We start from the raw sequence: 72,089 nt of genomic DNA, 5'->3' as shown, positions 1-72,089 counted from the left end.
GTCAGCTGTGTATGACAGCTGACAGCCGCTGAAGATGAAGCGCGCACAGCTCCTGTGCCGGCTTTATCTACAGGCCGTCACTGTACACCCTTGTGCGGGAACTCACTTTGAATCTGGACGTACAGTTACACCCAATCGCGGGAAGGGGTTAATAATCGTTATTTATATAGCGCCAACATATTCCGTAGCGCTTTACAATTCAGAGGTAAAATATACAGACAATATCAGACATTGCATAGTGACAAAACGAATTAACAATTCACACAAGAGTGAGGTCCCTGCTCACAAGAGCTTAAAATCTATATTTAACCAAACTTTATTCAACAAAGACATTCATTGGGTGTTATTTTGCGTGTGTGAGTACTTATGGTCATCTTACAGTTCCGTACAAGCTTTATGTTGTCATAGAAGTCAAAGAGGCCCGTCTATACCTCCATGTGCCTTTTGATTTCACATGGAGGCATATCAGATTCATAAGGAAAAAACTGGCATGCATTGCTTTGAGGGAAGAATATCTGTGTAACACAGTGGCATATGGAGGCACCATGCGGCCGGCAAGTATCGGTAGTAGATAGCCATAGACATTCTGTATGGCGCTGTACAGGTTCTGTACACACAGCTCTACTGTGTGCATGATACTTTAGTTGGCTTGTGACTGAAGCCTCCTATTTATTGATGAGATGGCTAGTCATTCATAGGGTTCATGTACACGGCAGACAGCTCCGTAATGGCATCTATGTACTGCTGTACAGGCTCCGTGGGGTGCTGTATGTATGGAGATATTCTCCCCTAAAAGCAATGCTGTGAGTGAATACCTCTGTACATACAGCATTAAAAGGAGCATGTCACGATTTTAAACTTGGAGTTTGTACGGAGCCGTGATACAGCCATATGCATGAGCCCTTAGGATTAGTGAGGAATTTGTAAATTGCTGTCATAAGATTAATATTGGTAAGAACAATATACTTCCATACGTAATCACAGCTGCAATTTCATTCTAAAGTCTCGGGAAGACACAACAATACCAAGGATTTCCAAACTGTTTGGGGAACTTTAGAGCATATGTACTTTTGAGGAGTAAAGATAGACAATGCGTAATAATAATATCTGGAATCCATGGTTACAATATCAGAAAATACAACAGCTCTCTGTAACACGTATGATACTCGAAATGTTGCTCATAGAAAATTTGTAATGGATTATCTAATATATGATGTACCCAGGGGCATAACTAGGAAACACTTGGCCCCATAGCAAACTTTTGACTGGGCCCCCCTCCTCTGGGTGCCACAAACAGCCCGCCCTTGTAGACAAAATCCCCCCATAAATAGTGCCATACAGCCCCCTCCTGTAGACTGTGCTATATAGCCCCCCTGTAGACAGTGCTATACCACACCCCCTGTTGGCAGTGCTATACTTTCAAATATCACAAAGAGGGACAATCGATGTGGCGCGGAGCAGCAATGTTTTTTTCTTTTAAGTCACACCTCTAATCCCACACAATCCCATACACCCGGTTCAGCCCACACAGTATCATGCTCCCATAGTGCCCCCCACACAGTATAATGCCCCAATAGCTGCCAGCATACAGTATAATGCCCACACATATGCCCCCGTAGAGTATAATGTCCACACAGATGCCCCCATGCAGTACAATGCCCAATCTAATGCCCCCATACAGCATAATACCCCCATAGCTGTCCCCACAGTATAATGCTCGCCATAGCTGCCCCACACAGTATAATGCCCCCATAGCTACCCCCACACAGTATAATGCTATCCATAGCTGCCCCCACACAGTATAATGCCTCCCATAGCTGCCCCCACACAGTATAATGCCTCCCATAGCAGCCCCCACAGTATAATGCCCCCATAGCTGCCCACACAGTATAAGGCCCCCCAAAGCTGCCCCCACAATATGTGCCCATAGCTGCACCCACAGTATAATGCCCCCCACAGTATAATGCCCCTCATATAGTAAAATGCTCCTATAACAGCCACCATATCAGCCCCCCTTCCCTACCCAGTATAATGCCCCATAGTGCCTAATAGAAAAATAATAACATAATTACTTACCTATCCCCATTCCCACTATCCTTCTCCTCCGGTCTGTGCTATGAGGGACTCGGCGCAGACAGGCACGATGATGTCATTACATCGCACCTGCCTGCTCCGAGCTGCTCATGGCAGAGTGAATGCTGGAGGAAGGAGCCGTCTGCTCCTTGCTCCAGCATTCAGGAAGTGGGACCAATGCTGTTAGCGCTGTGCGCCCCCCAGGCTTACAGGCCTGGTCACAATTGCGAACGTTGCGACCCCTAGAGCTATGCCATACAATAGCCTATGGCAGAGCAGGGAGATACCTCTCTGCTCTGCCATAGTGTCCAATAGCATCTGCGTCCGAAGGACGCAGACAATATTGAGTGTAGCATTGCTACCGATGTAGCAGTCATAGCGGCTGCTAGTGGAGCCTCTGGGTAAGGGGCCCTCATGCCACAGTCCCCGTAGCAGCCGCTATAGCTGCTATAGCGGTAGTTATGCAACTGGATGTACTATTTCCTGTCCTGATATAATATTTGTATGATTTGTTAGGTTGAGTTCCCACTGTGCGTTTTGTTGCATTTTTTTATTTTGGTATATAACCTCCCATGTCTCAAAATGGGAGTTCATCAACCAAAAGAAAAAAAACGACTATTAAAAACACAACAAATAACGCACAGTGTAAACTCAGTCTTACGTTGTGTCAAAACCATCCATTTATTGCATATTGGGACAGATTTACTAATCCAAATGTGCGAGAATTCTGTCGCAGACGGAGGCATTTTAGCACCGAAACGCGTGTAGGGGTGGACGCTCGCTGTGGTATTATATTTACCAACTACAATATGGGTATGTTATGTCCCTTTTTAATTTTGAGACTTTCTGATGTTCTTACCCTATGGTTACGCCGATTTCACAAGAGGTGTTTCACGTAAACAACCATATTATCTGGTTTGTTACACACATGTATACGTATTTTCATCCTTTTACCTTAATGTAGTCCATGGATTTATGGGTACTTGCATCTTTTGTGTCACTCAGCGATCAGTCCTGTTTCTATCTGTAGGTTTTGGATTCCTTGTCTTATTCTGTATTCAGATTTTTATCGTGTTTATTCATTAAAGATTTTTTCATTCTTTCTATTTTTGTTGTTGCTTAAATTTTCTTGTAGGTTTGATATGTGCTTGTTTGGTGCATATGAGATTTCATTATTGGACCATCCCATATGATTTACATATGATACTCTTTAGCACTCGCATTTGGGATAGGGATTTTAGGTTTAACATTCTGTCGCACATGTTGTGCACTACATTTATAAAGCGTTTAAGCCACTTTTTGAAAAATCATCTGACAAGGGCTCGTGGCTTAGCAGAAAAGAGGGCTATGCTTAAGATGATCCAAATTGTGCATAAAAGTAAGCCAACCAAGAGGTGGTATAGAGTAAGACCGAAGTGTCTAAAGTTTATAACCCAGCATGAGCCACTGTAAAAAGTATGGTGCAGCTAGTCTAACTCTAAACTGTCTAAATTTAAGATAGTATTAGTAAATCTGCCCCAATGTTTTCTGTACTTTTTTGTTTACTTAAAACCTCATATAAAGAAATTATGATCTATTTGCTGTGAGTGTTCTATATCTATCCAAAAGTAAAGCAGCCTGACAATTATGTTCGTTCAATAGATTCTATAAATATTCCAAATTTGGTGAACTACACCTCATTTTCAGCTGAATACTTTTTATTAGCTGGTTAATTACTCCCACAACTTTAAAGAAAAATAGATTATTTTTTTTTAATCTTACTATTTGGAAATCCTTGCTACAAAAGATTTTGGGTCCAAAAACGTGTCTAGCAATGGGTGTGTACTAAAGCTTGACTATTTTTATTTTAGACTTTGAACTTTATCAGACCCTCATTTAGTGTTAGGGTATGTTCACACGTAGTGTTTTCAGCCGTTTTTCGGTACGTTAAAAAAACGCCCCGTCGGAACAGAACGCCTGCAAACATCTGCCCATTGATTTCAATGGGAAATACGGCATTCTGTTCCAACGGGGCATTTTTTTTACGCCTCACTTTCCGAAAGGGCGCATAAAAAGACACCCGCAAAAAAGAAGTTTTTGGAGCCGTTTTTCAATGACTCTATTGAAAAAAAGCTCCAAAAACGGCTGTGAAAAACGCGAGTTGCTCAAAAAATGTCTGAAACCAGGAGCTGTTTTCCCTTGAAAACAGCTCTGTTTTTGCAGACGTTTTTGGTTAAGCGTGTGAACATACCCTTACATTTGTAAAAGTTAACCTGACAACAATAGTAAAGAAATAGAATAAATAATATGCAGCATGCATGCCAGTCCATGCCTTCTATTTTCTTCCAATTTGTATAGCTTGAAATCTGTTGGTAAAAATATATTGTGCAGATCTTTTCTCTTTTTCTGAAATCGTGAAACTGATCAAGTTGAAATGACAGCAGTCTGCATGTAGTAGAAAATCACTGAGGGCCAAGGGGGACTATCACCCTAAGATGTCAGTACCGAATAAGATGGTTCGAGACCTGCGTCACAGGAGCGGTCTTATAACTAAGGTTTTCCTTCACAATCTTTGCTCAAGCTCCTCATTGACAACCTGTACAAAAACACCATATTGTATGACTGCAACAATATCACATGGGGCACGGCCAGACACCTGAGACTAAAATAAAAGGGGAAAAAAATATTGCAATCCTTTTACCTTCAGCTAGCTTTTTGGACACATAAATTGTATTCGTTTTAACCTACAAATATTATTATTTTTTATTTATTTTAAAGTGCCATAAACTTTCAGGGCATAGTACATAGAGAGGGGTTTAAATACATAACATATGAATAAGCAAGTACAATAAACATGAGCTTAGTGAGTGACAGACTGGTACAGAAGGAGAGCGGACAATGCCCCTGAGGGCTTACAATCTACAAGGGAAAGTGGAGACAGTAGGTGAGGATGGAAGCTCCTCCTGCTTGTACAGTTGTATAGTGGGGACAGGGTTATTGCAGGTTGGTTTTGAAAGTTTGGGTGATGGGAGGGGATGTAATGTTTCAAGGTAATGTGTTCCAGAGTATGGGGGATGCAGAAGTCTTGAAGGCGATGATGGGAGAAGACAAGAGGAGAGCAGAGAAGATCTTGCAAGGACTGGAGATTTAGTTTGGCACAGAGGAAATGTGGTAGGGGAAAGAGGGGAAAGGTGAATTTACCAGTCAGCAGAGTTGAAGATGGATTGAAGGGGTGCAACAGTGATAAACAGGAGTGATAAGCTGCCATTTTCAATGGGGAGAGGGTAATATGCTGCTTCCAGACTACTGTCACGGCAGGTTATCTCCTGTGGTTACAAAGAATCAGATACTTTAAAATCCAACATGCACCATCCTTCTTGCCCCTGGCATCTGCAGTCAGAGAAGAGCAAGGACACCACATACATTAGATATCCAGCCGATCCCGATAACTTTCATAATGTATATGGGCAGGAAAGGCTGAGAGAATGTTGCAGTAGGGCAGGACAAAATTGAAGGTTATCCCAAGGCAGTGGTCTTGTGAAGATGGGGGCAAGATGATGAATACGGTTTTGTCCGTGTTGAGTTTTAGGAAGCGGGATCAGGAGATAGCTGAGAGATTCTCTGGATTTATTGAAGTTGCCTGGTACGGCAGAAGCCCATATCCTGAATGATGTAATGTAATAAGTGAAAGCCTAATTTTTGAGGCACTTCTCCAAATACTGAATATCCCAGACTTTGTTTACAAAAACAAACAGGCTACAATCACACCACTCCCAACATATACTCCAACATGCCCATCAAATTTTTCGGAGGACCATCATCTTGACCGTGGCATCACAGCCAAGCCAAGAAGTGAAGAGTTTAGCATATAAGAGAAAGGTTTGTTTGTATTATTTTGATTAGTTGTGTATAGATGACTGAGTGAAGTTTAGATAATGGATATGTTAGGAGAATACCTAGATAAAGCAATTTGATTTCTGCCCAAGTGAAAGGGTAATGGACCTCCAGTCTGGTTTTTATCTCTGAAGAAATTTTCATATTTGGGACCAGCAATTTAGATACATTAGTTTTATAACATATGTCGCTAAAACGTTAAATGCTATGTAAACCTATGAAAGGCAATATTTTTTTGTAAACGATCACATCAAATATCATAACTTAGATGTGATAGTTTACAGGTGGGCCAGCCGACACTGAACCAGTCAGGCCCGCGGGACTGATAGATTCAGTGAATAGTGCTAGATACAGCTGCTCTGTATAGAGAATACAGAGCAGATGTCCCTAAATAAGTAAAAAAAAAAATATTTTAAATAAAAAAAACCTGTTAAGACATGCAGGCAACGTTGATAGTAATATATCAAATGCAGTCTTACATTTAAGCCTTTAGGACTTCTAATACAATGTAAGGGCTAGTTCACACTGAGTTTTTTGGCACTGTTTTTATTCCGCGTCGGAAACTGCCAAAAACCGTCCGAAAACGCCTCCCATTGATTTCAATGGATCGTGGAGGCATTTTTTTCCTGCGAGCGGAAAAAAACGCTCGCGGATAAAAACAAAAAGCGTCGTGCTCTTTCTTCCCACGTTTCCGTCTCTGATCTCCTATTGAGATCAATGGGAGGCAGAGAAAGCAGTTTTCACTGCGTTTTTGCCTGCGGTGCACAATGGCTGCGGACGAAAAACGCGGCAAAAAACATGGCAAAGAAAGTGCAGGCAGGCCAAAATATGCCTCGAAAGGAAGATTTTTCTGTCTGTGTGAACAGGGCCTAAAACATCCAATATGTTTCCCGACTGACCAGTTTTTCTTGCAGTCCCCACCTCTAATAGGTCTGTATACCTTTTCAATCCATTGGAAACAAAAAGATGTTAAATTACCTTTGTGTATCTGTGCAAAATGTCTTAAAGCCATCAGTAGCTTTGGGAGTTCTGTATATGAAGATTAAGCTTCTGGTTTAGTCCATGTCTGGTTTTTCTGGGCAATGTGTTAGTAACAAACATGATGTCCGTAAAAGGGCAGCAACTCTGGCAAGTGTTAAAACGACTATATGAGTAAATAGCGTTTACAATATTTAACCATTTAAAAAAAACAAAAAACTCCAATTGAATTCTCCTAGGAAGATTAGTTTAGTTATTTTTATTATAATACACACGGGTAAGCACCTGTATGTGTAACATCTTGTGTATGTACACATGTATGTGTGTTCTCAAGGCGACCGTTTTTTATTATATTATACTGCTTTTTATTAGACTATACTGTATTTTATAATGTACCTTATTATACACTTTTTATTCATTGTATATATATATATATATATATATATATATATTATTCTTTCATTAGTTATTTACAAGCTTCTCTTTGTTTACAGCCATTGACATGTCGCAGAAGTTAACACGTGAGTAGCGGATAGAAATTGTGTTGATGTCTGGTGAACGCAGTACCCGGGTCATTGCAGTAGATTTCAATGCAAGACACCCTACGAGACCACCCATCTCCCATGCTACAGTTTGCAAACTGCTTGCCAAGTTTCGTGAAACTGGTTCAGTGTTGGATTTGCCCAAATGTGGACGCATGAAAACTGTCACTAATGAAGAAACATCAGTGGCTGTCCTAGCTTCATTCAGCAAGAGACCACAGCGTAGCACTTGCCGCATGTCACTGGAGAGTGGCATCAGTCGAACATCCCTTCGGCGGATATTAGCTACTCACAAATGGCACCTTTACAAACTCCAGCTGCTGCAGCATCTGAACGAGGATGACCCAGATCGGCGCACTGAATTTGCAGAGTGGGCAAAACAAAAATTGGAACAGAACCCTCAGTTTACACAGAACATTTTGTTCAGTGATGAGGCAAACTTTTATGTGAATGGTGAAGTTAACAAACAAAACCACCGCTATTGGTCTGACACTAACCCACATTATATAGATCCCTCCAGGACTGTTGGAACACAAAAATTGATGGTATGGTGTGGTATATGGGGTACAAAGATAGTGGGGCCATTCTTCATCAATGGAAACCTCAAGGCCACGGGATATCTGAAATTGCTACATGATGATGTGTTTCCCTCTTTATGCACTGAAGCTGGCACGTTCCCTGAGTTTTTCCAGCAAGATGGTGCACCACCACATTATGGGTGTCAGGTCCGAGCATTCCTAGATGAACAGTTTCCTGGAAATTGGATTGGTTGTCATGGGCCAGTTGAATGGTCCCCTAGGTCTCCCGATCTGACCCCCTTAGACTTTTATCTTTGGGGTCATCTGAAGGCAATTGTCTATGCTGTGAAGATACCAGATGTGCAGTAACTGAAACTACGGATACTGGAAGCCTGTGCTAGCATTTCTTCTGCGGTGTTGCTATCAGTGTGTGAAGAGTAGGAGAAGAGGGTTGCATTGACAATCCAACACAATGGGCAGCACTTTGAACACATTTTATAAGTGGTCAGAAACTTGTAAATAACTCATGAAAGAATAAAGTAACGTTAAAACCAAGCACACCATTGTTTTTCTTGTGAAATTCTCGATAAGTTTGATGTGTCACATGACCCTCTTCCCATTGAAAAAACTAAAGTTGGATACAAAATGGCCGACTTCAAAATGGCCGCCATGGTCAACACCCAGCTTGAAAAGTTTCCCCCCTCCCAAATACTAGTGTGCCACAAACAGGAAGTTAATATCACCAACCATTCCCATTTTATTTAGGTGTATCCATATAAATGGCCCACCCTGTATATATAAGAACATTGTAGGCACTCAAAAAATGGCAAAAAAGTGAAAGACATGATAAAAATATTCATATGTCCCACTATTAGGAGAGTATATTTTGTATATCAAAAAGTTGTAATAGGTTTTAGATTTGTTTTCTATTTATTGTACTTTTTACCTGTTTATATATTTAAGATAATGTACTTGCAATCTGCAATATTATTTGTTTAGTTAAAAGGGCTAATTAGGTTATGGCAAAACTATATGTCACTATAAACGTATGACACTTTATTTAAACTATTTTATTTACACTATTCAATACGATCTTAAAAAATTCAATTAGTATTAGGGTATGTTCACACGGCCTATTTACGGACGTAATTCGGGCGTTTTTGCCCCGAATTACGTCTGAAAATAGCGCCTTAATAGCGCTGACAAACATCTGCCCATTGAAAGCAATGGGCAGACGTTTGTCTGTTCACACGAGGCGTATATTTACGCGCCGCTGTCAAATGACGGCGCGTAAATAGACGCCCGCGTCAAAGAAGTGACCTGTCACTTCTTTGGCCGTAATTGGAGCCGTTATTCATTGACTTCAATGAATAGCAGCGCTAATTACGGCCGTAATGGACGCGGCGTTCAAGCGCCTGCACATGCCGGTACGGCTGAAATTACGGGGATGTTTTCAGGCTGAGACATCCCCGTAATTTCAGCCGTTACGGACGCCCTCGTGTGAACATACCCTTAAAGTCACCTTTTTTTTTTATATAGGCATACATAGTCGCAGATATATTTCCAAGCGTTTAAAAAAAACACACCCTATATTTAGACTTCCATCCAGTGTTACACATATAATTATGAACCCTGACCTCTGACCAATGAGCCTCCTTCCAGGAGCTCTGGCCAGCTATTAAAGGTACAATGAGGATTGCTTTTAGCCATTGTGTTTTTAGCCTGAGGAAGAGACCAGTTCGGTCTTGAAACGCTTTATTACTTTAAAACACGTTAAATAAATTTTAAAAAACTTTATACTACAGACTACCTTCCTTTCTTTACCATTCGATCTCACCATATGGAAGTTTGAGGAAACTTCCAAGGTTACTTACAGAGGAACGGAGCCACGAACGGGGATTTCAGTTTTCTTCTTGCTTTGGATCATATTGCTAACGGAACCTGTGTGGCTCTCCATACGAACCCCGGGCTACAGCATTCATACACCCTATAGACATGTCAGGGCGTTGTGCTCCGAGCACAACGTCTTCAGGTGAGCACAACTTTACAATTGTTATCACCATTCCAAAAATCCCCTGAGATGATGCACTATGTGCGCCGTGTATTTTTGCTTTTTCCTAAACAGTTATCAATATAATTGTGGCCTGTTTGTTTATGGCATCTAATATGTCTTTTTATCCCCAATTTTGAAGCGCCGGATGTACAGTCGACATATTACGATTTGCATTCTTTGCATGTTATTAGGCATATAGTATTTGTGGTATTGCACTTAATATAATTCCTCATTTTATATTGTTTTTTTGTGGACATTGACATGAATGTATTGCATTTATTGTGTTACAAATGTACATGCCTTGCATTTATTGTGTCCACTACCATAAAATCCTACATTACCATGCCAAGTTTTCTGGTCTGGTGTATTTTTTGGTGTAATAAACATACTAGGTTATAAAATAGAAGATTCTAGAGGAATAAATAGTCTGTAGGTATTCAACTTAATATAAAATAACTATATGTTTTATTATATCTACAATGTCATTAACTTAGAGGCTCTGAAATCACGGGGGCTGGCGATGGTACCCATGGCAACCGGACGCCAGACAATGGCTTCCGGGCTGCCATGTACAGAAGCCTATGAGGACCAGCCGGAGGGTGGTCGTCATAGACTTCCAGTCAGTGTGACTGTCATGTCACAATGACAGTTGGAATGCATTACACTACGTAGGTAGTGTAATGTATTCCAGCAGCGATCAGAGCTGCAAGTCTAAGTGTCCCCTAGTGTGACAAGTAAAGAAAGTTAAAAAAAAGAATGAAAAGGTTTTAAAAAAAAAGTTTAAAAATAAAATTTATAAGTGACATAAACAAGAACTGCTTTCTTTCCTATAGTAAGTCTTTTATTATAGGAAAAAAATGAACACGTAAAAAACAAACGAACACACATATCTGGTATCACCGCGTTCGTAACGACACCAACTATAAAACTATAATATTATTTTTCCCGCACTGTGAACACCGCAAAAAAAATAAACGAAAAACAATGGCAGAATCACTATTTTTTTCGTCACCACCCCTCCCAAAATATACAATAAAAGGTGATCAAAAAGTCGCATGTACACCAAAATACTACCGATACAAACTACAACCCGTCCCGCAAAAAACTAGCCCTTACACAGCTTTTTTTACTGAAAAAGAAAAAAAGTTATGGCTCTCAGAATATGATGACAAAAAATAATTTATTTTCTAAATAAGTTATTTTATTGTGCAAACGCTGCAAAACATAAAAAACACTATATACATATGGTATCGCCGTAATCGTACCGACTCGCAGAATAAAATATAATGGTCATTTATAGCCCAGGGTGAACGCCGTAAAAAATAAACAAAACTCGTTGTCAGAATTGATGGTTTTTGGTCACCTTGCTTGCCGAAAAATGGAATAAAAAGTGATAAAAAAAAAATAAAAATAAAAAATAAAAAATCGCATGTACCCCAAAATTGTACCAATGAAAACTACAGATTGTCCCGCAAAGAAAAAGCCCTCAGACGGCTCCGGTGGTGAAAAAGTAATAAAAGTTCCGGCTCCCAGATTATGGCGATGCAAAACGTGCAGAGTGTTCCAAAAAAGGATAGGATCGGGCGCCATTTATAAGTGTGACACTGGCCACATATCTGCGGATTATTTATTTACCCCATTATTATGCCCTCTTATTATGCCCCTGATGTACTCTGACCAGCCTACATATGCCCCAACATTATAAACTGAAATACCAGCAAAACACCAGAGCTACTACCAAGCAAAATCTGCGCGCCCTAAAGCCGAATGCCGCTCCCTCCCTTCTGAGCCCTACAGCGTGCCGAAACAGCCGTTTACGTACACAGATATGGCATCGCCATACCCAGGAGAACCCGGTTAATATTTTATGAGGTATTTGTGACACAAACTGGGCACAACATATAGTGCACTAAAATGGCAATATACTGCAATACATTAGTATTGCAGTGTATTCTACCAGTGATCTAATGTTCGCTGGTTCAAGTCTTCTAGGGGGACTAATAAAATATGTAAATAGTCATTATTAGTGGAAAAAATGTAATAAAATTATTTAAAGTCCAAAAAGAATGTAATGTAAAAAAATAAAATAAAAATACACAAAATTGGTATCGCTGCATCCGTAAAAGTCCAAGCTATTACAATATACCATTATTGAACTCGCACGGTGAACACCGTGAAAAAGAAAGAATTTTACCGGCTATATCACCGTTTTTTGGTCACCTTGGCTCTACCAAAAAATGTAATAAAAAGTGCTCAAAAAGTCTTATGTACCAAGAAATGGTACCAATAAAAACTACAGCTCGTCCCGCAGAAAAATAAGCCCTCACACCACCCTATTGACGGAAAAATAAAAAAAGTTGTGGCTCTCGCAAAGCAGGGAGGAAAAAAGAAAAAGCAAAACATGGATCAGTTCGGAAAGGGTTAATTACTTTCTAATAAAAAAACATTTATGACCACATGTGGGGTATAGGTGTACTCGGGAGAAATTGCTTTACAAATGTTGGGTGGCTATTTCCTCCTTTATCCTTTGTGAAATTGAAAAAAATGCAACATTTTAGTGGAAATAATGTTGATATTAATTTTCACGGCCTAATTCTAATAAATTCTGCAAAAGACGTGTGGGGTCTAAATGCTCACTATACCCCTAGATGGATTCCTTAAGTGGTGTAGTTTCCCAAATGGGGTTACTTTTGGGGGGTTTCCCCTGTTTTGGTCCCTCAGAGGCTTTGCAAATTCAACATGACACCCAACAAACTATTCCAGCTAAATTTGAGCTCTAAAAGCCAAATAGCGCTCCTTCCAAACTGCACTTTATTACCACATATGGGGTATTTATGTAATCGGGAGAAATTGTTTTACAAATGTTGGGGTGCTTTTTCTCCTTTATTCCTTGTAAAAATTAAAAATGTCTACGTTTTACAGAAAAAAAAGTAGATTTTTACCTTCCAATGAATTCCAATAAATTCAGCAAAACAACTGTGGGGTCAAAATGCTAACTTTACCCCTAGACAAATTCCTTGAGGGGTGTAGTTTTCAAAATGGGGTAACTTTTGGGGGGTTTCCACGGTTTTCATCCCTCCAGTGCATTGCAAACGCGACATGGCACTGAAAACTATTCCAGCAAAATAAGAAATCCAAAATCCAAATGGTGCTCCTTCTCTTCTGAGCCCTGCTGTGGGTCCAAACAGCAGTTTATTACCACATATGGGGTATTGCCATAATCGGAAGAAATTGCTTTAAAATTTCTACATTTTTTCACAAAAAAAAGTTATTTTTATCTCAACTGTTTAACTAATTCAAATAAATTTAGCAAAAAAACTGTGGGCTCAAAATGCTGACTATACCCATAGATAAATTCCTTGAGGGGTGTAGTTTCCAAAATGGGGTCACTTTTGGGGGGTCTTTACTGTTTTGGTACCACAAGACCTATTCAAACATGACATGGTGCCTAAAATATATCCTAAAAAAAAGGATGCCCCAAAATCCACTAGGTGATCCTTTGCGTCTGAGGCCTGTGTTTCAGTCCATTACCGCAGTAGTACCACATGTGGGATATTTCTAAAATCTGCAGAATCTGGGCAATAAATATCGAGTTGCATTTCTTGGGTAAAACCTTCTGTGGTACAGAAGAAAAATGTATTACAAATGAATTTTTGAATAAATTTCACCTCTACTTTGCTTTAATTCCTGTGAAACACCTAAAGGGTTAAAACACTTTCTGAATGCGGTTTTGAATACTTTGAGGGGTGCAGTTTTCAAAATGGGGTGATTTATGGGGACTTTCTAATATATAAGACCCTCAAAGCCACTTCAGAACTGAACTGGTCCCTGAAAAAATATTTCGATTTATTGCAGTAGGTACTTGTGTTATGATGTGACATTTTTCCAGTTACTTTTCTCTACCGTTCATGGGCTGTTGTCCCAATTGCATTACACAGTGATATTATACAGTGTATTCATTATTGCTGCATGTACTACCCAGTACTTTGTTTGACACACAATTGGCTGTTTTGCACATTACTGGTCAACTACTGATGCTATTTGCCACAGTTGTGCTCAGCCTATCTACATAGTGCCAGCATTTGTATTAGATATTCTGGTTGTCCATTTTCCTTGTGGTAATCATCTCTATGCTTTTACATATGTGTTTATTTTGATTCAATAAACTTTCACTGTTTTAATTCATCTTTCGTGTGTCAGACTCCAAGTTATAGGTTTTGTTTCATATTCAGCGGGCTCACCGTTACCCCCATGCTTATTATGGGCCTGTGGCCCGGTTCCCTATAGAGCCCACACATCATTTATGAAGGGGCATCCACCATGGATATTGTAGGGAGCTGTTTGGTGTCCTCCATTTAGCTATAGTGCTGAAAAAATAGGCTTTTGAAATTTTCTTGAAAATACGAGAAATTGCTGCTAAAGTTCTAAGCCTTGTAACGTCCTAGAAAAATAAAAGAATGTTCAAAAAACGATGCAAACAAAGTAGACATATGGGAAATATAAACTAGTAAATATTTTGTGTGGTATTACTATCTGTTTTACAAGTAGATACATTTAAATTTAGAAAAACGCAATTTTTTTCTATTTTTCTCTAAATCTTTATCGACCAAATTATTTCCCTAACATAAAGTACAATATGTCACAAGAAAACAATCTCAGAATCACTTGGATAGGTAAAAGCATTCCGGAGTTATTACCACATAAATTGAACTGACAGATTTGAAAAATCGGCTTCGTCCTGAAGGCCAAAACAGGCTCAGTCCTGAAGGGGTTAAGAGGAGATACAGTGTTGTTCCTGCATTTTAATGTGTACAGATTGCTAGTAAGAGATTTCTAAAAGCCTTTTGCAATAACACTTCTGCTAGCTGTGGGGGAATGCATACAGGGTATTTGCATGAGTCACATACATTACCAGCGCAGCATTTATACACAAGCCAGGTTTTCCCATAATCATTATTTATCACCTATCCACAGGATAGCTGATAAATACCTAATCAGTCGGGGTCCGACCACTGGGAACCCAACCCATCACGAGAATAACCTTACCTTCCCGTTCCTGGGAGCCCCATAGGAATGGAGCGGTAGTGTGCCTGCTCGAAAACAGCTCCATTCATTTCTATCTGGCTGCCGCTTTGCCATCTTCGGCTGTGGATAGGTGATAAATATTGATTATGGGAAAACCCCTTTAATTGCAGGACAGCGGAACTCTAAAAGCAGAGATGATCTGTGAGAGAAGAGTCACGGGCAGATATACAGTGAAGGAAATAAGTATTTGATCCCTTGCTGATTTTGTAAGTTTGCCCACTGTCAAAGTCATGAACAGTCTAGAATTTTTAGGCTAGGTTTATTTTACCAGTGAGAGATAGATTATATTAAAAAAAAGACAGCAAATCACATAGTCAAAATTATATATATTTATTTGCATTGTGCACAGAGAAATAAGTATTTGATCCCCTACCAACCATTAAGAGTTCAGCCTCCTCCAGACCAGTTACACGCTCCAAATCAACTTGGTGCCTGCATTAAAGACAGCTGTCTTAAATGGTCACCTGTATAAAAGACTCCTGTCCACAGACTCAATTAATCAGTCTGACTAACCTCTACAACATGGGCAAGACCAAAGAGCTTTCTAAGGATTTCAGGGACAAGATCATAGACCTGCACAAGGCTAGAATGGGCTACAAAACCATAAGAAAGACGCTGGGTGAGAAGGAGACAACCGTTGGTGCAATAGTAAGAAAATTGAAGACATACAAAATGACTGTCAATCGACATCGATCTGGGGCTCCATGCAAAATCTCACCTCGTGGGGTATCCTTGATCCTGAGGAAGGTGAGAGCTCAGCCGAAAACTACACGGGGGGAACTTGTTAATGATCTCAAGGCAGCTGGGACCACAGTCACCAAGAAAACCATTGGTAACACATTACGCCGTAATGGATTAAAATCCTGCAGTGCCCGCAAGGTCCCCCTGCTCAAGAAGGGACATGTACAGGCCCGTCTGAAGTTTGCAAATGAACATCTGGATGATTCTGAGAGTGATTGGGAGAAGGTGCTGTGGTCAGATGAGACTAAAATTGAGCTCTTTGGCATTAACTCAACTCGCCGTGTTTGGAGGAAGAGAAATGCTGCCTATGACAAAAAGAACACCGTCCCCACTGTCAAGCATGGAGGTGGAAACATTATGTTTTGGGGGTGTTTCTCTGCTAAGGGCACAGGACTACTTCACCGCATCAATGGGAGAATGGATGGAGCCATGTACCGTCAAATCCTGAGTGACAACCTCCTTCCCTCCACCAGGACATTAAAAATGGCTCGTGGCTGGGTCTTCCAGCACGACAGTGACCCGAAACATACAGCCAATGCAACAAAGGAGTGGCTCAAAAAGAAGCACATTAAGGTCATGGAGTGGCCTAGCCAGTCTCCAGACCTTAATCCCATCGAAAACTTACGGAGGGAGCTGAAGATCCGAGTTGCCAAGCAACAGCCTCAAAATCATAATGATTTACAGATGATCTGCAAAGAGGAGTGGGCCAAAATTCCATCTAATGTGTGCAAACCTCATCATCAACTACAAAAAAACGTCTGACTGCTGTGCTTGCCAACAAGGGTTTTGCCACCAAGTATTAAGTCTTGTTTGTCAAAGGGATCAAATACTTATTTCTGTGTGCACAATGCAAATAAATATATATAATTTTGACAATGTGATTTTCTTTTTTTTTTTTTTTTATATAATCTATCTCTCACTGGTAAAATTAACCTAGCCTAAAAATTCTAGACTGTTCATGTCTTTGACAGTGGGCAAACTTACAAAATCAGCAAGGGATCAAAAATACTTATTTCCTTCACTGTATATAGGTGGTGCAGGTGCCAGTGAGTGGGACTAGCCCAATGCGGAGAATCATAGGGCTGGTGCTGCTCACCAACTGTAAAGACTGAAGATGCTCCACAAACTATAATTAGAGTTGCGCTCCTTGCTATCTATACACAATCTCTAAACACCAACTTATCCCGCTGCTTGGGGAGATCCCGGCTACACCTGCTATCATAGAAATCTGCCCACAGGTGTAGAGACTGGCAGGGACATCTTACACCAACTTTAATTGTCTAATGATCCCATGTATAAACAATATCAAATATGTTCATAGACCTTGATGAACAAGTATATATGTAAGCAACTGTGCACAGGCAAAAATACAACTAAAACTTGGACTGTATAAACTCACATAGCAGCTTTCATTGGCAGTGTGAACATAACCACAATATTCTCCTTTGATCAATAATTAAGGAACTTTGTTGAGAAGATACTGACCTTGTGAATGTCATCAGCATATATGCTTAAAATTGAACATATAATATCTCCTAAGAATATTGTATATTACACTATTGTAGTCCCACTATGACTTGGATGAATTTCTTTTTCTAAGATACTTGTGTCAAAAAGACTATGTTAAAGTGTATTCTGGTTTAGATGTAAGGATACGGAACAGATCAAAGAGAATTACAGCATCTATTTTAAGGTGAACACAATAAAGACTATTCTGACAGTATATATCACGAACAGGACAAGCCCACCAAATATCTAATATTAAACCAATCTGTCTGCGACCCCTCAAAAAAGATATAATAGGAAAGGAATATTTGAGTTAGTCACTCAGGTATATTGTGCGGCTTTGAAGTTGCAAATGCTGCCAACTACGATTAGTTTAGTTTAGCTGCAACATTTTTATATCGTTACTAGTGAGGAAATTTGGCACTTATTCATAGCTACCAAACTGGGTAAGTACCACAAAATCTCAAGCAGTACGACTTTCCCTAGAGAGAATAAAACACTGCTGTCCCAATTCATACATCGAAAAGATATATAAGATTATACAACTACCATCAAATACATCCAGTCTATAATAAAAGTTTACATGAAATTAAATTAATTGTACTTAGAATTATCTTGTCAAAGTGTAGTAAACAATGTTGTTTGAGTTTCCTTTTCAAATCCTTATACCCTAATGTGGTAACTTGTGTTATCCAACTGTCCCGGAATCACTGCCTTCCACAAACTCACCTAGCACATAAGAATTCTTATTTACTAATAGTCGTCTATGAGCGGGAACTCGTAATAATGCCCAGGGCAAAGAGCTGCAGTACTTCAAAATTAACCAAACTCAGAGAATTATCTTACCGTAGCATAAAAATACACTGCGGAAAACGTTACAATGTAAGCCTAGGAGAAAAATATTCTGCAACTCAAATTTCTCAATTTCTTGCATTGCGGAATATTTTTGTCATGGGATTACATTGTAGGCAAATACTGCAATTACTATTACTGTGCCTTTGAATTAGTCACCTATTTGTGGTGCTAGTTTTTATTGTTTCTATGTGCAGATTATTACATAGTGATGTGTTGTGTGTTATAATGTTTGTTTCTCTATATACTGAATGTTTATAAAAGAATAAGATAAGTCACACCCATTGACGTGTCATGTGACTGGCTGCAGCCAATGGTTATGAGGCTCTAATGAGGTAGAGAGGGAATGTCCTGCTTGTGGTAAAGCATAAGGATCTAAGCAACTTGACAAAGGCCAAGACACGATGGCTAGATGACTGGGTCAGGGGATCTCCAAAACAGCAAGGCTTGTGGGGTGTTCCTAGTATGCGGCGGTTGGTATCTACCAAAAGTGATCCAAGAAAAAACAACCGGTAACAGGGTCATGGGTATCCAAGGCTCATTGATGCGAAGGCTAGCCTGTTTGTTCCAGTCACACAGTAGAGCTACTGTAGCACGAATTGCTAAACGTTAATGTTGGCTATGATAGAAAGCTGCCAGAACAGACGGTGCATTGCAGCTTGCTGCCTTTGAGGCTGTGCAGCTGCAGAGTGGTCTTGGTGCCCATGACGGCCCGTCCACCACCAAAAGCACCTACAATGGGCAAGTGAGCATCAGAACTGCAATGGAAGTTGTCGGATAAATCACGTTTTCTTTTACAGTGTGTAAGTGTGAGTATAGGTGTACTGATCCATGTCTTTTCTGAGAAAAAAATTCTGTGCTTTTAGTATATTATATAGCCATGTACTGTTTATACACGGAACACACACATACGGACAATACTACTGGCAGCCACTACACTCCACAGTGAACATTACAACTGAGCATGTGCAAGGTTCAAAACAAAATGGCCCCTACCTTCAGCAGAACAGATTCAAATATATCGCACAATTATATCAGTAATCTCTTAACTCTTAATCTTGAGTTGTACAAACACAGAAATACTATAGAATAATCAGTAAATAGAGCTCCTGCTGCTAGAGCTAGATTCTATTCGAAGGAAAATCTGAATTTTCCAGTGTTATCAGAAAATTACCTATGGTTTAACCCCTTCCCCCTGCTTGCATTCTGGGCCCTAATGACCATGCCATTTTTTACGTTTTTCCATCGTCACATTCGAAGAGCTATAACTTTTTTATTTTTGCGTCGACATAGCTGTATAAGGTCTTGTTTTTTGGGAGGGGGATAGAAGAAAACCTGAAGTTTCACCACTTTTTTTGTGTCCTAAATCTACGTCATTTACCGTGTGGTATAGATAACACAATAACTTTATTAAACAGGTTGTTACGATTGCAAAGATACCAAATTTGTATAGATTTTGTATGTTTTACTACTTACACAGTAAAAATACTTTTTTTTCAAAATTATTTGTTTTTGTGTCTCCATATTTGAAGAGACATAACTTTTTTATTGTTCCGCAGATGTAGTTGTATGAGGGCTTTTTTTTTGCGGGACGACTTGTAGTTTTTATTCGTACCATTTTGGAGTAGATGCGACTTTTTGATCACTTTTTATCACATTTTTTTAAGTCAGGATTAACAGAAAACAGCAATTTTTCCATGGTTTTTTATTTTATTTTTTACGGCGTTCACCGTGTGGGTTAAATAATGTAACAGCTTTATAGTCGGGGTCGTTACGGTCGCGGCGATAAAAGTAAAGCATTTTGTAATGGGAAAAAGTGGGTTTTTCATTAGTTTTTTTCACATTTCTTTAAAATGAACTAACTTTTTTTTACTAGTCCCACTAGGGTACTTTAATATGCGATCATCCGATCGCTTTTATAATACACTGCAATACTTTTGTATTGCAATGTATTACTGCCTGTCCGTTTAAAATGACCGAGCAGGCATTTACTACGGGCAGAGCTAGGGGCCTTTATTAGGCCCCCGGCTGCCATCGGAGACACAGACACTCGGCGATCTTATCGCCGGGTGTCAGTGGGATGAGAGGGAGCACCGTCCCTCTCTCCAAAACCACTCAGATGCGGCACTCGCTATTGAGCACTGCATCTGAGGGGTTAAACAGGTGAGATTGTTACTAATATCGATCTCACACTACCTCTGGCAGCTGGGAGCAGGGAGATTTATTGGCTCCCTGCTCTGTTTACTTTATTCTGATGCAGCGCCGTGAAACGTGTATTGCATCAGAATAAAGCCCACTAATGACCGCCGTGAAAAGGCTTATCGGCGATCATTAAGGGATTAAGTTACGTTTTTGTTAAACATTTTGGTGGTTTGTTTTTAAATTTTCCAAGTAATTTAACCCCTTCCCGACAGTTGACGTATCCACACGCCAAAGTCGGGTAGGGGAAGTATGGAACGATGCGGGTGTCTGCTGTTTGTTACAGCCGACACTTGAGTAACTAGAGGTATCGCGCTCGAGCGCGATCCCGCTTGTTTAACTCGTTAAATGCTGCGGTCAATAGCGACCGCAGCATTTCAATCTTTAGAAAGAGGGGGGCCGCCCCCTCTAACAGCTCATCGCGCCCCCGCAACGAAATCGCACGGGGGGGGGGGTGATGGTTGCTATGGCTGCCTGGGGGCCTAATGAAGGCCCGCCACCTTTATGCACCTATTAAACCCTGCGACTACGCTATTGATTCCGCCGGAAAACCGGAAACCAGCCGGAATGGTGACGAACGGAAAGCATTAGCGATGTTTCCGTCACCATTGAGATCAATGGTGACTGAAACGGAAGCTGTGTGGTCAGTTTCACTTTCCGTTGCGGGGTTCACCCGACGGAACCCTCCGACGGAACCCCGGAACGGAAATGAACGGTGATGTGAACATGCCCTTATTTGTCTAAATGCAAATGCACTGGAAATACTACACAGTCAATTCCAAATCAAAACAACAACATTTATCCAATTTGTGTTAATCCTTTACAGAAAGTATAGAAAAAGGAATATTAGGCTGTTCCAAAAAATAGAAGTGTCAGCATTTTTCTTTAATAACTCAAAAATCAAATGTATAAAACTGAAAAAATATGTTTTAGATTTCACTTTACTGAACTAATATTTGGTGGCATAACCATTGTTTCTGAGAATTGCTTGACATCTGTGCTGCATGGAGTGGACCAACTTCTGGCACATCTGAACAGGTATTCCAGTCCGGGAAGATTGGACGACATTCCACAGTTCTTCTGCATTTTGGGGTTGTGTCTCAAACCACATTTTATATTGTCACCCCACAAGTTCTCTATGGAATGGAGGTCAGGGCATTGGGCTGGCCACTTCATTACCTCAATCCTTCTTGTCTGTAACCAAGATGTTGTTCACTTACTGGTGTGTTATGGGTCAGTGTGTTGAAACACCCATTTCAAGAGCATTTCTTCTTCGGCATAGGGCAACATGATCTCAAGTATTTTGATATGTTCAAACTGATCCACGATTCCTCGTATGCGATAAATAGGCCCAACACCATAGTATGAGAAACATCCCCAGGTCATGATTTTTGCAGCACCATGCTTTACAGTCTTCACAGTGTACTGTGGCTTGAATTCAGTGCTCGTGGTTCGTCTGACATACTTTCTGCAGCCACTAGACTCAAAAAGATCAATTTGGCTTTCATCAGTCCCCAAAATGTTGCGCCATTTCTCTTTGGGCCAGTCAATGTGTTCCTTGGCAAATGTTAACCTATTGAGGTCATGTCTTTTTTTCAACGGGACTTTGCTAGTAACTTGGCTTCACTTAATCATCTTCTGATTGTAGCCGTTCTCACTGGTAACTTCAGATATTCTTTGATCTTTCTAGAGGTGATCATTGGCTGAGCCTTTGCCATTTTGGCTATTTTTCGATCCATTTGAACAGTAGTTCCCCGCTTCTTTCCACATCTTTCAGGTTTTGGTCGCCATTCCAAGGCATTTGAGAATTTTAGCTGAGCAGCCTATAATTTGCTGCACTTCTCTACATGTTTTTCCCTCTCCAATTAACTTTTTATTCAAAGTACGTTTTTCATCATAATAAAGTCTGGAACGACCCATTTTCCACAGTATTTCAGAAGGAAATGCACTATAACCAACATATGCAACATTTGCCACCCTCCTACCTTAAATAAAGGACCAAAATTGACACCTGATATTCCAAAGAATGAAGGACTTCACCCATTTAACTCCTCACTGCTATTATTTTGAACAAGCCCCTTTCACTGAATGATTGAATTCCTCACAATGAGCGGCATATGCAGGTCTTTACTGTTGGCGGTTTTTTTTCCTACTACACTTACAAGAAAATTATTTGCTATGTAGAAATATCACTTCTACCAAAAACATTGATTTATCAGCTTAATGATGTTGGACTGCTATTTATTTTTTTTTTTATACTATTGTAGGTCTGCTTTTTTTCCAGAAACACTGTCACTTTTGTTCACGGGCTATGTCTAGTAATGCAATTCATCCACATTATAAAATCAAAAGCAACCCCTTTACCTATGATGTAATACAGTATGTCATGAAGACATGTAAGATTACATAATTGTAGATTTTCCTAGTGTAGTTAAAAAAAACAATGCATTGAGTAAAATGTTTAAACGTTGCCAGTGCTTATAGAGAAGGCCTGTGAGTCCTGCTTGCCCAAACAGAATCATACACGAATACAACCTGAATTGTAAAATAAAAAAAATCATATGCCCTCAAAACAATATATTTTCTGAAAATAGAGTCCGGCCACCCAGCACTTTACACTCATGGACACCTTCATGCCATTTTGCATCAAAGCTTTTTTTTAACCAGTTCAGGACCGGGCTATTTTGAGGCTTGAGGACCAGACACTGTTTAGTCACTTTTATATGCGTTAAAACTGCTATAACTTTATTTGTTGAGCTAGCGACGCGATTTTTGCAGGTTTTTTTTCTAAACAAATTTTTATACATATCCTTTTTGCCATTTTTGAATTTCTAAGCTTAACCGGTTAAGGACTAGGCTGTTTTACAGCTAAATGACCAGAGCAAATTTCACAATTTTGCTATGCGCTTCTTTAGATGACTATAACGCTGCAGGTGAATAAAATTCATCTTTGAATTTTACACTCATTTTAAAGGACAGATAGGGCTTTGTTTTAGTGGCATTTGTCAGTATATATCATTTTTATTTGTTTCTCTAAAGTGGGCAAAATTGGAAAAAAATGCAAGAATTTAGCAATTGTGTCAGTTTATGCCAGCATTTTTCACACACAGTATCGACCACGAACAAAATTAATCTCCTTTCACATTCTTCCACTTCTCCCGTGCATGGGGATACCAAATATGTGTGCCTTATTCACTGTGCGGGCATGTGCCAGGGCTTGGCATAAAAGGAGGCTTTTTTCTGGGGGGTCTAATGCTGCTGAAACATTAGAATCACCCCATAAATGACTTCATTCACACAAGTAGACCCCACAAGGTTTTCTTCAAGGGGTTTATCATATTTTTAGACAGTCCAGTTTTCTTCTGAAAGTTTCTTGAATAAGATGGATCAAAATAAAATTAGCAATTTTTTAGCAAATGCGTCAGTTTATACCAGCATTTTTCACACACAGAATAGACCACGGCCAAAATTCATCTCCTTTCACATTCTGCCACTTCTCCCGTGCATGGGGATACCAAATATGTGGGCCTTATTATCACATAGAGATGTAGGAGGGCGAACGATAGAAAAAGCTTATTTCACAAATCACCTTTTTTCAAATCTGGTTTTACAAAACTCAAGAGTTTCTATAACACTTCCAAAATATCTGCTCTTGAAGCAGAAATCCCAAAATATTCATCTAGGGGTATAATGGGAATTTATTTTTTGGGGTTTTCTAAAATAAGAAATTGCAGGTTTATGCAAATGGAGCTCTCCAGCAGATGAACTTTAGAAAACATCAAACATGACATCCACCCCCCACCCATTCCCTCCCTCACCCTTGGAGTAAAATCAGGGGAAAAATAAAAACGTAATGTAGGGCAAATATATTTTCAACAAATTAACTAAAATCTAATAATTCAGAACAGTGTGGTATTTTTTAAAACATGGCTCAATGCTCAGGCCTGGTTGTGAGGGACATGAGGGACAGAAATATCGGGAATCTTTGCGGTGCCCGTCTTTTCTGCAGACGCGGCACTTTTTCTGGGGGTTGCTTCTGGTTGGTGTTGGGGGAATCCGACTGATGAAGTGTCTTTCAGTCCGTCGCGTGACATCCTCAGACTGGGGGCATTCTCGGGTGTCCTGAACATCAAAAATGAGGACTTCAATAATTTTTTCCTGGAGATCCAGGTATGTGTCTCTGCCTCTGTTTTTTTTGTAGAGCACAAATGAATTGTGGATTGCCACCTGTAGAGGATAAATGGCCACTTTTTTGTACCAGGTTTTTGTTTTTCGCTTTACTAAATAGGGCTGTAAAACCTGGTCGCTTAAATCCACCCCCCCCCATGTACGTTATATTCGGACACGCTCACTGGTTTGTGCTTGTCCGATGTTGCCCCTCTTTCCCTCACTGCCACTGTTCCTGCGGTATGAATCGTGCTTAGCACATACACGTCTTTGCGATCCCTGAACTTGACCGCCAGCAATTCCTCGGATGCATAAGCACAGGAGTCCCTCTTTACCATGCGCTTCCCCACTAATTGCTGTGGAAAACCAATTCGGTTTTTGCGCATGGTACCACATGCCCCAGTCCTTGCAGCATGCAAATGCCTAAACAGGGGCACACTAGAATAAAAATTGTCACAGTAGAGGTGGTACCCCTTGTGAAGCAGAGGCTGCATTATCTCCCACACGATCTTACTGCTGGTGGAAAGATCAGGGGGGCATCCAGGAACATTTATTGAGCGGTCCCGCCCTTCATAAATCCTGAAGGCGGTGGTATATCCTGACCCGCTTTCGCACAGTTTATAAAGCTTAACGCCATATATGCCCTTTTGGAAGGTAGATATTGGCAAAAGCGAAGTCTGCCATGGAAGTTGAGGAGGGATTCGTCCACACTTACATTCTGCTCAGGGGTGTAGAGTTGCAGAAATAAATTATTCAGGGAATTTATTAGCGTCTTATTTTGAACAACCGATCCCGGTTTGCATCGGTACTTGGGGGGGCCTGTGCGTTGTCGTTGAAGTGGAGGAACCTCATTATTGTCTCATAACGAGACCTGGGCATTACTGCAGAATATACTGGGGTGGCTTGGGCGGGTCTTGTTGACCAGTAAGACCTAATGGAGGGCTTTTTGACAATACCCATATTTAGGGTGAGCCCCAAAAATTTTTTAATTCCTGCAAATTGGTGGGCGTCCAATCTCTGGCATGGGTGGATGAAGGTTTCCGCCTTATATATTGAGTGGCATATAAATTTGTTTCGTGGACAATCTGATTTAGGATGTTGTCCGTTATAAATAAATGGAAGTAATCCATTTGGACAAAATTTGTATTGTCCACGGTTATGCCAGGAGTGGCAGTAAATCCGTGAATTCTAGGCCCAAAAGATGGGGCAGGTGCCCGTACAAGAGCCTGGACTGGAGGGACCAGGCTGTCCCGTGCTACAGCGCTACTTGGCCCTGCGCTTTCATGTTCTGCAGTTTCAACTGCATCAGGGACAACGTGCCATGAAGATGAACCTGAAGTGACACGGTCATCGTCACTGCCCAAAACAGGTTCCATCTCTGACGCGGTCTCCGACTCAGACCACAATTATAAGAGGGTATTCACACTTATGAAACCATATTGTAGTTTGTTTTTCCACTCTAAATTATTTCAGTTTGTTTTTCAATGGAATTGTACAGATTATGGGTCACATTAAAGGTGGAAAAAGTTCTGGAACGATTCATGTTGTACTGATTTTTTGACATGACAATAACCTGGCATTTTAACAGGGTGTGTAGACTTTTTTTTTTATCCAATATGTATATATATATATATATATATATATATATATATATAGAAAGTGTGTGTGTGTGTGTGTGTGTGTGTGTGTGTGTGTGTGTGTGTGTGTGTGTGTGTAATAGATCACAATTAGGGGGCAGGATTCTCCTCTTCTATGTGCAGTGTATAGAAGACATGACAGCTGTTAGTTTTGAATGAGCTAGTGGGTGGAGCCTGAGAATTAGAGATAAAGCCAGAGGGGGAAAACTGATAAAAATGCAGAATACAAGTCATACAATGGCCAGAAATAGAATTATTATCCATGCACACACATATGACAGCTTATTCTGAAAAGTCACCTGGAAAGTTAACGCATGAAAAATCATGTGTGGATAAATGTTCGACTCAAGAAGTACCTGAGACACACAACACCTCCTAACAATAACATTTCATACATACCTCTTATGTCCACATGCACATAGTGTCACTTTACTATCATCAGATGCCGATAAACATTCACGTCATGGAGTCGAAAAATGATCGGATTAGGCACAGGGGGTAATTACATGTGCAATTGCTCATCTTAAAAAATAAAAATAAAAGACCCAGCCCTAAATGTGACAATTACAGACTATATATTCCCTGTCATCGGTAAGAGGGTTGATAACATTAATAAAATACCTGTATCAGCCTCCCTGGGGTCACTGGAGGCTGTATAGGGTGAGAGATGATTGTAATAGGCTGTGATCTTTTTTTCCTGCTAAATCAAAAGATTAGAAAGGAAAAAGCAACACAGGTCCAGAGTTTATGGGATGGTGACACGCTGTCAAATCTAACAAGCCCAATCCAGAACTAGCAGCAAGGTGGTGAAGTTTATTGTCAATGCATCAGCATAGCAAAAGCAACGTTTTCGACCCGTGTTATAGGACGGGTCTGTAGAAAGACCCTTTATATAACATGGGTCGAAATGTTCGATGCATTGACCATAAACTTCACCTTTTTGCTGCTACTTCTGGAGAGGTGTGCTGCTTTCCATACTTTTCATTTTTTGGCTTTTTTTCCTGCTGTCACTTGCAGCTTTCCCCTTGCGGTCTCAATACCCTCAGCCACAATAACCGGTAACAACGGGAGCGAGCTATCTGGTGTAGGATTGACATATAAGGGGTAGGATGTAACAAAAGACGAAGAAACCAATTTACACGACACTTTGTCCAGAATGCTGGTACCAGTGAATATTCACTCAGCAGTCATTGCAAAAATATGCTAAATGGAAATAGTACTGAAAATTAGGCTAAACAAATACAAATAGATTTGGGGTCCATAGACTTTATACCTAAAAACACATAAAACCAGAGGTATACTTTAATGGTCCCCATACACGAGGACTATTTTAATGTACTAGCTAATTTAACCCAAATTAAAGATTTTTTATATGCACCAGTCAAAATAACCATTTAATGCAAAGAATTGTTACATTTGTGGGCAACATGCATGCAGACACGTTTTCATTAGTATTGCAGTTCATAAAGACTCGCGTATTTGTATGCCTTCTTTCCATTCAAAGGCATTTACCATAAGGATTCTTAAACCTATTTCCTCCCCATTAAAATCATGCCAAAATAAATCAGAATTTTATGTGAAATCTAGAATCTATCTAAAATCAATAAAAAGTATTCTCCCTTATAAGCTCTTGATATGTGACCCTTGCAGCCAGTTATCACATGATATTTTCTTATTCTTGTACGAGAACTGGACAACAAATTGTCGATGTCTATGCACTCGGACACGGATACTTTCCAATGAGTGCTGCCAGACAGTGCCATCTTTCCCAACCAAGATTCCACGGTACTCTGGAGCTTCACAAGACCACAACTGGTGTTCCGCGGTGATCAGGACCAGCTGTCTGGACCCTGCCGTCATAGATTACTTGGAGGAGGGCAGTGTCTCTTCCAATGCATCTAGGACAGCAGGTCTGCCAACGTCAGTGACAAAACTAACAGCGCCCTGGCCAGCAACAGGACATTGTATGCGGCAATGCCTGGAAAAGAAGCGGACCGGGATGGCCTGGTGTTTGAATGAATTTAGGGATCCGGTCTGGGGTTCAAATAAATTGAGGCGTCAGGTCTGGGGTCTGAATTAATTTAGGGCTCTACTGTATTTATTATTCTGCTTACACGTTACTAAGTTCTCGCGATTTACTTGCTTTTAGCCTTTTTTTTTTCAGGGATTCCCAAATGCTAAAAAATTGGAATCAGTAATGAAGTGACACCCTTATTGACAAGGGGAATTCTAACCGTAATCAATTTGTTCATACAATTCCAGGAGGAATAACAGGAACGACCCAATTTAGAGTTCTAATAAAACGTTACAGCATTGTTATTTCATACGATTATTTACTAAACAGACATGTCAGGAGAGCGGACAGGTCCTCTTTAAATACTACTAAAATACACAGGTAATTCTAAATTTCAACAGCTTTCCTTCAGACAATGGCCTTTATTCTGCTGACATTCCTGCAGGCAACCAGGGGAATTTAAAATATAATTTATAAAATATAGTATTATGTTCCCACAACCGAAGGGAGTATTTGAGAATAACGTAACAATACGTTGTAAAGTTGCTATGTAATGATTTCTCAAATTTATATTACCCCCAAAGTTAGCTGGGCTAGTCCGAAAGTAAGACCGCAAAGTAAATTTGAGGAAAAGTCTATTCAATCTAGAACTTACAAAATTATATAAAAGATTCTAATTTAAAGATTGCATATAAATTTGTTTGATCTAATATATATATATTTTCACAGGTTTACAGGGGTGTTTAAACAATATTTTGAATTAAACTCCTTATAAACAAAGCGAACAACAAATAAAAATGTTGGATAACACAAATGTTGTACACCTCTTCTGCAAACAGGTTTCATTACGTTAAAAACAAAAAACATGTTATATATAATATACATCCGACGCCACAATCTTTCTTTTATGTGTGATTTCGGAGTGATGTTTAGATTAAGCTTCAGTAAAAATACTTTTTAAACTTTGCAAGTATAAGGGCCTGTTGACATCAGCGTCGGGTTCCGTTTGGGGTCTCCGTTCATCATTCAGTCAGAGGAACAGATGAGTTGAAAACCGAACGGAAACTATAGCTTCTGCTTGCATTACCATTCATTTCAATGGTAATACTTTGGTTGCTGTTAGTTTCCGTTCTGCAAAGTTTCCATTTCTTTCACACAAAACAGCGTGGTCGACTATGCTATAGTTTCCATTTAAAAAAAAGGAAGGTTTACGTAACGGAAACCAACTGCAACGGAAGCTATAGTTTCAGTTCATTTGTTCCTTTGACAGAATAGTTGAACGGAAACCCCAAACAGAACCCGTCGGTGGTGTGAACAGGCCCTAACTCATGACCCCCTCACCCATATACATATACACAGTCCTGTGTCTGTCAGTACTAGCACCAACACTTGTTAAGTGTTTATGTGGTCAACGATTGAAGAACTCTTGTATATAACAGGATTATATTTTGTTACCTGCCCTCAAGCACACCTGCCTGTCAGGCATAGAAAAGTCATCAGATACTACATAGTTCACATACATTTACTGTAATATACAGTAGCAATACATTCTGTCCTGCTGGAACTTGTGTCACTAAAAATGGACAGACCCAGCAGAAATAAATTAGTCATCTTCAAGCCTCAACTTTCTTTGTATGGCTCAGATCTCTACAGAAAGATGTGGGAAATCGACAGATACTCCGTTGAGATGCCATCCATGGTTGTGTAAAAAAAAAAAATTAAAAAAAATCCACTAAGAACAATGTGAGTGCAACACCAACTAATCAAAGATGATGAGGTTATCTTATATATCAGTCCAACTTCCAAAAATTCTATATATATAATTTTTTTTTAACTTACTTTTTAATTCTAGGTATGTGGATCAGCAGTTAAGTCTTCTTCGTCCTCTGAGGTATTGAAGATTAAGCTCACAACAGTGATTTGATACAATATTTACCCTGAGAATACAGAGGAAACATTGATACAAGACATAATGCTGACAATATATATGTGCTCTTTCTTGCCAGTGCAGCTTCTTGTCTTTTACTTGGTCCTTTTAGCATAAAAGCTATCGAGTTGATCATGCCACTATTAAATACTGATGATAAAACAAACCAAAAAGGCTTGTAGAGAAAAGGCAAGCTGCTATCCACCAGGTAAGAAAGGATAAGAGTCCCCGGAAGAGAAGAGGAGTGAAAATGTTCTTTAACCCCCCGAGTGCCATTGTAATTTGGGTTACGGTTGCCTTCATTTTTTCTTCTGGACATGGCAATTCAGAGAAAGCTGGGCTAGATCCTTGAACGGCTTCTAGCGGAGAATTTGATTCATAAATGCCCCAAGAATGATTACCTACAAAATAAATGTAAAAAAAAGGAGAAAACATTTTAACACTATACAAAAAAAAAAAGAAAAAAAAAAGAGCTTTTTATACATTAGTATGCGCATGGTAGATCTACTGCTGAGGAAGCATTCAAATGCCATATTCATGCCTACCTAATGTCTTCAGAAGCAGGGTTGTGTGCAGGAGCATCACCATAGGTGCCACATACTGAAGTGCAACAACACAAAGGTAATAAAACACTCGAGCCACCTAAAAACAAGACAGAATCCATCAGTAGTTCAGCGTGCCGCCGTATGAGCAATACAAAATACTTTCCAGGCAACTAAAGCAGTCACCTCGGAAAAGGTATTAATAAGGTTACAAGACATTCTTATTAAAAGCCAGCTATGGCACTCATACAAACTGTATCATCATTTAGCAAGAGACCAACACAAAAGCTTTTTGCAACAAGCACTGTCAAACATACGGTCAGGCCATACACAAACCGAGCCAATGGTCAGGAGTATTAAAAAAAACGGAAAAAAATAATGACTGCATCAAAAGCCTCAAATGCTCCACCCCTCGGACTGTTAGGCTGGAGAGTTGCAGACTGTAATGGCTATAATGGATATATTAGATATGGCTGTGTAGTCTCCTTCTGAGAGAACCCAAATGTCCAAAAATTAGACCCCCATTTTAATATGAACAGTTTTGGTGATAAACTTTGTGTATTGGAATAATCTTGTGTCTGCTGGATAGGGGTAAAAGATAGGGTCCTAACAATAGTAAGAACTATGGAGTCGAGGGGAGGGGGTGTTAACCAATGGCTTAAAAAAGCTAAATTAACCGTTTTGCCCAGTTTTATCATCCGGAAAACTTTCCTACAAAGATCAGTTTATTAAATCAAATCTTATTAGGCGAACAAATGTCTGTCAATTCTAAAAAAATAATTTCTGAACCAATAATGTCCTGCATAATAGGACAATAGAAAAACAGCCGAGATGCATCAGTCCAAGTACATTTACCATTTTCTGTAGCTCCATAGTGCTTATCCTCCCAGCTTCTTTCTTCATTTGATCCACACATTTCTGAGCCAAATTTAAGTATGCTTGTAGATGGTACCTCATCATGATTAACCTTAAACCACACAGGAGAAGGATGACCCAAAGTCGCACTGTATCAAAGGCATCCTCAGTCATTCTGCAATCATTGAAAAAATATCCCAAATTAAAGGGGAACACTATTACATTCAACCTTTCTACTGCCTAGATTTGTGGTTACATAATTATTTAAGAAATTAAAAAGGATAAATAAATTCGCACCTCAATTTAATGTTATGGCACCTTTTAGAGCAGTTCATTCCTCCACTGTATTTAAAGAGGCAAACTGATTATTATTATTTCCAGGATAAACACAGTAGTATGGTTAGGAAACAGGCAGGATGGAAGTGGGTCAAGTGCACATGTGGGGAGGTATGATTTAGAGTAGGGTGGAAAGCTTTCCATCAGTTATAGGTCATGGGGGCAGAGCGCTGAGCAGTTGTGGAGAGGGGTTGCGGGGAGTGTAGATTGAAGCTTTATCTAAAGTTATCAATCTTGTAGATGATAGACTTTGATTCGATACCCTATGCTAGGAATGTCTAAAAGGTGGGATCTTCACCTATTGTGAGAACAGGGGTCCAGTGTCCCCTGTTGCGTAGAGATGTAACGGGAAGAAAAATAAAAATAGGCGATTTGTTGTGTGGCACTTCCCATTATAGTCTATAGGGGAGTTACAAAAACAGGCATGGTGACAATATGGTGAAGTGGACATTTTTTCCCCAAACATTTTCTCTCTAATATCTCCCACTACATCTGGTTTTGCAAGGAATTGCTCCTTGATAATGTTTTATATAGTCATGTAGGGTAACTATACATATTCTTCTTCTTCTTCACCTCATCATACCGAGAGAAACCGTAGCAAAGAATCAAACTGAGTGCAGAGCCCTGTAGTGTTTGTTGACCTTGCTCATAAGGCTGCTCTGGACATGGGATACATTCACAGGAAGCAATGTACATTGCCAGTCCAATCCAATAGACCAGAGTCCATGTTTCCAAAAGGCACCAATGGCCTTATTAAAATATTAGGAAAGATTGTCTACTAGGCAGTGCACGGTCTAAACTATATTCAGAAAAGAGAATACACTTACAGAGGCATACTATCCTTGCCCAGTGGCGGATTCAGAATATAATCCTTGGTTATGGGTTTCACCCACAGCAGCACCATCAACAGAGGCGATAAAAAATTTATATGAAGCAAAAACCTGTAAATGAAGTAAACACCAAATTGTACCATTATGCTTCAGGAAATTACAGAGTTCATAATTCAATAACATAAAATATGTGTACATAGCAAAAAGAGGTAAACCTAGCCCAAACGTCCACATGAAACGTAAACAGTTCTCCAGAAAAAAAAACAAAAAAAAAAACAAAAAACTTAATTGCTAAAATGTATTAGTTGAAGAGACACAACTGCATTTGAACTCGTGGAATACCTATTCTATTCTGGTTACCAATGTGTGGAGTGCACCGGTTGCGTATTTTGCGGAGGAAAATACACAGGAAACCGCAAGAAACGTGCAGCAAGAACCTAAAGGTGCGTTTTTTTTAATAGTTCTTTCGGTGCGGTTTTTACGTTTTGCTGCGTAAATCACAGCGTTTCCATGCTGAGGGTTTTGCTGTGTATTTCCCCAGAACTATAGATAGATAGAATTCGCAAGTGGAATTGTGGGATAAATTGACATGCCGGAGTTTCAAAAATACGCACCGCGGATCAATTTACATCTTGAAAAATACCGCAGCCTGGACATGAGATTCCCTGGAATCTCATTGCCTACGCTGATACTGTATTACGCTGCGATTTTGTCGGGCACAAATCCGCCCAGCAAAACCGCATGTAATACGCAACGTGTGCATTCAGCCTTACAACGTCCATGGTCCGAAACGTCAATAAAAATAGAAGTTAAAGGGATCTGCATCTGATACATTTATAGCATATCAACAGGATATACCATGACCATTTGATAGGAATCAGACAGGTAAAGAGGCTGGAAGTGGCTGTGGAATTACAGAAAGCCACGCATTTGCCAGGCTTTTCGTAATGTCCATAGACTTAGAATGGAGAGAGCTGTGCAATGAGCGGCCACTTCTTGTCTGTGGCTGGATGTGGCCAACTAGCTTGGTGCAAATTGAGGTCAGGGACCCCTTTCATCACAATAGGTGGGGGTGCCATAGACATCAGATGAGAGTAGGGATGCACGATGCATAGAAACTTCTAAACTGTTTCGATACTGTGCATCCCAAAAACGGTTTGATACCGTTATTTCATGTATTCATGCACGGCTTAGTATAGTAACACATGAATGTATGAGAGCTTGGCTGCGGCTGTGTAACACAGTCATTGCCGCTCCTTCTGAGTCCTGACAAGTGCGCGCTGTCAGGATAATGCGATGCGGCCAGCGTGGCACTAATGAGCGGCGGCACTGTAGGCAGAACATGGCGGACGCACTACAAAACACCCCCATGTTCTGTCCTCAGTGCCTGAACCACCGCTCATTAGTGCAGCGCCAGCCACATCTCCTCATGCTGACCGCTCGCGCACTTATGTCAGGAGCGGGGCAACAGCCGCAGCCCCGCTCTAGAACGACGGAGATCAGAGAAACCACTCATCTCCACCGTTATTTCCCTGAAGGCTGCGATCAAAGCTGACTGCAGCATTTAGAGGTAAATGAGAAAGGGGGGATGCCCTTTGGATCGCGTCACAGGGAATTCCTGTGACGCGATCGAGGACCATACCATATATGGGCAGACAGCCCAGGGTCCATTGAAGGACCCCAGGGCTGTCTTACCATATTTCCTGTTAGGGCATACTTAGGTATGTCCTAACAACTGCCTGTGTACTATCCGTACACAGGCTAATGTACTGGCATATATCTGATATATGCCAGTAAATTAAAGTTTAAAAATAAAGTAAAAACATAGTAATATTAAATAAAATAAATACACCATTTTTTACAATAAAAATTTAAATAAGTCTCAATACATAAAACATGCACATATTCGGTATTGGCGCGGCCGTAATAACCTCCACAATTGTTTTGCGTCATTTATGTGGTGTACGCTGTAAAAACATAAAAATAAAAACTTTTCACTTATTAATGTAAGGCACGAGTTGTGATGAATTTAACCTCCATGTGCCTCACATTAATAGTAATTAACCCCATCATGTACCTTACACATTAACCCATTATGACTGAGAAACATGATGGGGTTAATTACTAATATACATCAGAAAATGGAACAACTTTTTTTTTTATTACTGTTGGCAAAGTATAGTTTTGGTATCGAAATCGCAATACTACTCGAAGTATCGGTATCGAAGTCCAAATTCTGGTATCGTTACATCCCTAGTTGGGAGCACCCCTTTAAAAGGGAAAACGTTGAAGACAAGATCTGGAAGAACAAGACAAATCTCTGATTTGATTTTGAGAGCCGCTTGAAGACATGTCAGGTATGCATGGCAAAACATTTAGCGGCAATGGAAGTAGTGGTGCCGCTAGTGGTAGTATGCCACACAACACAGAGAAGCCAGAGGTCTAAAGAAACAAAGATTGAACTATTTGGCTACAATCAAGTGTATATACAAAATAAAAAAGGGATGAATCTTTAGTTGATTCTACGAAATATTATCAAGTTCTGGAACCCAATGTAATGGAGAATAGAAGACAATGATCCAACATTGGAAAACTCAGATTCTCTGACTGATTGAGAAGCCCGGCTATCTTCCTTACTGTGTCAGCGGTTCTCTTGTTTGATTGAGGGCATCAAGGTGCATCTGAGCCAAACGCAGGCCCGGGAATGTTAGGAAGGCTCCAATGAGAGAACACAGGACCGCCAGGAATAATTTAAATGTAAGCTTGGACATGGGACCTCTGCGTGAGGAAAAGAAAAAAACAAATATATGAATTAATTAAGCAAATATAACATTAATTAACGTTTGCTGGCATACAACTTATTACCAAACTCTATGGAAGAGAAAACAGATTGGCATTTTAAAGGGGTTCTCTAGGACTAACATTGATGGCCTATCCTTAAGACGTGGTTGGCCTGTTGAGTCTGCCAAGGGAGGGCAGTGTGATTATCATTACCTCAATATTCTCTTAAAGAGTTTATAAATATAGAGCAAGAGTAGCGGCCTGGAAGTTTGTGTACCCCCTGTGGAGAGCCTGTGTGGAACAGTCCATGTCATATCATACAGCAAGTTCTGGTGCCTTTAGGAGTGCCTCAGACTTCTCCCCATGGACTCACAAATTGTACTTTAATCACTGGAATCATGGATTATTTTAATAAGAGTTTGTAAATGAGAACATTTCGTGTCTTCACTAAAAGCAACAACGATTTTGATCTATATAAATAAAAACAAATTCCCACCACAGAAAAGTCATCTAACTATTTAAAATGTTTCATCTGTCAAAAATGTTTAGTCACGATTGTACAGGAGTTTTTTTTTTTTTGTCCCAGGCAAAGGACTAAACAACCATTTTAACCCCTTCCCCTGCTTGAATTCTGGGCCCTAATGACCAAGCCATTTTCAAAATGTTTCAATTGTCACATTCGAAGAGCTATAACTTTTTTATTTTTGCGTCGACATAGCGGTTTAAGGTCTTGTATTTTGTGTCACGTCTTGTAGTTTTTATTGGTACCATTTTGGAGAAGATGCGACTTTTTGATCACTTTTTATCACATTTTTTTTAAAGTCAGGATTAACAGAAAACAGCAATTCTTCCATAGTTTTTTTATTTTATTTTTTACGGCGTTCACCGTGCGGGTTAAATAATGTAATCGATTTATAGTGAGGGTCGTTACGGACGCGGCAATACCAAATATGTGCAACTTTTATACTAGTCCCACTAGGGGACTTCACTATGCGATCCTCATTATAATACACTGCAATACTTTTGTATTGCAGTGTATTATTGCCTGTCCGTTTAAAACGTACAGGCATCTGCTAGGTCATGCCTGCGGCATGATCTAGCAGGCATTCATTACAGGCAGACCTGGGGGCCTTTATTAGACCCCCGGCTGCCATCGGAGACACAGACACTTGGCGATCGTGTGGCCGGGTGTCGGTGGGATGAGAGGGCGCTCCCTCCCTCTCTCCAAAACCACTCAGATGCGGTGCACGCTATTGAGCACCGCATCTGAGGGGTTAAACGGGTGAGATCGATACTAATATCGATCTCACACGGCAGAGCAGGGACGCCCTCAGCTGCCTCTGGCAGCTGAGAGCAGGGAGATTTTACAGCTCCCTGCTCGGTTTACTTTATTCTAATGCAGCGCCGTGGAATAGCGGCGCTGTAGAATAAAGCCCATTAATGACCGCCGTGAAAAGGCTCATCGGCGGTCATTAAGGGGTTAAATAAAAGGATACTGCTGGGGAGTATAAATAATTTCAATACTGGAAATACTTACTGAGACTCCAAGCCTTGTTTTTGAAGAAATTTTACAGCACTTTCAGAAAAATTTGTGAAACCTACAAGCAAAAAACATTTCAGAAAATCTGATCTTAAAACCTGACATTTTACAAGTTGAGATTGAGACCAGGTTTTGACTTATGTAGCGGTCATAAACAAAGAAATGTATGTCTACTGTCTAATTCCTATCAATGCTCTAAAGCTAAGTGGCGCTCACACCATAGAGTTGGGGGGGGGGGGGCAGTCTGGCAAGCGATCGTTTGGTCAACAGTCACCCCATGTTTATGCCCTGTAGAGCAATTATTTTGTTAGTAAGGCTCAGTTTACACTGGTTTCATGACTTCTGTTTTTACAGGATCCATAACATTATGGCGAATCCATTACAATCAGACATGATCGTTTTAAAGGATCCTTTATGATCAGATATGGATTTATAATGGGTCTGTCAGGTTTCCACTTTTTCGCTGGATGAAATACTGCAGTATGCTCTGATATTTGAAACTTAAAAAAAACAAAAAAACAGCAGAAACCTGACAGAAAAGAACTATCGCAAATGTGAACAGAGCCTTAGTGAAGGAAATTTATTGGTGACGCTATGTTACAGGCACAGCTAAACCAGCTGTGTAGTGTGAGGATACCTGCAAACAACTAGTATTTTATCCGAGGAATAAGGCCGGGTTCACACATCTATTTATTGCCGAATTTCAGTTGCGGAATCCACAAAAAGTCAATACTATGTATGTAAGTGAATGGGGTTTCACTTAGGCCTTGGTCCCACAGTGCAGATTTGGCATGCATTTAAAGATGCTCTGTCACCAGATTATAAGTGCCCTATCTCCTACATAATCTGATCTGCGTTGTAATGTAGATAACAACAGTGTTTTTTATTTTGAAAAACGATTATTTTTGAGCAAGTTATGAGCAATTTTAGATTTATGCTAATGACTTTCTCAATAGACAACTGGGCGTGTTTTTAATTTTTACCAACTTGGCGTTGTACAGAGAAGTGTGTGACGCTGACCAATCAGTGTTATACACTTCTCATTGTTCCAGCCCAGCATGATTGTGCAGTGAAAGAAGCTGGGCTGTAACAATGAGAAGTGTATGACGCTGATTGGTCACTGATTGGTCAGCGTCATACGCTCCTCTGTACAACGCCCACTTGGTAAAAAGTAAAAACACACGCCCAGTTGTCTATTGAGAATGTCATTAGTATAAATCTAAAATGGTTTATAACTTGCTCAAAAATGATAGTTTTTCAAAATAAAAACCACTGTTCTCTACATTACAGCGCCGATCACATTATGTAGGAGACAGGGCACTTCTAATCTGGTGACAGAGCCTCTAAGCCAAAGCCAGAATTGGATCTAGGAGAATAGACACTTTAAGGCGTTCCTTTATATATGTTTTGTGTTTAGGCTCCGTTCCTGTTTTTGGCTTAAAGATACATGCAAAAATTAGCACTGTGTAAATAACACCTAACAGCATAAAAAAAAATACAAAATCTGCAGCGGATTGTAGACATGCTGTGGATTTTCAAATCTGCAGCACGCCCTATTTGTGGTGGAATTGCCACAGATTTTCACTGCAATTGAGTGAAATCCAGATCAGTATCTCCACCAAAATCTACAACAAAATTAAGCTTAAGATTTTCATGTAAATTTGTTCACCAGTGTCATATTTACATGAGGTGTAAACCCGGGCCTAAGACATGGTCGTTATAAAGATATTGGGGTGACCTGCAATTAAAACGGAATTTTCGGGATTTAGGTAGTTTTATAGGCATTTCAAAATATTTAAGATTACTAAAAATAATCTTCACTACAATTTAGCACAAAAGAGGTGTAAATCTAGGATATCATTAATTGGCGACTGAGCTGGCAGTTTTATTAGAGATGTTAACAGGGCAGGAGGACTATCATATTAGTGTTTTGTTTTTTTGCAAAATGCAATGTTGTTTGTATAAATGGTAATCTCTCACCAGTCTCTAGTCCGAACTCCAAGTAGTTTTCTGTCACAATAAGAATCGCCATGGCTTTGACAAAGAAAAAAAATCCAAACGTAACACAGACAGATCTCTCACCACCATCTTCAACTTTAAAGTAATGGGTTGTCAGAGAGAACAGCACTTTGCTGGAGATGGACAGTCAAGGAAAGCTAGGACGTTATATTGCTGCTTTATACTTCGCGGTCACCATATAGGTACGGATTTGTTGAGGCGGCATCCAATCCTTTTAAAACTTCTGCCAAATTTCTAAGTCACATCAAAATGTATCTTTGTAAACATGACAGGAGATCTGTGCTGCCCGCAGTGCACATGTGAAGTCACAAAGCACAGTAACATGGGAATATATACTATATACACAAGGACCAAGTCAATTTTGGGTATAGGGACCACAGGAACTGGAGATGTTTTTTAGGCACAATTTTGGGGTGCACATACATTAAAGTTAAAGGGTAACTAACCTTTCAAAAAACTTTTGACAGGTCATAGTGACGTCAGAAGTTGTGATCGGTGGGGGTCAGAGTACGGAGACCCCCACAGATTGCTAAAATGAAGTGGCAGAAGTGCTCAGGTGAGTTTATGCTCAACTTTCCTCAAAAAAGCCAAGCTAGCTGTGTACGGGCTCAATAGACAGTCTATGAGTCCGTACACAGCTCTCATGGCTTTCCTAGGAAAGCGGAGCAGAAACAAAGCGACACAGCGCTTCTACCGCTTCATTTTAGCGATCGGTGTGGGTCTCAGTGCTCAGACCCCCAATTACAAAACTTTGTAATGGGAAAACGCGTGAAAGAAAGCATTTCCATGTGCTTCACTGAAATAACTTGTTTCTTGATTTAGCTTGCACTGTAATATATCACTGAATAACTAGTAAACTTGCTAAATAATAAGATTGATTAAAACGTAAACTTTTAATTGATCAGCTATAAAAACTTCGCAATATACCCTTCTACAATGATGCTGATGTTCAGACAGGAGAGGCATTGGTTTGAATCTTACAAAACTGTCTAATGCAGCAAATTTGGATAGAATAGAGAAATAGCCTAACAACCTGATTCTGATCCTGTTTATTGCGTCAACAAAACAATCAAGTAGAGAGGTAGTTCATTTTGAGTGAGATAATAACCAAGACAGATTCTGCAGTCACCAGGATCAGAATCATGTAGGTAGGCTGTTTCTCTATTCTATCTACTCTCTTCCAAAACTATCTGACGCAGCAAGTTTGACAGATTCAAACCAATGCCTCTTCTTTCTGAACTATCAGCAGAATTGTTGAATGGTATATTGCTGGGTTTTTAAAGGAGATCAATTAAGAGTTTACGTTTTTATGTACTTTATTATTTAGAAATTCCACCAGATATTCAGTGATATAAAAAAGCATTTCAACCATTGGTATTTTTTTTTGCGCCATTTACTGTCTACCGTAATTGACATCGATTTATTGAAGGGAGTGTGCGAAGTGAAAATATGAAATATGTCTGTATCACTACTATTCGATGAAAATTTTAAATAAAAAAAAAAATGGTTTATTAAAAAAATATATATATATGTTTTGCTTCTTCATTTTTTATTAACAACCTTTATTGAACTATTTTTTGAATTGTTATTATCCCATTAGGAGACTATATAGAAATGTCATTCTATATGACAATGTCAAACTGCCAGTGAATAAGAGGCTGACGTTTTAGGGCATAGCTATGGTTTGCTTTAACAAGCATTATTTCTGGACAGACCCGGCAACACTTATACTGGGGCTGGCAGGCAAGCGATAAAGGTAGCCCCTTCCGTTTGTCAGCAGGGTGATCAGAATTGAAGGGGTTAATCATGGTGATCACATGCCGGTAACCAAGTCTATTGGCTCGTTTATTACTGGGCATGTGTCAATGCCGATAACAACAAAAAGACAGGGAGAAGGGGGAGCAATGGAACACAGAGAAGGAACAGGAAGATGGTAATTCACGTCCTTGTGGAAAGTATCAGTGTCTATTAGGACATGAGTAGTCCGTGCTATGACGGGAAGCAGTGAACAGTAATGTACTCATACAAACAAACGTGAGCATGGCCCTGTTCACATCTGTATTATGCCGTTATGGCTTCATTATAAATGGGAGCCATGATACTAATGTGAACAAAATTCATTACTCCCATTAGCTGTCAAAATCTCAATCATTCAATTTTACACAGAAACTGAAAGGAGCACTCCACTTTATTTTTTTTATTGCACCCTCCATTTGTACATTGGTGTTTCAGTGGGGTGCGGAGTGCAAAAATACTTACCGATTCCCACATCTTGTCCGTTTAGGGTCCAGCGCCGCTCACTTGATCTTCCCCCTGATTTGTCTTGAGTCGCTGTGCTTTTGAATAAACCGGAACTCAGGCTCTCAATGCATTCCTATGGGAGCCAGAACGAGGCACTATAGGAATGCATTGGGAGCCTTACTTCCAGTTTTTCTGAACAGCAGCGATTCCAGACCAGGTCAGAATGAAGATCACATGAGCGGCGCTGGACCCGAAAAACGACAAGATGCGGGGATCGGTAAGTATTTCTACACACAGCACCCCATTGAAACACTAATGTACAAATGGAGGGTGCAATAAAAAAATAAAGTGGAGTGCTTCATTACATTAGCAATTTAAGAAAAAAAAAAAAAAAAAAAGAGAAGATTGTGACTGACTACTGATCATTAAAAAGGATACACTGCAAATGCCAGAACGAGCATGCACCACACTATGCTGATGTTCATCTCCTGTGATGGAGCCATTAAAGTGTAATAAGCCTCAGTTATGAGATACACGACAGTAGCAGCAACTGTGAAGTCTACCAACCACTGATACTCAGGGAAATAATGGAGTGCTGGAAGAAAAGAATCCCTTTACAATCACTGGACAACAAATGCAGTCAGATATTAGAATACACACCTTAAATATAGTCACATTTTATTACAATAGTACCCAATACCCCCACCAATCAAAACTTCTGACATGTCACCTAGACATGTCAGAAGTTTGTTGAATGTTTAGATACCCTTTAAGGATTAGGCTTCTTTCCCACTACCGTTAATATACATTTACCGCTCCTCCGTCAGAGGAAGGGAGAATCGAAAGATTAAAACGGAAAGCAACGGTTCCGTTAGAACTACCATTGATTTCAATAGTAATTCTTTTGTTTCCGTTTTTTGAAACTTTTGTTTCTGTGGATAAAAAAACCCTGAAACCTAGCGAATGGAGACGAACGGAAAGCAACAAACAAAAGAATTACTATTGAAACCAATGGTAATTCTAACGGAAGCGATGCTTTCTATTTTATCTTTCGATCCTCTCTTCCTCTGACGAAAGAGAGGTAAAACATATATCAACGCTACTGTGATCTTAGCCCTATAGTTTGAAAATATTTTTTTTTTTTAAATATGCTTTTTTTTTAACTTTTCAGCCAATTTTATCTGGTAATAAAGTTTTACCCTAAAATAGACCTTTTATTTGTGATAGTCATTGTTTACCGTAAATTTGGATATACTACAGGTCTATTTTAGGGTAATTGGATCAGGGCTAGCGTTACGACAATGATTGGCGTAGGGTAGGTTTTTTTTGGGTGGGTATTTTATGCGTATTATTTAATTTATTTGCACTTTATTTTGCTTTTAATTTTTTTTATTATTATAGTCTGTCCCTCAAAAGGTCAGAAGAGTGTTGTTCTGGCTTTTTATGTTAAAGAGGCTCTGTCACCAGATTTTGCAACCCCTATCTGCTATTGCAGAAGATCGGCGCTGCAATGTAGATAAGAGTAACGTTTTTATTTTTAAAGAAACGAGCATTTTTGGCCAAGTTATGACCATTTTTGTATTTATGCAAATGAGGCTTGCAAATGTCCAAGTGGGCGTGTTTAAATGAAAAGTCCAAGTGGGCGTGTATTAGGTGCGCACAACGGGGCGTTTTTACTACTTTTACTAGCTGGGCGTTCTGACGAGAAGTATCATCCACTTCTCTTCAGAACGCCCAGCTTCTGGCAGTGCAGACACAGCCGTGTTCTCGAGAGATCACTCTGTGACGTCACTCACTTCCTGCCCCAGGTCCTGCATCGTGTCGGATGAGCGAGGACACATCGGCACCAGAGGCTACAGTTGATTCTGCAGCAGCATCAGTGTTTGCAGGTAAGTAGCTACATCGACTTACCTGCAAACGCCGATGCTGCTGCAGAATCAACTGTAGCCTCTGGTGCCGGTGTCCTCGCTCGTCCGACACGATGCAGGACCTGTGAGTGACGACACTGCGTGAACTCTCGAGAACACGCTGTGTGTCTGCACTGCCAGAAGCTGGGCATTCTGAAGAGAAGTGGATGATACTTCTCGTCAGAATGCCCAGCTAGTAAAAGTAGTAAAAACGCCCCGATGTACGCACATAATACACGCCCACTTGGACTTTTACTTTAAACACGCCCACTTGGACTTTTGCAAGCCTCATTTGCATAAATACAAAAATGGTCATAACTTGGCCAAAAATGCTCGTTTTTTAAAAATAAAAACGTTACTGTAATCTACATTGCAGCGCCGATCTGCTGCAATAGGAGATAGGGGTTGCAAAATCTGGTGACAGAGCCTCTTTAAGACTGTGGGTCCACATGTATTGTAATGTCCAGTTTCTCTGTACTGTATCTCAAAGTTTCATCTGAAGGAGGATTGTTGATCAGTGGACTGAACTGGTTACCTCTGCAGCAAAGTTACATGGAAGGGTTTACACAACATTAACAGCAAGTTCTTGTCAATGTTCCTGTTAACAGAATGATCAAAAACCCAAGTAGAGAACCTTAGACTCAATGGTAAGAAACAATTAAGATCTTGAGTTTAAGTTTTACTTGAAACCGAATGATCGGTTATTGAATTATTCGCACATGTTGCACCCCGTTTTAGGCTTAGCAGTCTTGTGTGTCTATGGACCCTTATGTTTATACACTATATAGACAAAAGTATTGGGACACACACACACCTTTTAATCATTGAATTCAGGTGTTTCATTCAGTCCCATTGCCACAGGTGTATAAAATCAATCACCTGGCCATGCAGCCGCCTCTACAAACATTAGTGAAAGAATGGATCGCTCTAAAGAGCTGACTGAATTTGAGCGTGGAACTAGAATAGGATGCCACGTTGTAACATGTCAGTCTGAAATCTCTTCCCTAGATATTCCACGATCAACTGTGAGTATTATTGCAACGTGGAAGCGTTTAGGAACCACAGAAGCTCAGCCACGAAGTGTCAGACCACAGAAAGTAAAAAGAGCGGGGTTGCAGGGTGCTGACTCCGTAACTGCAGAGTTCCAAACCTCCTCTGGATTTAACATCCGCATAAAAATGGTGTGCCAGGAGCTTCATGGCATGGGTTTTTATGGCCGAGCAGCCGTATGCAAGCCTTTCATCACCAAGCACAATGCCAAGCATTGGATGGAGTAATGTAAAGCACGCTGCCACTGGACTCTGGAACCGTGAAAACGTGTTTTGCGGAGTGACTAATCAAGCACCTCTATCGTGAAGTCTGATGGACGAGTCTGGGTTTGGCGAATGCCAGGAGACCATTACCAGCCTGACTGCATTATGTCAACTGTAAAGTTTGGTGGAGGAGGGATAATGCTATAGGGTTATTTTTCAGGGGTTGACCCTTAGCTCTGGTAAAGGAAAACATTAACGCTTCAGCATACCTAGACATTTTTGACAATTCTATGCTTCCAACTTTGTGGGAATAGTTTGGGGAAGGCCCTTTTCTCTTCTAGCATGACTGTACTTATGCAAGGTAAATAAAGGAATAGTTGGGAGAGTTTGGTGTGGAAGAACTTGACTTGCTCGCATCAGCGTCTGACCTCACAAATGCTCTTCTGGATGGATGGGAAAAAATTCTCAGACACTAAAAAAAAGTCTTGTAGCAAGCCTTCCCAGAAGAGAAGAAGCTGTTTTAGGTGCAAAGGGGGAACCAACTCCATAATAAAGGGTTGTCCAGTCCCTAAAAATTTATGGCCCGTCCTCAGGATAGGCCGTCAATATCTGATCAGTCGTGGTCAGACTTCCGGAACCCCCGCCGATCAGCTGTATTGAAGGGGCCTCAGCACTCGTACGAGCGCTGCTTCCCCTTCATTCCTTATATGCTCGTAGTGTGAAATACTGACACAATTGTAGCAGCGGTTCACAGTATTACAGCCTTCTCCGATGCACTTCAATGGAAGAACGCTGTAGTACTGTGAACCGCCGCTACATGTGTGTCGATGATTCACAGTACAAGCAGATAAGGCATAAAGAGAAAGCAGCGCTCATACGAGCGCTGCAGCCCCTTCAAAATAGCCGATTGGCGTGGGTTCCGGAAGTCGGACCCCGACCAATCAAATATTGATGGCCTATCCTGGGGATAAACCATCAATTTTTATGGATTTTAATATTGAGTTGGTGCCTCTTTGCAATCCCTGTAATGTCCATGGATTTAGAATGAGATGTCAAATGCTCCTGTAGATGTAATGTGTCGGTGTCCCAATACTTTTGTCCATATAGAGTAGAATGTACAAAAAAAACAAAAACCAGAAAGACAAATAGAGGTTAGGTAAGTAAATAAATCTCACCTAAAGTATCAACTTCTGTAACAGTCTTTGTTTCCAAATGAAGGTCAATATCTTTGGGAATGGTAAGAGGTTTATTCTCGATATGGCCATTATATTTTCTGCAAGAGGGAAAAAAAATAAAAAATAGTGCACATATCAGCGCAAAAGCAAAAATTAGAAGGAAAGGTCCCATTAGGAATGATCACCTGGTCCATACACCCCACACCTGCCCAATCAACACCAATAGTATTTGCATCTGGCAGCGGTTTATTGCACCCTGGTCTATTGAAATTCCATGACAACTGTACCAGGACCATATAACTCGAACTTTTCAATATTATAAAACTTCCCAATGTAAATATACGTCGCTATAAATAGAGAAAGGTGACAAAAGGTACACACTGGATGCATAGAAAAAGAACCATAAAACATTACCTATCTTTTTTGCTCTTTCCTTTCAGTTGTTGCTTTCCAGCAAGTGTTCGTAACTCGTCTTCTGTAGGATGCTGGTACCAATATAAGCTGCATAATATAACAGTCATATTATTAGAAAAACCAATCTGCTTATGTACAGTAACATAACCTATTGGTACATTCAGGCAAAAGTCTTGCCAACGTACACATGTAAGGTGTATACTATAAACCATGTGGGGACAGGACCGTGTTCAAACCAAGTATATCTTGGTGAATTGACCCACAATACTTCGTATATAACCTATAGAGTGCGGGGTACAATTAACAAACCAAATATGTACAAGAAAAATACAAACTTGATTAGAAATACCAACAGTTAAAAAAAAGGAGTCCAGCATAGCATGAAAGGGACGTCTATCAATGCAAAGAGCAAATACAAGCAAAAATGGGCATGAAATGTGCAGAGAGATAAACAAAATATATAAAATGCATATATCTGAAAGTCCATGAGTCCCCAAACGTAGTAGCTACACAATGTATAAGGATACAAGTGTACTGTATAAGTGATAATCAAGTAAGATCATCAATAACATAAGGGAAAGGGTCTGAATAGACCTACATGAAAAAGATACAAAAACATACCCATATTGTTCACTCTGCAAAGAGACAGACGTCAGACCCGACGCGCGTTTCGGCGGGATGCCTTCGTCCGGGGGTGGCGTCTCTCCAGCGGAGGCCTCCATTTAAAGTTAGTTCATCCAATCAGGTAAGTGTGGAACAATATATTGCAGAAATGTGCTTGCCTGTATTGGCGTCATGCGCCAAGTGAAAAGATGTCAGACGGCACACTTCCGGACCCACGTCATCGAGATGGGCGTGGGTCAACGGCGCCTGACGTCACGTAACCACCCCCACCGCGATAGAGACACACAGACCACAAGATAGCCCGGCCACTCCCCCTGACGCAAGCGCACGGCACACTTTGACATGTAAGGTAAGTAAATGTAAATAATTGCCTGACTGGATAAACACACCAAGGGGAGGACATGAAAAAAGTTGAGAAGGAGATGGAAATGACTATTAAGAGCGGCAATACAATTGCCATTGTGGTCATATACTGGCACAGAAATAAAATATGATAAGCTGTGATAATTAGAAAATGTGTGTAGGGAAAAAGCAAAACTAAATGTGGTGTAAGCAAACATAGGAGATAAATGGTTTACTTCAAACAGATGTGTTCTGAAAAACCACTGCAGTAAATTAATTTCTCCATGCTTCTTGCTCTCACCCTATACAGACCATACGAGCAGTACTAACGGGTCAATTCTTGAGGATTAGGAGGATTTGTTACTCAACTGAGGTGTTTGAAAAGCAAGAATATGACCTCACAAATCATTTTCTGGCCCGTGGATACAGTAAAAGATCTATTAAAAAAAAAAGCGTACCATCGTGCCGAGAATCCTTCAAGAGAAAATCTCCTATTCCCCAAAATAAAGTCTGAGGTGCAGGTAAAATTTACAACGGATTACCTTTCACGTTGGTTTTAAATGAGAGAAATAATGAGACAATTCTGGCCTATTTTACTTACAGATCCTACTATCGAAAAATATATGATTACTAAATACCCAAGTGTTTCTGCTGGACGGTCGCAAAATCTTAAAGACCATCTTGTTAGGAGTTAGTACCAAATGGAAACTCCAGGCTGTTACGTTGATAATAAGGGCCCAACGTGGGTCTGTAAGGCGTGTGGACGCTGCATCGCGAGTCCTAACATTGAGAGGGCAACTTGTTTCACTGATTCAGCGGGTAAGAGAATTTTTACTATTACACACTCCATTACCTGCTCAACAAAAGCAGTAGTCTATTATGCCACGTGCCCATGTCCCAATATATATGTTGGCCTCACCTTTAGAGAGTAGAGAGCACGTGCGAGACATTTTGGGAGCAGCAAAGATAGAAACTCTGGAAACTCTAAAACCTGTAGCCAGATATTTTAAGAAACATCACTCATGTGATCTGATGAAACTAAGAGTAAGGGGTATCGATTGCATTGAACCTAACATCCGAAAGGGTGACATTTCAAAAAAAACTGTCACAATGCGAATCCAAGTGGATCTGGACTCTGGGGACTATGTGCCCTCTTGGACTAAATGAGAATTTACATTTTGCTCCATTTCTTTGACCATTGACCTCCAGCAGGTCATTATATATATATATATATATATATATATATATATATCCATTTCCATTATAGATTGTGTTGGTTTCATCATATGTGGAGAGACTGGAATTGGGAATGTTGAAATGAAAATAATTGATGAATCTAATCCCGAAAACATTTTCAGCTGCGAATCTTCACTTATTCTTTATTGATGCTATATTTATGTTGCATTTCAATCATCTCCATTCTTCGGTAATCTGAATACCTTTAATAATCAATAATTTCTTAAACAAATATAGGTATACACCTATCCAGCACTTCTACTTTTGCACATTTCGTTGTATGCACAAACTTTTTTCATGTCCTCCCCTTGGTGTGTTTATCCAGTCAGGCAATTATTTACATTTACTTACCTTACATGTCAAAGTGTGCTGTGCCGTGCGCTTGCGTCAGGGGGAGTGGCCGGGCTATCTTGTGGTCTGTGTGTCTATCGCGGTGGGCGTGGTTACGTGACATTAGGCACAGTTGGCCCACGCCCATCTCGATGACGCGGGACCGGAAGCGTGCCGTCGGCCATTTTTTTTCACCTGGCGCATGACTCCAATACAGTCAAGCACATTGCTGCAATATATTGTTCCACACTTACCTGATTGGATGAACTAACTTTAAATGGAAGCCTCCGCTGGAGAGACGCCACCCCCGGACGAAGGCATCCCGCCGAAAAGCGCGTCGGGTCTGACGTCTGTCTCTTTGCAGAGTGAACCAGTAAGCTTAAAGGCATGGTGTTGCCGGAAAAACATGTTTTTTTTTTAAAATTTAAACATTTAGTGTGTGGGTGATTAAACATTGTTCAAATTTTTTTTATTTTTTTCGCGAGTCAGGAAATATTATAAATTTTTTCTAATTTATAATACTACCCATTTTTGGTCACTAGATGGAGCTAGTTCCCAAAATTGCAGCATTGCAACATTGGGTTAAAAGCTCTCGCTCTAGTGAGCTCTCAGCATCCCCCCCTCCTTTATCCTGGCTAGTGCCGGGATAAACGAGGGGTTTGAAAGGTTTAACCTCCTACACTGTGTGTCGCCATTTTTTGAGGTAACCCACAGTGTAGTAGGTTTACATACAGTAGTAAACACACACAAACACTAACATACATTGAAATCTCTTACCTGCTCCTGCCGCCGCGGCTCCCTCCGGCCCGTCCGCTCCCTTTGCTGCCGCTGTTCCATGTGCACAAGTCCGGAAGCCGCGACCGGAAGTAGTAATATTACTGTCCGGCCGCGACTTCCGGTCCACAGGAAAATGGCGCCGGACGGCGCCAATTTCGAATAGGACTGTGTGGGAGCGGCGCATGCGCAGTTCCCACACAGACGCCGTACACGGACGTGAATGGGACGGGAGCCGTTCACAGTCCCTATGGGACTGTGGCTGCCGTACTCCATGTCTGTGTGTGTCGTTAATCGACACACACAGAAATGGAACAAAAAATGGCAGCCCCCATAGGGAAGAAAAAGTGTAAAAATAAGAAACAGTAAAACACAAACACACAAATGAATATAAACGTTTTTATTAAAGCACTAACATCTTTAACATATCAAAAAATTATTTGTGATGACACTGTTCCTTTAACATCCATCGTGGGGAAAATGTTTGAGGGGCTATATACAGGATTATGTGACAATAAATAGCATTATAAGTGACAGCCAGCACGGTTTTACTAAGGACAGAAGTTGTCAAACTAACCTGATCTGTTTTTATGAAGAGGTGAGCAGAAGTCTAGACAGAGGAGACGCTGTGGATTTAGTGTTTTTGGACTTTGCAAAGGCATTTGACACTGTCCCCCATAGACGCTTAATGGGTAAATTAAGGACTATAGGTTTAGAAAATATAGTTTGTAATTGGATTGAGAATTGGCTCAAGGACCGTATCCAGAGAGTTGTGGTCAATGATTCCTACTCTGAATGGTCCCCGGTTATAAGTGGTGTACCCCAGGGTTCAGTGCTGGGACCACTATTATTCAACTTATTTATTAATGATATAGAGGATGGGATTAATAGCACTGTTTCTATTTTTGCAGATGACACCAAGCTATGTAATATAGTTCAGTCTATGGAAGATGTTCATGAATTACAGGCAGATTTAAACAAACTAAGTGTTTGGGCGTCCACTTGGCAGATGAAGTTTAATGTAGATAAATGTAAACTTATGCACCTGGGTACCAACAACCTGCATGCATCATATGTCCTAGGGGGAGCTACACTGGGGGAGTCACTTGTTGAGAAGGATCTGGGTGTACTTGTAAATCAAACTAAATAACAGCATGCAGTGTCAATCAGCTGCTTCAAAGGCCAGCAAGATATTGTCGTGTATTAAAAGAGGCATGGACTCGCGGGACAGGGATGTAATATTGCCACTTTACAAAAGCATTAGTGAGGCCTCATCTAGAATATGCAGTTCAGTTCTAGGCTCCAGCTCATAGAAAGGATGCCCTGGAGTTGGAAAAAATACAAAGAAGAGCAACGAAGCTAATAAGAGGCATGGAGAATTTAAGTTATGAGGAAAGAATAAAAGAATTAAACCTATTTAGCCTTGAGAAAAGACGACTAAGGGGGGACATGATTAACTTATATAAATATATTAATGGCACATACAAAAAATATGGTGAAATCCTGTTCCATGTAAAACCCCCTCAAAAAACAAGGGGGCACTCCCTCCGTCTGGAGAAAAAAAAGGTTCAACCTGCAGAGGCGACAAGCCTTCTTTACTGTGAGAACTGTGAATCTATGGAATAGCCTACCGCAGGAGCTGGTCACAGCAGGGACAGTAGATGGCTTTAAAAAAGGGTTAGATAATTTCCTAGAACAAAAAAGCATTAGCTCCTATGTGTAGAAATGTTTCCTTCCCCTTTCCCATCCCTTGGTTGAACTTGATGGACATGTGTCTTTTTTCAGCCGTACTAACTATGTAACAATATGGGTATGTTTTTGGATCTTTTTCATGTAGGTCTATTCAGACCCTTTCCCTTATGTTATTGATGATCTTACTTGATTATCACTTATACAGTACATTTGTATCCTTATACATTGTGTAGCTACTACGTTTGGGGACTCATATGGACTTTCAGATATATGCATTTTATATATTTTGTTTATCTCTTTGCACATCTCATGCCCATTTTTACATTGTTGCTTGTACTTGCTCTCTGCATTGATAGACGTCCATTTCATGCTATGCAGGACTCATTTTTTAACTGTTGGTATTTCTAATAAAGTTTGTATTTTTCTTATACATATTTGCTGTGTTAATTGTACCCCGCACTCTATAGGTTATATATTATGTGCAGTGAGACTGGGTTTCACACAAATATTAAAATATGTGGCAATAACCGTGGTGTGTGTGACCCTGGCCTGACAGTCATTGGTAACAAATGGAAGACAAGCTTAGTGGGTAAAGAGATTCCAGTTTCCGCAAAATAAAAAAAGTATTCTTTATATAGTGAAAAGTGTATTTAATATACTTTGTATCAGTTTTCAAGATCTCTGCTTGCAGCCAATTCAATAGGAACCTTTGTGTACTCCGAGGTGATAAGAATCTGCCTTGGTCTTGGAATGGAGACACGGGTGCCTGGCTTGTTACAAGATAGACTGGACTGATCATAAACAATGAAAGTTCCTATTGAATGACAGAAAGCAGAGATATTGAAAACTAAGGAATTGATATATTGGGAAATTGAATATCTTTTCATAATACAAAGACTAACATTTATTTACAGAAACCGGAATACTCCTTTAAAATAAATAACATCCAATAACAATAGAAGTAGAAGACTTGTAGCTAAAAATGTCATTTTCTAGGAGTGTTATGACAAATTATAGGATTGCTGTGCCATCCTTATTCACTTCTACTCGAGTATGCGGAAATCGTCAGGCTCGGTCACCACAATGTGTATGGTCACCTCTACTAAGAATTTGCACCAAAGGTGCTTCTAAATACAGCTGCTTGTTCCAGAGACAACGGCTTCCATGTAGAGTGCATATGAATAGAGTCCTATCGATGTACCCAGGCCTTGCTGTGCTACAGTGGTAGGTATTATTATTGTTCTGAGAACAGGTTTGGAAGAAATGAACATAAAGTGACATGTTTCCATTACCTGCCATTGCAGAGGAGCCAGCGAGCCAAAGAGTAGTGAGGCAGGATCTTTTGCAGGATACTGGCCATCACCATTGTGACAACCAGCTGCACACCTATCACACCCTGCAGAGAAAAGTGGACACCGTATGAGAAGACAGCACAGATAGATTCAGCTTAGGGCTATGCTATACAATCAGGGCATACTTATGTTCACATACAGTTTTTTGCCAAGCAAAAAAAAAAATCTGCCTCAAAATTTATATAGGATTTGTGAGGCAGATTTTAAAATGAAGGCCTTTCTTGATACTTAATTTTTTGCCATTTATTTTTTATTTTTATCAAGCATACGGTGTGCAAAAATTGAGGCATTGTTATTTTTTTTTGCCTCCCATTGATTTCAATGGAGGTTTAGAGGCCAAAACCGGTCCTAGATAGGGCATAACGCTTTTTTTTCCCCCCGCAAGCGGACAAAGACTGCTCAGATAAAAAAACGCCTCTACCTCCCATTGAAATCAATGTAGAAAGATTTGGGGCAATTTTTGGTGCGGTTTCTGCGTCAAAATCAGCACCAATTAATGCAGTGTGAACTGGGTCGTATTATTCTGCTAATATGTCAATTTTGTTAGGGCTGTGAAAAAAACCCCCAAAAAAACACTGTTCTGGGTATGTAGATTAGAGGGAGACAGCTGAACATGTAGCATTCTGCAGTCGAGTTGTAATGTAGCGTCGTTCTGTCAAGCAAAACAGGGAACACAGCAGCATTGATCGTACTGCGTGACACCAGAAAAAGGGCAATAGGGCAGAACATGGTACTAGATAGACACAAAGCGAAACAGTGATCTGAAACTGCATCAACGAAGACTGAAGGATGCTCTAAAACTGTTCAGCATTTATATGTAGACAGACAAGTATTATGATAACGCCATGATAAACACTGGCCCGCTATGGTCTTGTAAGAGGTTTATAATTACAGCAGTAGGGATGTCACGATACCAGAATTTGGACCTCGATACCGATACTTCGTTTAGTATTGCAATTTTTATTCCAAAACCATACTTTCCAACAGTAATAAAAAAAATAAGTTCTTCCATTTTCTGATGTGGGGCACGAGGTGTGATGAATTTTGAATGTGCCTCATATTAGTGGTAATTAACCCCATCATGTCTCAGTCATAATGGGTTAATGTGTAAGGTACATGATGAGGTTAATTACTATTAATGTGAGGCACATAGAGGTTAAATTCATCATCACACCTCGTGCCTCACAATAAGTGATAGAAAGCAGTTTTTATTTAATTTTTTTACAGCGTACACATCATAAATGGCAAAAAAAAAATTGTGCAGCTTATTACGGCCGCGCCAATACCGAATATGTGTATATTTTATGTATTGAGGCTTATTTTAATGTGTATTGTAAAAAAGGTGCATGTGTATTTTTTTTTTTTTAATATTTATGTTTTTACTTTATTTTTAAACTTTAATGTTCTGGCATATATCTATATACTGATAGTAATGTACTGGTATAGATCTATATGCCAGTACATTAGCCTGTGCACGGATAGTACACAGACAGTTGTTAGGACATACCTAAGTATGCCCTAACAGGAAATATGGTAAGACAGCCCTTCAATGGACCCTGGGCTGTCTGCCCATATACGGTATGTCCCTCAATCGCGTCACAGGGATTCCTGTGATGTGATACAAGGGGCATCCCCCTTCTCATTTTCCCCTGATCACAGCATTCAGAGGAATAGCGGCGGAGATGAGAGATGATCTCTGCCGTTAGAGAGAGGTGCTGCGCGTGCGGTCAGCATGAGGTGATGCGGCCGGCGCTGCACTAATGAGCGGCGGTGCAGGCACTGAGGACAAAACATGGGTATGTTTTGCAGTGCGCCCGCCATGTTCCATCTTCACTGCCGCTGCTCATTAGTGCAGCGCCGGCCGCATCACATCATGCTGACAGTGCGCACAGTTACCAGGACTCAGGAGCGGGGCAATGGCTGTATTACACAGCCTCAGCCGCGCTCTCATACATTTATGTGTTACTATACTGAGCTGTGCGGCTGCACTGCTTAGTATCGAAATACATGAAATAACGGTATCGAACCGTTTGAGGATGCACGGTATCGAAACAGTATCGAAGTTTCGATGCATCGTGCATCCCTATACAGCAGCTGATTACAAAGTAAGAAAACATTCACATCTCCCAAAGACATGGAATAAATGGATCAATGAATGTTCTCCTCAACAAGGTTTTCTGCAGGTGGAATGAGGCCTCTACATAAAAGGTTTCGGTGGACACACACTTGTACTCACAGTCCTAATATATTTATTTTATCAGATTTGCTCCCTTGATGAGAATAACGCAAAGCAATTTCACGAACAGAAGGACATTAGGAAATTGCTCTTTATGGAAGTCCTTAAAGGGGTTGTCCACCTTCTGACAACTGATTACTTATTCACCGGATAGGTCCTCAGCATGTCATCGGTGCGGGTCGGACACCCGGACCCCGCACGATAAGCTGATCCGTTGGTCTACGGGCACCGGATGTTGTGGCACATAATGCTATGTACGGAGCCCAGAAGCAGTTGGCTCAGTACATAGCATAGCGGCCGTGCTGCAGAACTGCAGGTCTGCTCCTATTCACTTGGCCGCTATTCCGTGGCCAGAGCTAACTGCTTCCGGCTTGTACGTCCGGTGCACAGACGCACCGGACCAGCTGATCAGTGTGGGGCCCGGGTGTCGGACCCCCACAGATCATGTACTGATGACCTATCCGGTGGACAGGTCATCAGTTGTCACAAGCTGGAAAACCCCTTTAAAGGGGTTTTCCAGCCCCATGAAATCTTTTATGAACAGCTGACAAGGGTATACCAACATATATCAGCTTGGTGTGTGCCAATAAGACACGCTATTGCCATTCGCCAGCTCATAAGGGTCTATGGACACATTCACTTAATAGACCCTTAGAAGACTCAGAAAAAGAAGACTGGTTCATTCCAGGTTATCAATGGTTAAAGACCTTGAATATTTCACTGCTCAGAGAAGGTTTTGAATCCAACAAGAAACTGAAAAGAGCTCTTATCTTATACAAGCCACAACATTTTTTCGGAGACCACTTTAATTTTGAATACTATTTACAGAATAGTAAGTGCTGGACGTTCATGTTATGGTAAGGACAGGAATAAAGACGACATCCACAGGGGCATTGCAAAGTAAGGATTTTTGGATTTATAGCAAAGGAAACAAACGTCAAAGGGTATTCCAGCAAAATGTATTTATGGTATAGACATAGGATGTGTCACATGTCGGATTGGTGGGAGTCTAAACCCGGGAACACCAAGAAACTAGGAAAATAGGGCTTCCATGTCCCATCCCTGCTCTGAGGCCAGGCCAAGGGGGATGGAGACTGACGGCAATATCCCCACTATTCATGGACTATGAAGTGAGAAAGACTGGCAGTTAAACTATACGTGGTTCCACAATCTCTATTTTCTCGGATTCAATAAAAAAAACGTCAAGTTTGAAAGGTCTAAGAAAAATACCTGTACATGTTTGCCCACACAAACAATTTACACCAGATTTTGGCATAAACACTGCGAAGAAAAGTCGCCAAATCATGAAGTGCGACAAATTTACGCTAAAAAAATGTGAAATTTTATGGTCACTTGCCAAATTTGAAAAGTGAAGCGAAAAATGGACATAGTTTCCAAATGTAAGTCAAACTTGCATGTGCCCTTTAATGACTGGTCCAAATCACTCCAACCATCTCCTTTTTGGCGATAACTACTGTCCTATTTATTCCGACTGAAGGGGGTATAAAATCCCTCATTGATATGGCGCTGCAGCGAAATACTACAGCTTAAAACAAAAAAAATATTAAAAAAAAAGCCTGTTCCTCCAAGCTGAGAGCAATTGTGTCACAATGAGTTATATACTTCACAGATATTACATGCTGTCAATGGAAGGAGACATTTCCCTCTACAAACGAACATTTATCTCAAGAAGTGTATCCCTTACAGTAATGGGCAAATGCAAATATGGACTGACGAAGGACGAGATTACTTATAACACAAGGGCTGACGAGTAAGAAGAAAAGGAAAAAAAAAAAAAGCAAGGAGCAAAGAAGGTGGCAAGTACAAGGTCAGATAGACGGCTTTTCTTATCAATACTTTTGTTTGTCTTTGGTATGCTGCGGATAATGGAGGCAAAAAATAAAATAAAAATCCCAACATTCTTTTTACGCCACCCCATGCTCCATTCCCTTCTATATTACAAATTGCTATGTAAAAATAATAATCAGTATTGTGCAGCAATCTATAAATCAGATATCGTTAGCAAAGCCCAGGCCTGGGGTAGTATCGGATGTTACTTATTTTTACCAAAAGCCCCAGGCTCATATTGGCTCCTTGTCCATCATGCATTTATTGGCTGGATTACTCCACCTTGTGCAGAATACATGGAGTTGGATGAAGTCACTAATAGCATCAAGATACAGCTCTTCTGGCAGAAGGTGGACACCAACAGTGCTGCTGCCAGGCAAAAAATAATCATGCAGCAGCAGTCTTAGGCTGGGTTTACACATCGTGGGCAAAATACATTTTGACTGCGACGCATGAACCCAGCCATGTTGTCCGTGCTATATGCTCAACTTGCATATTGTGCCAGCCGAGGAGACATTGCTGAAGTGTTCAAGAGGTAAGTGTATGAGGGGAGCACTTGCTCTGCCGAGGTGCTGAGGAGGGGGCACGCCTGTGCTCACTAATGGAACTGGAGGGGAATGCTATGTCTAATAGCAAAGTGAAAGGGACCTCGTGTGAAATAGACTGTGCCCATTGAAGGCACTTGGTTTTGAACAGGGTTCAGAATGGGCACTCTGTCCGGTCTGCGCCTATGCAGCAGGCTGTGATGCACTGTGTGTATTGACCCCTTGCTATTACAGAAAGAGCAACTTTTTCAGTAATTTGTGCTACAGTAGCTGTACTGGGGTATCGGACCAGACAGGCTAGCCTCCGCTCCCCAAGAGCATCTATGAGCCTTTAGCGCCCATGACCCTGTCACCAGTTCACGTGTTGTCCTTCCTTGGACCACTTTTGGAAGGTACTAACCACTGCATACCAGGAACACCCCACAAGACCTGCTGTTTTGGAGATGCTCTGACTCGGTCATCTAGCGCGATCACAATTTGCTCCATGTCAAATTCGCTCAGATCCTCACAACTGCACATTTTTCCTGCGTTCCAAGAGAGTAATTACAGGAGTCGTTTTTTTTTCTCAATTCTTGAGGAGTTTTTTTTTGGGCTGCGAAATACTAAGCAAAACCACGCCATTTAAACACCCCACGCTTTGACGTGAATACAAAAAAAGCTGCAAATCACAACAAAAAGGACTATTGTAAATACACGTCAACTTCAAGAACGGACTGTTCACATGCTGCCAAATATATCCCACCCCTTGACAGGTGCCATTGTAACCAGATAATCAAGGTGATTCACTTCACCTGTCAGTGGTTGCAATGTTATGGCTGATGGGTGTATTTCACACATGTAAGAATTTCCCATTGTCCCCCTACATGGCTTCATTTTGCTAGTGTAGAGAGTACTGAACTACACCAGAGCTAAAACCGGCATCTTTACAAGTTACCAAAGATCACAAGGTTTTGATCTCAGAGATAATGTTGTATCACAACTATTTACAGTAAGCAACAAGGGAGAAACTAAACCCATCATCCAGACATCAGGGTGCGGGAACTCAATGATGACCAAGAAGGGGGACATTCTATGTAGATTGTCACTTTGTCCATATGCAAATACATTTACAAGTCCAAACGATTACAATGGCTGCCTCATATACCAAATGACCTGCTGTGTTGCTTCTTTTATACTTTTCACCTGTTATCAGTTTTTCCTGCTGGTCGTGTGAAAACTGCCCGCATTGTCTATATGTTTGTATTTCCCGAATTAAGAAGACATCCAGGTGTTTGGATAAAAAAACGTCAGCCTGTTAAGCCTAGTTCACACACTTGCCATTCTGCTACCACTGGTAAAATACTGCAGCACCCAGAACTTCCTACATGCCATATATCTGGTGTTTTTGTGGCATTTAATCTTAACTGAAGTCAATGGGAAAAAACATGGCTTGAAAGCTGCACCAAGCTGGAAAACAATCATAACTCATCAGGAAGCCAGATGATATTACAGATTAATGAATGACATTTTTTAAAAATCCCATTCACACACTTGGGGCAGAGCCACAAGCTTTCTGAGGTTTTCTAAATTGCGTTCTGGTCGTTCCTGGACATTTGAGTGGCGTTTTCCCGATTCACTTTAATGGTCAAAAAAATGTAAGCGGAGTTGGAAAATTCACATCCTTTTACATGAGGCTCTGAGATTGCAGATTACTATAGGAGCAGTCCCCAAAACTGTTAAAATAATTAATACGGTTAATAATCGCAAGTTTTTTTTACGTTTTGTACCATTCAGACGAAAGTTGTGACCACTCTTACTAGGCTGTTTCCATATTGCTCAGAACAGATCCCTGCAGTCGGACCCCCACGGTCAGACATTACAATACCCCACTGAATACGTTCCTGTTCCCCTCATTATCTTTAGGATCACAGTATGTAAACTATCACTGCAATGAAGACAGAAGTCTTACTCTTATTACAAGTGGAACCTACACACACGGCATGTTTCCTGTAGAAATGTGGACTCTTGTGATATATCAGTGAGCAGATGCGCAGCTTGTATGGCCCAGTAGAGAAGTATCAGCACACACATGTGATTTGTGACCACACCACTGTATCTAAACTAACCATTACAACCTGGTTCAATGACATTTATCATGCTCAAGTGTTATTAAAAGCTGCCATGGTGTGTTTCATATTATAAAATGGGCCTCATTGAGATGATCGTATCAGGGATCTGTATCATGCAGATCCCGAATGCAGTACCAATGTATGTTAATGGGGCCATGCATACCACCACATCAAAATACAGCATTATACAGGAATACTCGCAGCAAGCTTCATCTGAAGGATTATATTGAACGCAATTTTCCTCTAGTTACGACAACATACATAATACCATGTGGGCTTAAATACGTTACACAATAAGTTTCCATATTGTGTACTAAATTTCGAGCCAAAATACACCATGCCGTATGAATGAGGCCTAAGAGTTTAGTCACATATCAGTTACATCCTAATCTTAATTATTTTTTTTTTGCCTTGACGGATAGAAAAAAAAAAAGTGATATCTTTGGGAGCAGTTTTGTCACAGGAGCTAACGAATTTTTGTGATGGGTCCCCCCAGAATTTTTGTACTAGGCCATAAAGAAATGCGATGGACATAGGTGCAATGGCTCTGACGCTTAACATTACTGTTTATACTTAGGAGGCGTTCACACAAAAAGAGAATGGTCCAGTCGAGAACTGCGGTGGATACACCAAATATCACCATGTAAATAGTATGTGTGTGTCATGCACTAGTTTAAACTAGTGTACAATGCGAAACAAACTAAAAAAAACAAAAACGACATGATGGACCCTTTACATTTAGGCTACAGTAGAAACAATAGTGGAGGCTATCACCTAATAATAATAATAATAATAATAAAGTGGGACATTTTTTCAATGGTAACTATTTCCTGCGAAATCAAACTAAAACTAGCTTAAATATATTAATAAAAAAAAAAAATCTACAGCTATGATGAAGGAACACAAACACCACAAGACTACACCATCAGAATATCAAAGAGACAGACATTTACATGTAATGAAAAGAACATGACCTAATAAAACATGACTAACTCTTTGTATACACCGACTATGCATTATTGCAGAGAACATAGCGAACCATAAAGAGCACTTTACCATTTTTGTACTGAAGGCTTCTTCTCCAAGACTCTAAAAAACGTGGAACTTTGTTCGGATATCATATATAGGTCCTAGAATAGAGAGAAGGTGAACTGTTAAACACACATGAAATTCATTCCAGACTTTGTAAGATTGAGTACAAGCGCTCATAGACATTACTGAGGCGAGTCTCTGAAGGGCACCTTAGGCAGGAGAGTGAGGGATTCAGCAGGCAGGAGACTACCCCACACTACAGGTTTACATACAGAACACACACCCACTGCTGGAAAGGGACACAACAGAGTCAGGATCAAGGTGTGTGCAAGGAAACAATGGGAGGACGAAAGTCTACTCAATGCAGATGGTCACCAAATATAGAATTGGATATTGTATTCTGAGCTAGAAGTGGAAACCCTTTACTAGAAGATCAAAGATATTTATTTCATAGATGGATACAGAGGACTGTTTACAAATATCCCATTCAGTGTTAGGTTTATTAGTACAATACACACTACGGGCAGAAAGGAAAACTAATTGTAAGGACATGTTCACACGGTTCCCGTGAGGACGTCTCGCCTGTGATGAAGCAGCGGTCACACAGGACAAAAGGTCATCCCAGAAGGCAGGTTCCATAGACCACCCCAGGGAGACGGACTCTTCATTGGGGGAGGGAAGCATGGTCTTATTTTAAAGCAGGAAAAAGTTTTTCTTGTTTTTTTTTTTCTTTTTTGCTGTAGAAATGCAGCTATACCGCAGCAAAAAACGCAACATTTGCAGTTTGTTGCAGATTTTCACTTCCATGGGCAAAATAATGCGGAACCATTCAGCAACATAAATTGACATGCTGCAGATTAAAAGATTCGCTCTGCAGGTCAGTTTCTGCATGGAAATTCTCCAGCGCCTGGGGATGAAAATTGTTAAATATCATCCACTTCGCTGCTGCTATAGTTCGCTGAGGATTTTCCACCCGCAAACTGACAAAAAAATCTGCAGCAATTACACTAAACACATGCCGAGCGTGTATGGTTATTTTAGATTTGGGAGAAATTGTTGTCGGCGACCTTTACAAGTGTCATTTATGTGAATTACTGCACAGGTATTTCCTCGTACTACAGTGGATTTAAATGACTAAGAAAATGTAGTGTCCCCCCAGTCAGGACAGCAGCCGCAGGCTCCCTACATAAGTGACGACTGGAGAGCGGGCGGTCCCATTACCAAAATGTAGTGTCCCTCCAGTCAGGACAGCAGCCGCAGGCTCCCTACACAAGTGACGACTGGAGAGCGGACGGTCCCATTACCAAAATGTAGTGTCCCCCCAGTCAGGACAGCAGCCGCAGGCTCCCTACATAAGTGACGACTGGAGAGCGGGCGGTCCCATTACCAAAATGTAGTGTCCCTCCAGTCAGGACAGTAGCCGCAGGCTCCCTACATAAGTGACGACTGGAGAGCGGGCGGTCCCATTACCAAAATGTAGTGTCCCTCCAGTCAGGACAGTAGCCGCAGGCTCCCTACATAAGTGACGACTGGAGAGCGGGCGGTCCCATTACCAAAATGTAGTGTCCCCCCAGTCAGGACAGCAGCCGCAGGCTCCCTACATAAGTGACGACTGGAGAGCGGGCGGTCCCATTACCAAAATGTAGTGTCCCTCCAGTCAGGACAGCAGCCGCAGGCTCCCTACATAAGTGACGACTGGAGAGTGGGTGGTCCTATTAGCTAGCCAATCATATGACGCCAGTAGCCTTACTTCCAAAGCTTCCGGCATCATGTGATTGCCTTGGCCAATGCTTCTAAGCCAAGTACTCCCTACAACACCTATGTCAATAAAGTATCCCAGGGCATCAGCCCAGGGCGAGTACCTCCTACAGACACAGCATACAGGTGTCAGAATATATGGTGAATGTATGCCGCATAATCTCAGGAATACGCTTACCATATTTTCTGAGACACCGTCCAACTACAGGAGTAAACGATTTCACCTGATTCGCCGGTCCGTAGAATACAATGAAAAAAACCTATTTGTCTTTTATTTTCTTAAATTTGTCAAAATACCATTCGCAAATACACCATAGTGATGGCCGACCAATGGCAATTCACAAACCCATGAAACTTGTGTATATTTTGATGCCAGGTGTCACAAACATACAAGAGCACACGCATGACGAGCCGGTCCTGTCTATGAAAGGACTGTTGTGCGCCATTTTGCAGAATAAATGAACAGGTTTCCATTTATACATGTGACAGCAGCAGCGTGTATATACAAGCAGCAGGAAGAAAGTGGAGCTGTATACTCCCCTCTCATTCAATGCTGCATGGAGCGGATTAAGGGAGTCTCAATGAATCTCCAACATGCAAGCAACCTCCTCACACCGTGACCCCAGCGTCCACCTGTCCCCAGTACACACCGTTCTCTCCAGTCACCGGCACCACAACACTTCTTGTGCTGGAGGTCATGCTAGGACCCCATCATACAGCAACATGGCGGCGCACTCCTCTCCACCGTGGCTGCGGGAACCTCACCCAGTTCGTTACTTCTAATGTTTATACAGTCGGTAAATATAAAATAACTTCCGGGATATTCAAACCACAAATACGTATCCGTCAGAAATAATACTATTACTAATAACAGAACAGGCAGTTTTAAGACAGCACAAAAGCAGGACCAGTCGTGTTCCGAGCATGCGCACCGAGCCCACTATGCCGTCGCTTTAGCAGAAGATTGAGGCGTGGCCTATTACTAGACGTCTCTTGTAATGACAGGCTGTGGATGTTATGTGGATGTGTTACCGGCATGGGAATAGGACGACTCTCCTTCGTTCAGCCATGTTTCTTGTGGGCAGAAGCCAGAGTCTATTGCCACTGTGTTACAACGTGTGCTGTGTGCGGCTCAAATCACACCAGGGCACCCTCTGCTTACAGTTTATATTTTGTCCGTGTGTTTCTACATAAATATAACTGGTTATTAATAAAGATTGGCGGCGATGCCACCCTGGCAGAGCTCTCCATAGGCTGACCATATAGTGGGCGTGACTTAAAGCAAACGGGCGTGCTTTTCACCGAGGTAATAGAGATATACAGAGGAGCATGTGACTCCTTATACAGCTGAGAGGCATTTGAGTTTTGTAAGGACACACAAATCTGCAGCTCAGCAGAATAACTGCACAACACTGTTCAGCGTGCCTGCAAAATTCACACCCATTTGCAGTAAGTTTCTATATTCATGTCATGAAATCATGGCAACAATTACGATATGCCAAATACACCATATATTAACCCCTTCCCTCTTTAGCCACTTTTGACCTTCCTGACAGAGCCTCATTTTTCAAATCTGACATGTTTCACTTTATGTGGTAATAACTCCGGAATGCTTTCACCTATCCAAGCGATTCTGAGATTGTTTTCTCGTGACACATTGCACTTTAAGTTACTGGCAAAATTTGCTCAATATGTTCAGTATTTAATTGTGAAAAACACCAAAATTTAGCAAAAAATTTCAAAAATTAGCATTTTTCTCAATTTAAATGTATCTGCTTGTAAGACAGGCAGTTAAAATACACAAAATTGCTGCTAATTAACATTCCCCATATGTCTACTTTAGATTGGCAGTTTTTTGAACATCCTTTTATTTTTCTAGGACGTTACAAGGCTTAGAACTTTAGCAGCAATTTCTCACATTTTCAAAAAATTTCAAAAGGCCATTTTTACAGGGGCCAGTTCAGTTGTGAAGTGGCTTTGAGGGCCTTATATATTAGAAACCCCCAAAAAGTCACCCCATTTTAAAAACTTCACCCCTCACCATGTCAGGTTTGAAGGGCTCTTGCGGTCCCAAACCAGTGAAAATCCACCAAAAGTGACCCCATCTGGGAAACTACACACCTCAAGGAAATTATCTAGGGGTATAGTGAGCATTATGACCGCACAGGTTTTTTACAGAAATTATTGGAAGTAGGACGTGAAAATTAAAATCTACATTTTTTCAAAGAAAATGTAGGTTTAGCGATTTTTTTTCTCATTTCCACAAGGACTGAAGGAGAAAAAGCACCGCAAAATTTGTAAAGCAATTTCTGCCGAGTAAAACAATACCCCACATGTGGTAATAAACGGCTGTTTGGAGACAAAGCAGGGCTTAGAAGGGAAAGAGCGCTATTTGGCTTTTGGAGCTCAAATTTAGCAGGAATGGTTTGCGGAGGCCATGTCACATTTACAAAGCCCCTGAGGGGACAAAACAGTGGAAACCCCCCACAAGTGACACCATTTTGGAAACTACACCCATTGAGGAAATTATCTAGGGGTATAGTAAGTGTTTTGACCCCACAGGTTTTTTGCATAAATTATTGGAAGTAGGCCCTGAAAATGACAATCTAAATTTTTTCAAAGAAAATGTAGGTTTAGCAAATTTTTTCTCATTTCCACAAGGACTGAAGGAGAAAAAGCACCGTAAAATTTGTAAAGCAATTTCTGCCGAGTAAAACAATACCCCAAATGTGGTAATAACCGGCTATTTGAACACACGTCGGGGCTTAGAAGGGAAAGAGCACTATTTGGCTTTTGGAGATCACCTTTAGCAGGAATGGTTTGCGGAGGTCATCTCACATTTGCAAAGCCCCTGAGGGGACAAAACAATGAAAACGTCCAAAAAGTGACTCCATTTAGGAAACTACACCTCTTGAGGAATTCATCTAGGGGTGTAGTGAGCGTTTTGACCCCACAGATGTTTCATAGAACTTATTAGAATTGGGCAGTGAAAATAAAAACAATCCTTTTTCTTCAATAAGACGTAGCATTAGCGTAAATTTTTTCATTTTCTCAACAAATAAAGGAAAAAAAGAAACCAACATTTGTAAAGCAATTTCTCCCGAGTACGGCAATACCCCATATGTGGTCATAAACTGCTGTTTGAGCAAACGGCAGGGCTCAGAAGGGAAGGACTGCCATTTGGAGTGCAGATGTTGCTGGATTGGTTTCTGGGCGCCTGTGGGCCCAAAACAGTGGAAACCCCCCAGAAGTGACCCCATTTTGGAAACTACACCCCTCAATGCATTTACCAAGGGGTGTAGTAAGCATTTTAACCCTGCAGGTGTTTTGTAGAAATTAGTGTGCACTCGATGTTGCAGAGTGAAAATGGGATTTTTTTTCCATAGATATGCCAATATGTGGTGCCCGGCTTGTGCCACCATAACAAGACAGCCCTCTAATTATTATGCGGTGTTTCCCGGTTTTAGAAACACCCTACATGTGACCCTAATCTTTTGCCTGGACATTCGACAGGGCGCAGGAGTGAAAGAGTACCATGCGGAGTGGAGGCCTAATTTGGCGATTTACAAAGTATTGGTTCACAACCGCAGAGGCTCAGATGTGAAATAATAAAAAGAAATCCTTGAGAAGTGACCCCATTATGGAAACTGCACCCCTCAAGGCATTTATTAAGGGGTGTAGTGAGCATTTTCACCCCACAGGTCTTTTCCATAAATGATTGCACTGTGGATGGTGCAAATTAAAAATGTATATTTTTCCCTAGATATACCATTCAGTGGCAAATATGTCATGCCCAGCTTATGACGCTGGAGACACACACCCCAAAAATTGTTAAAAGAGTTCTCCCGGGTATGACGATGCCATATATGTTGAAGGAAACTGCTGTTTGGGCATGCTGTAGGGTTCAGAGCGGAGGGAGCACCATTTGGCTTTTGGAGAGCGGATTTTGCTTGTTACTAGATTTGTTTGAGTATTGCTGGTGTTTCCATTTATAATGTGAGGGTACATGTAAGCAGGGCGGAGTATATAAGGGGCATAGTCAGGTGGTATAATAATGGGGTAAAAAAAAATACATAGATGTGTGTTACGCTGTGAAGCAATTCTTTCTGCACAGGCCGGTGTCGCACTGATATATGGCGTCCTTTCTTATGCCCCTTTTGGTCCGCACTCCGCACCTTTGTAGTTTGGAGAATTTTGCTGGGAAAGTGTTGTCCTGGTATAATACGGGCACCGTCGCTTCCAGCAGATATGTTTGGGCCCTCCCCTTCCTGGTTCCCTAATTTTAGGTCCTTGATAAATCGCCTCTTGAAACAGAAGAAATGTTCCCCTCGGGCACAACTGCATATTTTTTTATTTCCTGACTTATTGGAGCCATAACAAATTTTATTTTTCATAGACGTAGTGGTATCAGGGCTGGTTTGTTGTGGGACGAGCTGTAGTTATTATTGGTACCATTTTGGGGTACATGCGACTTTATGATCACCTTTTATCCTATTTTTTGGGATGCCAGGTAAACAAAAAAAACGCAATTCTGGCACAGCTTTTTTCGTTTTTTTTATACAGCGTTCACCATGCGTTATAAATTACATGTTAACTTTATTCTGCGGGTCAGTACGATTCCAGCGATACCTAATTTATAGCACTTTTTTATGTTTTACAACTTTTTGCACAATAAAATTACTTTTGTAAAAAGAATGTATTTTTTCTGTTGCCAAGTTGTGAGAACCATAACTTTTTAATTTGTTTGTAGACGGAGCTGTATGAGAGCTTGTTTTTTGCGGGACGAGCTATAGTTTTTATAGGTACCATTTTTGGATACGTGCGACTTTTTGATCACTTTTTATTCCAATATTTGTAGGGCAAAGTGACTAAAAAACAGAAACTGGTAAAGTTTTTGTTTTTTGTTTTTTTTATAAATTCTTTTATTTTGATTTTGTAATATGAAGATCAACAGACAATCGGACAAAAATCATCAGAATACACTCAAATGTGCTATTGACCGTGGCTACAGGCCCGTTACATACAGTGCATAAATTCAATAAGAACAACAAGAAATGCAATATCTCTCAGAGTGATTTTGGAAGGCATGCAGCTATGCACCCTGAACCCGCAGCGATGCATAAAACTCCATTGCAAAACAGAAATATAGTGAAGGAAACCAGAAAAGCGCAGAGACAAAAGGAAAGGAAAGGAAGGATAGACAAGTGTCTGACATACTTGAGCCTAGGGAGGGGGACCCTGAGCCATGATGACCTTGTATTCCTCGGAGGATTGAAACCTGATCCATTCCCGCAAGGTTTTGAGGAAGGTAGAATGAGACCCTTTCATTGATGCTGTGAGGTCCTCCATTCTCATGATCTCCTGGATCTTGTGACACCACATGCCAACCGACGGGGGACATGTCTGTCTCCACAACGCTGGTACACATGCTCTCGCCGCGTTCACCAAGTGGCGGACGACTGAGCGTTTGTACACAGATGGAGCAGAAAAAGGTCCAGTGATCTTGGCAGGGAGAAGTCCGTGAATTTAGAGGAAATGTGCCACACCTCAGACCAAAAATCAGCCAAGAGTGGACAGTCCCAAAAAATCTGTAAGATTGTACCCACCTGGTCCCCACATCTCCAGCACAGAGGTGAGACCGCTGGAAACATAGCGTGCAATCGGGAAGGCACCCTATACCAACGAGACAGTATTTTATACCCTGCCTCATGATATCTGCTGGCCATGGAAGACTTGTGTGTAACAGGCGATCTCGCTGTTCAGGAGTGAACGTGAGCCCCAGATCATGTTCCCAGCTAAGCAGGTAGGAAGGGGGGTGCTGATTAGATGGTGAGACCAAAAGCCTGTATAATGTGGACAGGGAGTGTCGCATTGTGCCCGTGCCTGTGCATAAAAGTTCAAACGGAGAGCTATGCCGCGCATACGCCGCTGGGTTAGGTAAGCTCACCAGGAAATGTCGTAGCTGGGTGACCTGCCATGTAGAAAAGGGGACAGGGTCTGTCAAGGACTGTATGTGTGTGCCCGACATCCAACTGTCCTCCTGCATGAAGTGTGTCGCACGTCCCTGCCCCGCCCTCAGCCATAACAGGAAGGGACCACCTTCCTGCCCCGGCGGAAAAGCAGGGTTACCCAAGATCAGGTACATGGGGGAGGGGGACGGAGAGATCTCTGCCCTAGGGAATATTCGCGCCGCTACTGCCAAGGTGGGCCCGATCGTCGGGTGCGTCCGTGCGGCTAGGGGAGTATGATTACCTAACCATGGAAGGGTCTGCAGGGGGACCGTTAGGAATGTCTGTTCCATAGACACCCATTCCTTAATCTCCGTATGTCTGAACCAGTCTAGGATTCGTGCCAGGTGGGAGGCGTGGTGGTAGGATATAAAATCTGGAAGATCCACACCCCCTTCCCACTTTGTACGAAAAAGCAAGGAACGGGCGATACGCGCAGGTTTCCCCGCCCAGATAAATTTGTGTAGGAGAGACAACAGAGATTGAAAGAACGGACATGGGACGTGTATCGGGAGAGCCTGGAAGAGGTACAGGATCCTTGGAAAAATATTCATTTTGAAAATTGTGCACCTCCCAAACCAGGTGAAAGTACCAGAAGTCCATGAGTCCAGGTCTCGTTTCACCCGTTGAAGCAACGGAGGGAAGTTCACCTCATAGAGGCGAGACAGGTCCCCAGGAAGCTGCACCCCTAGATATTTAAGGGAGTCTCTTGCCCATTTGAATGGGAAGGACTCTGCCAAGTCGTCGACCAAATTTTGCGGCAGCGAAATGTTGAGGGCTTCGGACTTCTGGTAGTTAACCTTGAAGTTAGAGAGTTGCGAATATCTATTTAATTCTGCCATGAGGTTGGGCAGGGAAATCCGGGCAGACGTGAGGAAGAAGAGCAAGTCGTCCGCATAGGCCGCGACCTTATGAACCCGTTCGCCCAGGGTTATGCCCGATATGTCTGGGTTGGATCGAATATGGCACAAAAAGGGCTCCAAACATAAAACGAAAATTAATGGGGACAGAGGGCAGCCCTGTCTTGTGCCATTGGTAATTGTAAATGAGGAGGAGTGATATCCGTTGACCTTAACCTGTGCCGACGGGGAAGAGTAAAGACCTGAAATCCACTCTATCATGTGTGTTCCTAAGCCCACGTGCCGTAGAGTAGCCTGCATAAAGTCCCAGTTGACTCTGTCGAACGCCTTTTCCGCATCCGTTGACAGAAAGCAAGTGGGAGGGGTAGAAATGGCCGCTTGGTACATTAAATTGATTGCTCGAGTGGTATTATCCCGTGCCTCACGCGATGGCATAAAGCCCACCTGGTCTCTATGAATCACGTTATGCAAGAGCGGAGTCAGCCTCTGTGCCAGAATCTTGGCAAAAAGTTTCAAGTCCACATTAAGTAGTGAAATGGGACGATAATTCTGGCAAAGAGAGAAGTCCTTCCCTTCCTTCGGTATGACCGTAATGTGGGCCCTCAAGGTGTCTCAGGGAATGACCCCCCCTCAGTAATAGAATTGAATTCCTGGAGAAAGTGGGGTAAAAGTAAGTCCGCATAGGCCCTATAATATTGAAGGGGCAAACCATCCGGGCCTGGTGCCTTCCCCGTGTGTGAGTCCTTCAGTGCCCATGCCAGTTCTTCCGGGGAAATGGGTGCCTCCAGAGCCGCAATCGCCTCAGGAGGGATACATTTCATCCCCGACGACCGTAGATATTGGTCAATCTTTTCCAGGTGACCGCCACCTTCCGCGGAAGGAGGTGCACTGGGAAGATTATAAAGAGCGTGATAGTAGGCACGGAAGGCTTCTGAAATGTTTGGTGGAAGCTGGAGTCAGCGATTTTGTGGACCTAGAACATAAGGGACGTATGTACGGGCGCGGGTCTTCCTAAGTGCTCTAGCCAAGGTTCTTCCGGGTTTGTTACTAAATTCATAAAAGTGACGTCTACATTTAACTATGGAGGCCTTCGCCTTGGCCAGACATATTGAACGCACCTGTTCTCTCAACTGTCCCAATTCTGTCCCCACCTCCCTATCCTGAGTTGCCTTATGTGACTGCTCTAATCTGTGTATTCGGGTCAATAGGTCCCCCAAGAGTGCCGTTCGTTCCTTTTTAAGTTTAGTACCCACCCGGATGAAAGCCCCGCACACCACGCATTTGTGGGCTTCCCAGATGCAAAAGGGATCCACCCCTGATGTGGCGTTTAGTGCGAAGTACTCCACTAAGTCCCTGCGAATCTCCGTGGCCAACGTCTGATCCTGAAGAAGCGTCTCATTTAGTCGCCACTGCCGTGAGCGGTAGGGCGGGATAGAGTAAGAGTAATGAGGGCATGGTCAGAAAGTGTGATGCTGTCAATGGATGCCGATGTGAGGCTAGGGAGGTGCGTGTGGCGCAGGAAAAAATAGTCGAGTCTGGAGTAGGAGTTATGGGTCGCAGAGTAAAACGTGTAATCCCTGGACACTGGATGTAGGACCCGCCATGTGTCCACTAACTGGTGTTCGTGCAATAGCCGACGCAGCCGGCGGTGCGCCGCCCGAGATAAAGAGGAATGGCCTCTTGAGGAGTCTAACAAGGGGTCAAGTGTGATATTCAAATCCCCCCCCAGTATGAGTGTGCGTTCCAGAAAGCCGTCCAACGCCCCAAGGACCCTCTCCAAGAAGGCTACTTGACCAGTGTTGGGGAGGTAGTAGGTAGCCAGGGTGTACAGTGTGTCGTCTAGCTTACCCTTCATGAAGAGGTACCGGCCTGCTCCATCCGTGCAAGTCTCCACATGCTCCCAATGTAGAGTGCGGGAAATCAAGATAGAAACCCCTTTGGTCTTGGAGTCTGGAGACGTGCTGTGGTACACGTCCGGGTAGTTGGAGTCTGTGAGCCTCTGTACACCGTCAGCCCGAAAGTAAGTCTCCTGCAGGAACGCCACATGTGCTTTATTTTTCCATAGGAGACGGAGAATGGAGGACCTCTTCTCAGGAATATTCTGCCCCTGTGTGTCCAGAGAGATAACAGTTATGTCAGACATGATGACAGACGGATGTATGGACAGAAAGGGGGGGGGAAGGGAGGAAAGGAAAGATGAAGAGAAAAACGAAAGACACAAACGCTCTAAGATTGGAGTGTTAAAACCTCCAGTACTCTACGAGAGCTATGCCTTCCCGGAGGAAGTCTCCCGCCACCGCCCAGCTCCCGGAACCCTAATGGGGAACGCGGAAGAACAGAAGTGCAGAAAGAACAGTGTCACAAAAACACAGCAATTGACAGTAAAAATTTCAAATAAATTGTATCGAAGCCCCGAACCCACCCGGACATCTATCAAATGGACCCAACCCCTTCTTCAAAACTAATTTGCAGTAGTAGCCTCCCCCACCAAAATAAACCTGCTTCTCCGACCCTCCGTTTGGGCTCTGTTTCTAAAGCAACCCCTTCAACGCCAACAGTCACCGCTCGATGAGAATCCTACTGGAGAAAAAGGAGGAAAGCAGGGGTTTGCAGTTATCTGTCCATTTTTAAAGACACAGGGGAGCAATCAGTCTCTTCGTGAAGAGCGGCGTCCTGGTGGCCGGGATTCCAGGGGCCCGTTTCTGCGGTCTCCATGCTGGGGTCGTCGCTCTGGAGGACGGGTCACAGATTGCTCCTCTCCATGATGAGGCGGGAAGCGGGGCACGAACTCTGGGAACGGACCCCCTCTGAGTGTGGACGTTGCCGGGGGTTCGGTCCAATCAGGTAGCCGTACCGGTGAGATCTCCAGAAACCGGAACGCTACCTCTAGGTCATCTGGGGACCGGACTGCAAATGATTGTCCCAATCTGCGGAGAATAATATGAAAAGGATGTCCCCATCTGTAGGTTGCGCCAGCAGCCTTTGTCGCCTCCAGCAAGGGTCGGACTAATCTATGCATGGAGAGCGTCAACCTCGATACATCTGGCAGAATTGTAATGTCAGCACCTTCAAATGGAACAGACCCTTTCTCCCAGGCTCTCCTGGCTATTTCTTCCTTTTGCTTGTAGTAGTGTACTCTACAAATCACGTCCCTGGGTTGGTTACCCTCTCTGTTCCGGGAGCCCGTTAGTCTGTGGACTCTGTCCATTTCGATGGCCATGTCACGCGGTCGGATAAGGAGATTGTTGAAAATTTGTGACACCGTGTCATAAAGTCCATCCGGGGG

At 41.4% G+C, this 72,089-nt stretch overlaps 1 protein-coding gene across 1 annotated transcript; it reads right to left on the bottom strand.

Moving 5' to 3' along the window:
- Nucleotides 1-29,746: 29,746 nt before the first annotated feature.
- TMEM161B (transmembrane protein 161B) lies at nt 29,747-62,851 on the bottom strand. The gene is made up of 13 exons (XM_075837526.1): nt 62,586-62,851; nt 60,202-60,275; nt 52,349-52,452; nt 46,059-46,145; nt 45,645-45,742; nt 41,748-41,904; nt 39,030-39,181; nt 37,047-37,107; nt 35,366-35,506; nt 32,726-32,839; nt 31,563-31,737; nt 30,711-30,807; nt 29,747-30,566 (listed from the first exon to the last, which is right to left on the bottom strand). Exons 2-13 carry the CDS (start codon nt 60,202-60,204, stop codon nt 30,298-30,300), a joined length of 1,458 nt encoding a protein of 485 aa, XP_075693641.1. The 5' UTR covers nt 60,205-60,275; nt 62,586-62,851; the 3' UTR covers nt 29,747-30,297.
- Nucleotides 62,852-72,089: the final 9,238 nt, after the last annotated feature.

This window comes from Rhinoderma darwinii, chromosome 1, assembly GCF_050947455.1.
Source record: "Rhinoderma darwinii isolate aRhiDar2 chromosome 1, aRhiDar2.hap1, whole genome shotgun sequence".
In the NCBI taxonomy this organism is placed as follows: domain Eukaryota; kingdom Metazoa; phylum Chordata; class Amphibia; order Anura; family Rhinodermatidae; genus Rhinoderma; species Rhinoderma darwinii.
Note: the sequence above shows the minus strand (reverse complement) of the source record. Positions and strands in the feature narration are given on the sequence as shown.

Coding starts and splice junctions, on each gene's coding strand:
- TMEM161B (XM_075837526.1), bottom strand. Junction 45,743..46,058: donor GGAAAGAGCAAAAAAGATAG/GTAATGTTTTAT, acceptor TCCCTCTTGCAG/AAAATATAATGGCCATATCG. Junction 35,507..37,046: donor AAACAAGGCTTGGAGTCTCA/GTAAGTATTTCC, acceptor TTCCTCACGCAG/AGGTCCCATGTCCAAGCTTA.